The sequence below is a fragment of the Convolutriloba macropyga genome, chromosome 11 (assembly GCF_964194025.1).
Source record: "Convolutriloba macropyga chromosome 11, txConMacr16.3, whole genome shotgun sequence".
Lineage (NCBI taxonomy): Eukaryota > Metazoa > Xenacoelomorpha > Acoela > Convolutidae > Convolutriloba > Convolutriloba macropyga.
Window position 1 is genome coordinate 4446877 of NC_134478.1, and position 72089 is coordinate 4518965.

The following is a 72089-nucleotide window of genomic DNA, read 5'->3' on the forward strand; positions in this document are numbered from 1 at the left end:
GAGAGAGAAAGAGAGATAGAGAGAAAGAAGGAGATAGAGAGGAAGAGAGGGAGAGAGAGAGAGAGAGAGAGTGAGAGAGAGAAAGAGATTGAGAGAGAGAAACAACGAGAGAGAGAGAGAGAGAGAGATAGAGAAAGAAAGAATGAAAGAAAGTAAGTAAGAAAAAGAAGAGAAACAAAAAATAAAACAAAAAAAGAGAAAAACAAAAAATGGCCGCTTGGATCCTGAACGGTCTGCAGAAGAATTGGTAAGGAGTAGGAGGCATATTACTCCTAAACATTTCACCCCTGCAATGATAGCTCACTCTCTAGGAGAAAATGAAAAATAAAGCAATTGATCAAAATTAATAGTTTTCTATGCAAATGAAAATTTAAATTGTAGTTTTTGCAGTTTGTTGCCTCAAGTTAACTTTAAACAGCAATGAAATGGTTATCCAGAAAACAACTGATCATTTGCCTTTTTATATCTAATTTTCACCAATAAAAAATGAACGACACTGAAAAATGCACATTTGGAAAATGCACAGCTAACAACTTATTGAAAAAAAAATTTGGCTTAAACCAAACTTTTGGCGGACTTTTAGCTCATTTTTTGTTTCTTCCTTATTACCCTATCTGCAGACCATTGTATCTGCTTTTGAATTTTTACCTTGACAAACTTTAAAGTTTTTCCCTAATTTTCTTTTTAAAATAATTGGATTTCAAAAAATTAAAGACTTTGACTCAGCAATTAATTAAATTTTGTTGTTCCTGCAACCAGCCAGCTGTCAATTTCAAAAAATGTTTACTAGTCATTTTGAAGTAAAGATGAACAAATAAGTGTTTTTGAGTTTTTCTTTCAGCAGTTTGGTAAATTTCAGTCTTTCTTGCATTAAAATATTTCTGCCTGCCCTGAAAAAGGGAATTAGTTATGACTAACAATGATTGAATGACTCTAAATTGCATGCAATTTTTCTTAGATGCAATCACTAATTTTGTTTGACAAACGTGTTCTGGAAAGCCAGTTCCAGTTTTTTATTTTACAATATGCAATGATTGAGTGTATTATCATTCCAAAATTGTACAGCGAGGTGCTGAAAATGGATAAATAAAATGCTTAATATGTGAAAAAAAATCTATGAAAATGCATTGAAAGTGCTGATATTGTGTTACGAAATCATTGAGAATTTATCAGATAAATGCAGAAAAAGCTGACTTGTATGTAAGAAACGCGCAGCCAGGTGTTCCCAAAAAGTTGCAACCGAGGCAATAACGTTAGAAGAACACCAAACTTTCAAACTTTTATTTATTTCAGTGTTTCCTTCATTAATTTCAACTGGATTCAGTTTGATTGCGTGGCTGTTTAATGGGTCAGTCTTTAGATGATTTCTTGTCCAAAGGTAAGCAAACACAACAGCTCCATCATTATTTTTGTCTGAATGTAGATGTCATGCTAATGAGAAAAAAATTATCTGCTGGGGACGAAGAAAAGCAATTATATTAAAAGTTGCGAGGCAAATGCATAAATTGAAAATGTGTGTGACCTACCTGAGCAGTCGATTGGCAAAGGTTTTTCATTTTTTTTGTTTAAGATGATTAAAGGTTTCACTTGCTTCAGCACAGCTCAGCACCTTAAACAGATGATTAATTAATATTTTCCCGCTTAAATATACTTTTTTCAACACCTGGCTTCGCGTTTCTTACATACAAGTCAGCTTTTTCTGCATTTATCTGATAAATTCTCAATGATTTCCTAACACAATATCAGCACTTTCAATGCATTTTCGTAGATTTTTTTTCACATATTAAGCATTTTATTTATCCATTTTCAGCACCTCGCTGTACAATTTTGGAATGATAATACACTCAATCATTGCATATTGTAAAATAAAAACTGGAACTGGCTTTCCAGAACACGTTTGTCAAACAAAATTAGTGATTGCATCTAAGAAAAATTGCATGCAATTTAGAGTCATTCAATCATTGTTAGTCATAACTAATTCCCTTTTTCAGGGCAGGCAGAAATATTTTAATGCAAGAAAGACTGAAATTTTACCAAACTGCTGCAAGAAAAACTCAAAAACACTTATTTGTTCATATTTACTTCAAAATGACTAGTAAACATTTTTTGAAATTGACAGCTGGCTGGTTGCAGGAACAACAAAATTTAATTAATTGCTGAGTCAAAGTCTTTAATTTTTTGAAATCCAATTATTTTAAAAAAGAAAATTAGGGAAAAACTTTTAAAGTTTGTCAAGGTAAAAATTCAAAAGCAGATACAATGGTCTGCAGATAGGGTAATAAGGAAGAAACAAAAAATGAGCTAAAAGTAAGCCAAAAGTTTGGTTTTAAGCCAAATTTTTTTTTTCAATAAGTTGTTAGCTGTGCATTTTCCAAATGTGCATTTTTCAGTGTCGTTCATTTTTTATTGGTGAAAATTAGATATAAAAAGGCAAATGATCAGTTGTTTTCTGGATAACCATTTCATTGCTGTTTAAAGTTAACTTGAGGCAACAAACTGCAAAAACTACAATTTAAATTTTCATTTGCATAGAAAACTATTAATTTTGATCAATTGCTTTATTTTTCATTTTCTCCTAGAGAGTGAGCTATCATTGCAGGGGTGAAATGTTTAGGAGTAATATGCCTCCTACTCCTTACCAATTCTTCTGCAGACCGTTCAGGATCCAAGCGGCCATTTTTTGTTTCTCTCTTTTTTTGTTTTATTTTTTGTTTCTCTTCTTTTTTCTTACTTACTTTCTTTCATTCTTTCTTTCTCTATCTCTCTCTATTTCTACACAACTTCAAAAGTTAAGTATCAGGGCAAAAAAACGGGCTAAAATAGACTTTCTAACTTGTCTTTTTCGAAATGCTATTAACAAAAGGTTTTCATTAAGTTCTTTGCTTCACCTAATTCGCTCAAAAGTGTAATAAAGAGTGGAATAAAGAGTGTAATTATGGTGTATTTTTAAAAGTGTAATAAGGGTGTACTAAAGAGTGTAAAGAGTGTACATTAAAGTGTAATTTTCTCAAAATTACACTCTTACACTCTTATCCCTGCTACTTAAGAGTGGAATTGGCTTTACACCCTTACTCTCGCTTAATAACGGTGGAATACGGGTGTACGCCTCGGCCCGGGCAGTCTTTATTAAAAAGTTTTGATTTAATTGTGGTGCTTCCCCAGTTTAAGGTCCCAGACCCAATCCATATCTAATCAACAACTTGGGTCATACACTGGGTTATTGTGCGATTCAAAATACAGGGGCTAGAATTTGTTATAGACCCACAATAATCTGTACAATGGTGGCACCAAAGTGTGATCAGTATTCCAAAGTCTGGACATAATTGTACCGAGAATCTTATCACAGAGCATTCTGACAGTTTTTACTCCAATTTTGTACCATTTGTTTTAGTGGCTCCAGAACAAAGCACTTTTTAATGTTTTCTGATGATACTTTAGTTTTTCAGTATTTTCCCGACCTCAACAGGATATAATTTTTTACTCAAATTTTAGTCAGAAATGCATATTTTCTGCAGGTTCAAAGTGACTTTAACATGTATAAGAGAATTGTCTGATCAGAGAGCAAAGTCTGTTGAATGGTCTCATTAGAGGGCGCATTGGTCGAACTAAAGTCATACTGTATCTTCAAATAAATAAAACTCCATTTTCTGTATTCAGATTATTTTGGTTTGCAGCTCTACTAAAACAAGGAGGCTCGGTAAAAAGAGTTCGCACATAAAGTTCCGACCCCGTTCATCCGCATTTTGGCATAAATGTCTACAAAATGAGGAACAGATAGAAAAACCCCAACAATTCAAGTATATTTTAAAAAATGTACATGAACAAAAAGATCGCCTCCAACGCAAATATCTCAGTTGAGTGAACGAAATGCCGCATTAGCCGATGAGAACAGCCATTATAAAGAAAGCAAGTCAAGGCGAACAAAAAAATCAATTAACAATTACAACAAACTTTAATTACATCCGAAACTTTGCCCATTTACAAAAAACCTACAAGGACAAAATAGCGTCAGATGAAACCAAATAAACAAAATAATTTGTACTTCACTAGAAATATCGTACACAATCAATATTGTGTACTTAATTTTGCAATCAAAATCACTATCAGAGGTTTAGTTGAGTTAACTTGTGCGGCGAGTGCACTTAACACAGTTTTGTATTTGAATTCGCTTAGCGAATCGCCTATTTAACACTTGTCTATTTTCCTTAGAAATTAAATACGATTGTCAAGGAATAAATTAAATTGGGCAACTGAACTCGAGATGCAAAACTGAAAGAATGAATTGGTAATAAGGTAGCTGCACAGAAGTCACAACAAAATATGAACAAATAATTCCCAGTGCGGCAATTAGGGTAACAGACAATATATGTGACCTGATAAGCGTAGACAATGAACTTAAGTTGACTTTATGACATGCCCTTCAGGATTAAGTACAATTTATGAATAAGTACATCGTATAAGAATTTACTGCACCAAATAATTTGACTATGTACAACATTTCTCTATTTTTGATGAAAATAAAAATTGAATAACATAAAAATTTTACTAACAATATTGTTCACATACTAAAATTTATTCACCGGTTAAATAGTTATCAACAATATATTTACTGGTTATCATAGCTAGTCATAAATAGTAATGTATAAAGTTTAAACAATGAGTTCAATTTTTTTTTCATCGATTATCAAATCAACTGGAGGACTTTGATTTGCTGGTCGAATGCGAGGGTCAGAAGGTGAGACTTCTCCTATGACTGGCGAGGGGAACAAATTAGGGATTGGCTCTGTTTGGGCTGCTGTATCAAGAATGGTTTTGTACCACACGAGGTTGTACCGATTCGACATCAACGGCACGACGTCTTCTGCGAGGCTGTGTTGGATTAGGCGGCCATGATTTTGTTGATTCACCGGAAGAATCATCGTTTTCTAATCCAACATATTTTGAATATTTTGAACATTCTCTTGCCCTTTTTGTTGTGCGTGGGCGAACTTGATGAAATACTTCCAAGGGTGCGGAAGTAGCCGGTATCATTATTTCTTTAGGCTGATTTGTGGGTGGAGGTGCATTAAATAATTGTGAAGTTGTCACTTGAGGAGCGGAAATCGCTTCAAGTTCAAATGAAGTATCCGGCGGCGCGTGAATAGGTGGCACTTTTGGCATTTTTACGCGCATCGTTTGAACGATTAAATGAGATACCGCTTGCTGTGTCTCTTTTGCGATGTTTCATCTTGCGGTCGCCCTTCTGAATTCGTGTGAATTCTTTAATATTACTGAGTATTTTGGCCTCTGCAACCTTACAGAATTTCTGGGACCTCCTCGATTAATATACTCAGTTAGCTTAGTCCTTCGCTGATCTCTGCGATGTCACTGTTTCGGACAATGACTTCCAACTTTCCAGATTCTCGAATTACTGACGTGTTTTGATCAGTTTTCTGGACAACCGAACCAGGAGCTAACACCTCATATAGGCCGTCGAGATTCTTTTTGGACCGTTTGTTTGGGTGTTTCTTGCGAGGTTCAACTGCACCGTAGGTTCCTTGATGGGTAGAGCACGATGGATCTTTGTCGAGCGTAAGAATCGCGGTTCATCATCGTTTGCAAGCTGTTGACACGTCAATTTCTTCATCGCTCGGTAATTTCCCCAGTGACCCTCTGGTACCAATTCACTCGGTGTTTTCGTCTCTTCGTCTAAATAACGATTTAAGAATTTTTCATAATTTAAATCAGAAAAATTTGGGTTAGTACTAATATTCCTAAGCGGAGTGTTGGCTTTCCGCCCAAAGTGTGATTCGAATGGCAAAATCTTAGCTGTCTTATGTTTACATTTGCGGAGCTGGTAGAGGATTGATTTTAGTGCTGTTTTAATGGTGAGCGAATTTAATTCTTTATTTGCTTCTTTAATACATTCAAGGCGTTGTTTAATTGTACTAATTAATTGTTCCACTAAACCTATAGCTCGGTGATCATTTGCGGGAGCTGTGATTAAAGTTGCATTATTTTTTGCGCAAAAATTTTTTACACGATTTCCTATAAGACAACGAGCTTGATCTATTCGTAATGATCGATGACATCCGTGAATTTGTGCATAGTTATCTAAAAATTTAATTACATTGGAAGCGTTTGCATTATCAAAAATTTGGGCAGATGGATGTTTGGAAAATCTATCAATACATGTTAAGATATCAATCTAAAGTTTTTAATGGGGCCTGCAAAATCTATTTGTATTTCTTGGTGCGACCAATAGTGCTGGGCCATAGATACCGTCCCCCAGCCACCCGGGTGACTGGCATGAAGGTCTCCGATGAGTGCGTCTTTCAGGGCGTTGGGGATGGTCACCTTCTCATCCATGCAAACGAAACCACCGCTGACATGCAAATCTCGGCAATAGCTGTGCAAGTAGGGGTTTTAATGTTTCGATCTTTCTTCGTCGTTCCGGATGATGTAGTCCCGAATTTCTTTGAGCAATGCATCTTTGCTCGTGAGGGAGGCAATCAAATGTTTGTTGAACACTTTTCCAATTGTTTTGTCAAATGACAAAACTTGAGGGCTATCAGTCAGCGGGGTTTTGATATTTGAATGTGATGGTGATTGGCGAGGCGTGTGTTGTGTTGTTTCATCCGTGAACGAAACGCGAGGCGAAGTTCGGGGAGATCGAGTAGAGGTAGGTTGATTTTCTTTTCATAGTGGACACTTGATGGCTCATTTTTGATGAGTTTTGCTTTAATTTAATTGAGGTGGAATCCAACTGAAATTCAGAATGAGTTTGAGCAAAAAGCGACTTTTTGTTGTTTGTCAATTGAGCACGTGAAATATGTGTCATATTTGATTTTTAGTGCTACTTTTGGAAGGAATTTGGGTCTCATTTGTGATTGAGAGGTTAAAGTGGCTGAATTTGTTGAACTGTGGATTTTGGTAAGCGAGTGACGCCTTTCCGGTATTTTGCGTCTCAATTGGTTGTATTTGAGTCTCAATTTGTAGTGTAGAATTAATAGTATTTGTACTATGCGACGCGAGTGGCAAATTAATCTGGTGTTTGCTAGCCTGAATTGCAAAAGAGGCATTTGAGTTATGTGTAGTATGTGGTTGTGTTAATAAATGAGGATTACGCCCGGCGGTTAATAAATGAGGATTATAAATTGTGTTAATAAATGAGGATTATCCTCACTAAAAAATTTAGTCTCCTTAAAACCGGAATTGTCTCAAAGGGGTTCTATGCTGTCGACTGAGATTCATTTTCCTGAATTTCGGTAAAAAAAACTGAAACACGCGGATCAGCAAACACAATAATTTTAAAACCCGGGAAAGCAGAGGCAGAAAACAGAAAAGAACATGAGCAACAGCTGTGCTCGGATTGAGACAGCAGAGAGACAGCAGTCAGAAAACACCACAGTACCAAAAGGCACACGAAAACAACAGCAATTTGTGTGCTCGGAATGAGTTGCAAAAATACAGACCCGGCAGAAATGTAGAACCAGAGTTCACATGAGATTAACATCAAAATGTGTTCTGGCATTGTTAGATCAAAAGTAGCTGGCACAGAGTGACATTGGAGTTTATTTGTGTGCAGATGAAATCAATGAAGATCAGACACTGTGCGGCATATTGTTTTGGTGTGCAAGATTTTTCTAAGGGCACCAACTGGGGACGTGTTCAAGTGAGGCGTGTGCATACTGCCACGCAGACCACAAAAAAGAGGGAAGGTCAGAACACAAGCGCTATATTTGTTTTATTGTCGTTTTTTCCTCAGAAAAAGGATACTGGGGCAAAACTTGCTTTTTTCAGAAAAATAATGAATGAATCAAAATTCAGAATAGCTTCCGGTTTACTTTAGTTAAGAATCCATTATTTTATATATATATATATATATATATATATATATATATATATAAAATCAAATATAGCCAAATGTTTGAAAAGGAAACAATTAAAGTAGAACAAAGAGAAGATCCACAGATTAGAATCAAAATGGCTGCGGTTTCCGTAATTAATAGTCTATTACAGGAAATTTTCATTGTTGATTTGATTTAACGCATTTAATTATTTCGCGGTATGGCAAAAATTGAAACAAAGAGAGACTACACCGGAGGAATGGCTCGAAAATTGGATAAAAAGCCTTTCTATTTCAAGCTCCCTTCAAAAAAGAGCAATTAATTTTTTTTGGACCATTACCGCAGATCGTGAGAGATAGCTGTGATTAGACTGGTAAAGCTTTTCGAAATCATTCCTGCAAAAAGTCAATTATTTTTTTGACGCCTAGGCGAAAAAAAATGTCTCCCAGGCGATTAACTCCCAGGCGAAAACTATCTGTTCAACTCCCGGGCAAAAAATATCAGATTTTCGTGGGGATATAAGGCATTTAGCTGATAAGACATACTATGAGGATTCGCAGGATATCCGTTCTTAGTTCTCAGGGGCTCACTGGAGCATATATATAATAGTCAAGTTAGAATAGTCCTAAGGATTTTTAGGGCATAAAATGTGACGCGGATAAAGCAAAAATAATGAGCGTTTCATCTTTTCTTTTCACAAGTTGATGGGGAAAGTGATTTAGCTGAGAAATTATCGAGAAGGTCTGAAGATAAGTCCATGAAAAGTAGCAGTATCAGTCGTGGTTGCGTTAACATACCCCCCAGGTATTAAGTGCAAGAAATTTTAAACTGACATAAGAGACCAAATTTTGAAGAAAATGAAAAAAAGGTTCATCAACAATGATAATATAAACTCAAAAGAAGTTATAATGATAGATGGAGAGGATAAGCACAATAGAAACACACGTTAGAACAGTGTTGGAGTTGTTGGAACAGCAGACGTTCTCAGCACATAAAGCCGTACTGCCCTAACAGAAAACCCAGACAAACAACGGAAACCAGCAATGTTTTTAACCTTGTTCTACCAGTACAACGGAATGCTTTTATATCGAATTTTTTATACATACGCTAAATAGTAGGTCTTGCGATAGTGGCATTACTATATCATTCATAATTTCTCAAATTCTGAATCAAAGAGGAGGCACCGAAGAACAGTTCGATTTCTACCTTCAAATACCAAATCAGTTAAAATTTTATGAAAGATAAAGCAGTTAGTTCACGTTAAATCTCAGCCAGCAGAATTTCTCTAAGGAAAACTATATCTCATTGCTAAGTGATACAAACATTCTTAATAAACAAAAGTGCATACAAGATTTTTACGAAAAATACCACTCTGTAGTAGAAACAAGGTAAGTTTCTCGCTTATTATAGAAAAAGTAGACAATTCAATTAGCATGCTTTTTATTGGATGTTATTGTTGTGCCAGAAATTTGCGAAGCGCGGATAAATACCGCTGTGAAAAAAAACAAATTTCGGAAAAGACAGCAAAAAAGAAAGCTAGGATGAGATCACCATGGACTTTGAACTCACACTGGCATACAAATGGCTTCTTTTTGTTAGATATTTTATGGAGCCAAAAAGCGGTTGCCAGTCTCTCTGACAACGCAATCAATTTGTTTGAAAACACAAAAAAGGAGAGTTCTTTCACAACGATGATAGCTTATAGGTAAATCATTTGTTTACAATTTAGCACAGGCCGAAACATTCGGAATCGTCCAGGTGGGATTTCATGCCAGACTAGAAGAAACAGAAAAAAAGTTTAAGTCACTCCGATAAAGCGCTTGCTATGTTCATTGGGCATAGTCACATATATTTCAGAAACACGAACGGCTTCAGCCTTTGCGCTTAAAAAAATAAAAAAAAACTCATCTATAAAAAGGTGCAAAAGCAGTCCAATGATTCTCTGGCGGTATGAACTTTGAAATTAAAAAACAATGAAGAAAGCTGGGTAAGAGGTTTATTAAGTCGACTTTGTTGAAGTAATCTATTCCCATTGAGCGGCATCGTCAATTCTAGTGAATAACAAGGACTGAGTTTTGCGTATAGTAGGAGACCACAGGCGTCGCAATTAACAATTTCCAAAAAGAAGCTGGCCACTACCGACAACTATTGGTGTCATAGACTTGTTAGAAGAAAGATATTTTATAACGACCGACATTCTTTATGACTAAAAAGGCATACGAGATTTATACAATAAGATACCAAACTGTAGCTGAGATAAGGTCAGTTTGTCACTTATTTTCGTGAAACAGAGAGTTTAGTTTGCAAGCTATTTTACTTGATTTTATCTTTGTGCGAGAAAAAACACTAAGCATGGATAAATATTATTGTGAATAAAAGTGAATTTCCAAGAGAAAGCAAAAAGACAATTCCTAGATGGAAACATTAGGGAATTTTAAATTGCATTGGCATAAAGATAGCTGACCATTCAGTTTAGTTAAAAATTGAGTCAAAAATTGGCCGCCAATCTCTCTGATAACATAATCAATGTCTTCAAAAATAGAAAAAAAAAGATTTTTTCCGCAACGACGATAAAACATAGATAAACCGTTTGTTTACAGTTAAATACAAGCCGAATTATTCTGAATTATCGGGATGGATACTCATGCAACACTAAAAAAATAGAAATAAATTGAAGTCAATCTGATCAAGCGATTGCTTTTTATCATGGGGCATATTTAAATCGTTTCCAGAAAGACGAAAAGCTTTAGCTTCTGTGTTAAAAAAATACAAAATTTCACCTTAAAAAGATGACCCTGTGACTGTATGAGTTTTGAAAAATTAAACCAAATAAAATGTGTTGAAGACGTTGATGAAATCGACTGGGTTGAACTAATCCATTCCTACCCACCAGCTCCGTCACATCTAGCGAAAAAGAAGCATGGATTTTTGAGCATACTATTAAACTACAACTGTCGGAATGAAATATTTTTTTTAAAAAAGTTGGCCACTACCGGCCACTACCGGTTTAATCCACTCGTAAGAATAAAATGTATATATTACAAAACATCGACTTAGCATCAGGGTTTTTTCAAGGGGTCCTGTAGGAAGAATCACGGAAATTTAGTTCTTTTTTATCCAAATGGGTGTTTGTAAATATAAGCGGATACCGATTGCCTTAACCTCATCGCCAGGAGCGTTCTAAAACAGAGTAGGAATCTCAAACAAGGTAGCGTAGCATTGATCAGTTTTATTAATGATGTAATGATTTTTGGAAGGCTTTTCGAATAAAATTTACTTCGATTTGAACTTGTGCTCTGTCTTATAAAAGAATAAAGTCTAAAAAACAGGGAATCCAAATGCCTCTTTTTTCAAAAAAGAGAGATTTTGCTACGAGTCAACAAGATCATGTCAAATAAAAAACTTTGATTACAGCCTAAAGCTAAACCGGCAAAAGCAGAAATTCACAGATCATTAAATTTTTTATAAGAATTTAAACACTGCCTTCTCTACTTTGCATTTTCCTTAATTCTAAGTTGTCAATGTTTTTACCCAGATGAAATTTAACAAATTTCTGATTTCAAGAGTTCTTCAAAATTGAAATTTTTGTAAAATAATTTGTAGTTTTTAGAACACAAATTATTTTAAAAGTGTTATTAACTTCTATTTCTAATTTTCTCGATTTTTTAGTTCCCTTCTTTGCAATGCTTTTTCAAATATTTGATTCTTTTGCTAGATGAAAAAAGTTTTTTAAATTTCTTTAACGGGCTGTGGATTCCTTGTCCTCTTTCATTATTATAGTCTATCTGTTATAAAATTAATTGAACTGGCATGACAGAACAGTGAGCTCACAATATTAAATATCACAGCAGCGTATATAATTCTTCGGCGCAAACACAAAATTACACAGCAGAAATTTTTATTATCAAATTATCTATACAAAGGTTATTAAAAATAGACCATGTGGATGGCAGCATTACTTTAACATTCATAGCTTCTAATATTCTGATGTAATTAGGAGGCGCAAATAGAAAACTTCCATGTAGCAACAGAGTTGCAACTGAAAATAAAACATTTGTACAAAATTTAGTAGACATAAAGGTGTCAGTTAAAAATAAACCTCAGCCAGCATAATTTATCTGTGAGTTCTTAGTCACTCAGAAAAAATATATATCTTTTCCATGGGTTAGAGATATTCTTAATGAACAAAAAGTCATAAGGTATTCGTACGATAAGATACTACTCTGTAGTTTAAACAAGGAAAGTTGAAAGAAGGTAGCTTATTATTGAAAGGTAAAAAAATTAGTTCGCTTGACATTTTGTTGGATATAATTGTTTTGCCAGAAAAACACGAAGCTTGAATAAATTTTATTGTGAAAGAATAATGAATTTTGGAAGAACCAGTGAATAAGCAGCCTTTAGATGAAGACCTCAAGGACTATGAAAGTGCACTGGCATACAAATGGCTGACCACTTCGTTTCTTTAGAAAATTCATGGAGCCATAAAGCAGTTGACAGCCTCTCTGGTAACAAAATCAGTTTGTTCAAAAATTAAAAAAGAGATTTCATACGCAATTTTGATAGCATATAAGTAAATCTCTTGTTTACAATTAAATACATGTCGAAACATTCGGAAATTTGCATGTGGGGACTCATGCCACACTAGGAGAAACATAAATGAGTTTAAGTCACTCTGATCAAGCGATTGCTATGTTCATGGGGTATTGTCACATATTTTCCAGAAACACAAAAGGCTTGAGCCTTTGCGTTTAAAAAAATTACAAACTTCAGCTATAAAAAGATGCAAAAGCGTTCCGTTGATCCTGTGACAGTATGATTTTTGAAAAACAAAAGCAAAACAGAAATGTGTGCAAGACATTGATAAATTGGACTGGTTTGTACTAACCCATTCCTATCGAGCGACGCCGTCAATTCTAGTGAATAAGAAGGACTGATTTTGGAGTATACTATTACACGACCGGCTTCGGAATGGAAGATATTTTTTTCAAAAAAAACGCCACTACCGACAATCACATGTGTAATTTACCCGTTAGAAGAGAATGATTGCTTTTAAAACACCAACTTGACATCAGGGTATTTCGAAGTGGTGCTGCAGGAAGAATCACGGAATTTGACTTCTTTGTTATTCAAATGGGTTTATTTAAGCAAGGCGATGGCGACTGGTTAACCTCAGTGGCACGAGCGTCCCAAGACCTGACCAAACTAATCCTAGTGGGACTCTCATATGAAATAGCACTGATGTATTTAAAACAGATTGTGATAACCCTGACTATAGGGTACAATCGTGCTGTGAATCCACGTAGATTTAGATGTATGGATTCGAGGTGCGAATCCAAGTTTCCAACGTCAAATGGATTGTTACTTTTAGAATTGACTACAATCGCGGTGCGAATGTAGACAGATTAAATGAGGATGGATTTCTCCTTCAAATCCGCTAAGATTTTATCTAGTGGAAAAGAGATTAGATTGCGAACGACTGAATTCAATAAGAAGATTCAAAAGAATGAATAGTTGAGTAAAAGTGGGAGGTGTGAACAGTATGAAATAATGACTTTTTAGTCCGCGGTAATTTATAATTATGTGAACATTGACTTTTAGTTATACAAAGACAAGTATAGAATAATTAAGTACATTTTAATAAATGAGAACTAAATTATGGTACAACCGTACCACATATCCTGCGCTGAGCGAAAAATTTTAAACTGCATCAGTATAAAATTTGGAATAATATTAAAATATGTACTGGTTATTATAGATAGTATACATAGTGAGTAGCAACAAATGAGTGCCGTAAAATTAATGTAATTGAGTCTCGAACGTAAGAGAAAATTAACATAACGGAAACTGACAACATATGCAATAAATTTTATGCACGCAATGTAAATTAATGCACAAACGTGATGCGAATCCATCCAACTTATAATACGCGAATTAGCGTTACAAATGCAACATCAAATTAAAGGAATGTAGAGCTAACACACATGGAGAATTAAAATTGAACAAAAACACAAAATTAATGGAAAAGCAGAGCAATTCCAAAATGATTTTAACAATTACAGATTGGAAATAATTCAATAAGTTAACAATGAAAGTTTGAAATAGTTTTAGTTTAAATTTGGTTTTCCGCATCGAATACACTCATGCTAACTTCTCGAGCGTAATCTTCGTAATTGTACTCTTCAGGAGACCAAGTTCCCACTGGTGGTGGTGCAGAGGGGCTTGCAATTGTCAGTTCATAGTCTGTATCAGGAACTGGCGGCCGTGTAGCTTCTTCTTGCAGAATTGTCTCAATCACCGGATTTGTTTGTTTCGGTTTCTTGGAAACCGGAGCTGTTGAGTCGTCACTGACCGAATTGACCGAACTTTCGAATCCGTAATATTCTGGGGCTCGTCGGTTTCGTTTGGTACTAGTAGTTGATGGAGATGTGGTTGAAGACGCTACTGAAGGGGCAGCAACAGACGATGCATTTGATGTGTTCAGACTCACCGATGTTTGACGTGACCGTTTTCCTCCGGCTTGTGGCTTTCGTGGTTTTCTTGCCAACATTGCTTTTGAGATGTTACTATTTGCGGATGACACGCCTGATGCTGCATCTGACTGTGTTGGGCGGTGTCGAATTTTGATCTCCCCACGAAACTTTTTCTTCAAATCCTTCGTGTGCTGCGCGATTTTTTCTTCCGTGGCTTTGTCGTATGGGAGGGGTCGACGTTGCGCATATTGCCATAATTCAGTGTTCCGTTGCGGCGCGAGTACCGAATTTAGCAATATCGCTATTGCGAACACGAACTTCGGGTACTCCTGGTTCTTTGATGACGGTTGTCGTATCCGATGTACGAACAACCGTACTTCCTGGCGCCAGTGTTTCCCAAAGACCGCGAAAGTCTCTTTTTGATCGTTTAGTCACCCTGCGAGCGAGCTTCAAATCCAGTGACTTTTCCGATCTGGGGATGTTATTTAGTTTTGGGTGTAATATGAAGCGAGAGACAGATTTGTTGTGTTCGCCGTTGTAGCGGAGTCCGGCGTCAACTTGTGCGCGTTGCATTGCCTCTTCAATTAGAATGTCGCTTCTGTCTCCCGTCACCCATCCATTGTCATCCAGGTAGTCCTCAACAGGGACAGTATCGGCGTCTAAATAGTGGTGAAGAATGTTTTCATATGACAGATTAGATGATTTAGGTGTTGTACTTATATTACTTAGTGGTGTGTTTGGCTTTCGTCCGAAATGTGCTTGGAAAGGTGTTACATTTGTTGTCTTTTGTTTACATATACGTAATTGATATACAATTGACTTTATTGCTTCTTTAATTGTGAATGTTTTGTTACTATTGTCTAATTTCATGCAGCCTAAGCGTCTTTTAATTGTTTGTATCAAACGCTCCACTAATCCTATGGCTCTATGATCGTTTACAGGGGCAGGTAGTATGTTAATATTATGTTGTTTGCAAAAGTTTTTAACTTTATAACCTATTAAACACCGTGCTTGATCGAGTCTAATATTTCGGGGAACACCGTGGATTTGAATGTAATCGTCTAAAAATTTTAGTACATTTGGTCCATTTGCTTTATCAAATACTTCTACGGAAGGATATTTGGAAAAACGCTCAATACATGCAAGGAAATATGTATCTTGATCTTTTTCATTCGTGATAGGACCTCCAAAGTCAATCTGTATTTCTTCATTAGGCTCTGCACATGGCAATAAAGGTTTCCAATTAGACGCCGGAGTAACAGATTTAAGGTTCTTACCAATATCAGTGCAAGGCTTGCACGTGGCCGCTTTATTTAGAATTTCGCGATGCATGTACGGCCAGAACACGTATTGGCCAAGCGTTATCATCCCCCAACTTCCTGGATGCGTTAAGTGGAGGCTTTCCAAGACCGCGTCTTGAATTGAGTGTGGAATTGCAACGCGTTCGTCCACACAAACACATCCCGAGTGGACGTGCAAGTCTCGCCAGTACGAGAATAGGTACGGGTTGACTTCCTTGCATCTCTGGGGGTCATCTTGAAGTATGCAGTCCCGTACCTCCTTCAGAACTGCGTCTTTGCTGGTCAGTACTGCCAGAAAGCCTTTTGTGAACAACTGTGTCAAGTTGTTCTCGAACACCTCTTCTTTGGACAATTCTACACTAGGGGAAGGATGTCCGTCATTTGAGGATCGAGTCGTTCCTGAATTTGGAGTGGATTGAAATGTCACTCGGCTGTGAGTAGGGGGAGTTTGCGGGTTTCGGCTGTGTGAAGGAGAAGTACTCATTTTGTGGTTTTCAATTACGTGGATATGAGTTTGGTTGGATTTAGTATTTAATTGTGACTGGATTTGAGTTGGATTTGTACTGGTATTAGAATGAGTTTGCAATTGTGCTGCGTGTGCAGAGTATTTAAGAAGCAACTGATTTGTGTTTCGATTAATGGCAGAAAGCAATTTGGAATAGTTTGTCGAGCGAGGATGTGAGGCACGTGTGGAATGTGTTTTAATGACCGTGTTAAAGTGTTGTGATTGGCAGGTTTGTGGTGTGGTATTTACATAAATTGCTGCAATTGCGTCACAAATGCGGGTAATTGTTGCTACCGCAAATTCCTCGTCATATTTGTTTGTAACTTTTGCTTTTTGATTTGGTTGGCGAGAAATATAATCTACCAGCCCCATTTTTGCACCAGGGATATGTTCAATGTTAAAGTCAAAAGGTAAAAGACGATCGATCCAGCGTGTTAATCTACTATTATAAGATTTATTCGACCTATGTTCTTTCATTATTGAAAGTAATGCTCGATGATCCGTGATAATTGTGAATGATTTGCCAAATAAATAATATTTAAAATATTCTACAGACCACACTACACCTAACAATTCTAGTTCATTATGCCATAGCGGTCCTCATTAGAGTTGAGGAAACGAGATGCAAATGCAACTGTTTGCCAGCCCGTAGGCGAACGTTGTTCTACTGCTGCTCCTAAACCCGCTCTTGAAGCATCGCATTTGATCCGCGTTTCCAAGTGAGGATTATAATGTGTGTTTTCTGTGGCGGTTGCTACTTTATCTTTAATTGCTTGAAAGTGTGTGTCATGTTCAGTGTTCCAAATGAATTTTGTGTTCTTTTTTAATAATGGACGAAGGGGATGGCACAATTGAGACAAATTAGGGATAAATTTTCCTAGATAATGAACAGAACCTAAGAAAGATCGAAGTTGCTTTAAGTTTTTAGGTGCTGTTAGTGATGCGATTGCCGCTGTTTTTGACTCAAGTGGAGCTATTCCAGATTGACTGAATTTATGTCCCAACCATTCTATTTCGGTTTTTGCAAAATGACATTTAGGTAAGTTGATTCGTAGATTATCCTCATCTAATTTTCGTAAGCATTGATAGACAAGTTTTAAATGGTCTTCTTTGGACCCAAGGCTAACCACTATAATGTCATCTAGAAAGCAGTAGGTATTTTTTAGTCCGACTAAAGTATAGTCCATTACTTTTTGGAAAGCTGCTGGCATATCAGTTAAACCGTAGAAACCTGTAATGAACCGATATGTTCCCGTTCTCTCACCGCTAATAATATTAAAGTTACAATGTGTGGCCGTTTCCGGGTCTAATTTAAGTTGGCTGTATGCGTACTTCAAATCCAGTGTGGAATAATATGCTGTTTCTTGTGATGCGGATGTATTTAAGTTTTGCTGAATTGTGTCAATCAAATTATCAATATTTGGCATTTGATATTTGTTTTTGTGAATAGACTTATTTAAAATTTTTGAATCTAGAGCTAATTTAACTGTTTTATCTCTTTTAACTGTAATGACTATGGGTGAGATGAAATTTTTGTCAGAGCAACTGTCTAATTTTATGATGTGTTTTTCATCAAGTAATTTTTTAAGTTCTATATTAACTAATGGTTGTAAATTAATAGGTACTCGTCTTCCTTTTTGATGAGTAGGTTTAAATTCACTATGAAATGTAGACTTTACTGAATGTTTTAAAGATTTACCGACACGGGTGATGAGTCCAGGAAAGTCAAAAGAAATCTTCCTCTTAATTGGGCATTGATTTTGATCAATGTTTGCCACTTGTTTTGATTGAATTACTGAGAAATCTAGTTTTGGGAAAAGGTCTCGTCCAATGATCGGTCAGTGACCATCTTCAACGACAGTTACATCAACATCTGTGGCTATCCAGTCGTTACACTTTATTGATGTCTTGATTATACCTATTATTTTGATTATGTCGTTTGAGAAAGTTTTTAAATCGTGTATTTCAGGAGACCGTATCCAATAGCTATCTTTACATTCCGATAACACTTTGTCTGCCAGACTTTTGTTAACGATTGTACAAACACTTCCTGAATCCACCAATGCTTTCGTGCTTGTATTTTCAACTCGAATGTCCAAATTTACGGGTTCGACCTCACGGGTGTCAGTTTTGTATGAAATTGCCGCTACACAATTGTCGTCGTAATCGTCGTAGTGTGAATCGTAATTGGCATCGTATATGCTCTTTTGTTGTAGGAGTTTGCTAATTTTATTTACTTGTTCGGTTACTGATGTCGTGGTGCCGACTGTAGCCGCTTCCGAAATTGAGACATCTACGTAATTTACTCGAGATCTAGGTTTGCTAGCTTGTTTTGGTTTTCGACAAACCTTAGCGAAATGGTTAGAGATTCCACAATTTTTACATATTTTCCCACGGGCGGGACAATTTTGTCTATGAGAGGGAGACAACCATATCCACAATTTGGACAGATTGTCGGTTTTACGAACTGATTTGTAGATGGTCGCTTTCTATTCCACGATCCTTGGACATTGTTTATCGAATGGACTTCGTTAGTTGAATTGGTTGTTGGGGTTCCGGAGATTTTTAGATGTGTTTGTATGCCCATTTTGATACTGATCGCAACTTCGAGAGCCTTTTTGGGTTCTCGTGTTTCTTTTAGCAATTCTCTTTGGATTTCTCCATCTTGCATGTTAGCGATAAACACATCCCGTATTATCGATTCCTCATGGATTCCTAAATCACAATTTAGGGAGAGTTCTCGAAGGCATCCGTAGAACTTTTCCACTGGTTCGCCTTTCATTTGTTTTCGAGATAAGAATGTATATCTGTCAAATGTAATATTCCTTTGTTTGGTGAACACTTCATCAAGGCATTCCCAAAGAACTTTCATGGTCACTCTGTCAATTTGAATACTTGGTTCCTGTGAACCAAAAATTCGTCCCCCTTCAACTCCCAGGCTGAGATACGTTAGGGATACTGCTTTACTGTCGCAGTATTTCCAAGGCTTTTCCCCACATAGTATGCCGACAACTTCTGCTTTCTGACATCGGTTAAGCCATGAGTTTTTTAGCTGTTCATTCCTAGTACGTCTGTCTCTTTCGCTTTGAGCTGTGCTGTTTTGAACGTCCTCCTCGTAGATGGGTTCTGGAGGTAGAGTAACCTTGTCTGGGGGGTCGTCAAGAAGAGTATCGATTGATATTCCTTCTTTAGCCATGATGGCTAACTTTAACATGACCTGCCATCTGTCCCATTGCAGTGGAGGTTCCAACGTCGGTTTTTCCCAAATGGGCTCGATTCCCAAGAGTGCGCGTTCTTTTGTAGCTGACTGCGCCATGTGATAACCCTGACTATAGGGTACAATCGTGCTGTGAATCCACGTAGATTTAGATGTATGGATTTGAGGTGCGAATCCAAGTTTCCAACGTCAAATGGATTGTTACTTTTAGAATTGACTACAATCGCGGTGTGAATGTAGACAGATTAAATGAGGATGGATTTCTCCTTCAAATCCGCTAAGATTTTATCTAGTGGAAAAGAGATTAGATTGCGAACGACTGAATTCAATAAGAAGATTCAAAAGAATGAATAGTTGAGTAAAAGTGGGAGGTGTGAACAGTATGAAATAATGACTTTTTAGTCGGCGGTAATTTATAATTATGTGAACATTGACTTTTAGTTATACAAAGACAAGTATAGAATAATTAAGTACATTTTAATAAATGAGAACTAAATTATGGTACAACCGTACCACACAGATAATCCTTTTGGGAAGGTCTCTCGAATAAAATTTATAACACTTTTAAATTGTACTCTGCCTAATAAAAAAATCTGACAATCAAGAACTCCAATTACCGCTTTTTTCAAAACAGAGATATTCCTCCGGCTCACCAAGATAATGTCAAGAAGTAAATTTTGAGTACAGCGGGAAGCTTAACTGGCAAAAGCAGAAATTCATAGATTATGACTTTTGATTAGATTTTAAACGCTGTCTTCTAGATTTCGCATTCTCGTTAAATCTGATATGTTAATAATTTCACCCAAAAAAAAATTAACACTTCCTTTAATTCAAGGGTTCTTAAAATCGAAACATCAAAGCAGCGTATATAAAATTACCGCTCGAACGCAAAACTATACAACAGAATGCTTCAATATCGAATTACCTTACCAGAGCTATTATAAGTAAATCTTGTTTATAGCAGCATTACTAGATTATCCACAACTTTTTCAATTCATGAAGTAATTAGGAATCGCAAAAAAAACTTTCATGTAACAACAGAGTTATAGCTGATAATAACCTATCGGTAAAAAATTCTGCAGACATAAAGCTGTTAGTTTAAGTTAAACCTCACCCAGCAGAGTTTCTCAGTGAGTTATTAGTCACTAAGAAAGCCATTGCTATGGGGTATAGACAACCTATGTTTCATTGCTATGGGTTGAAGACATTCCTAATGAACAAAAAAGCGTACGAGATTTGTACAATAAGATACTACTCTGTAATAGAAACAAGAGAAATTTGTCGTTTTTCATTGAAAAAGAAGAAAATTGTATTTTAATTCTATATTTTGGATATTATTGTTTTGTCAGAAAAATACGACGTTGGATAAATTTTTTTGAAAGAAAAATCAATTTGGGAAGAGACAGCCAAAAGACAAGGCTTAGATCAAGACCTCGAGGACTTTGAAATTGCTCTGGCAAACAGATAGTTGACCGCTCAGTTTCGTTAAAAAAATAAGGAGTCCAAAAACGGTTGCCAATCTCTCTGATAGCGAAATCAATTTGACCAAAACTACAAAAAAAAAGAAAATTCTTTCGTATAGACTAAGGGTATAGACAATTTGTTTGTTAACAATTAAACACGAGCCCAAAACATTTGGAAGCCTCCAGAGTGGGACTAAGGACACACTAGAAAGCCTAGAAACAAGTAAAAGTCAATCTGATCAAGTGATCGATATGTACATGGGGCATAATCAACTGTTTTCCAGACAGACGATCGGCTTAAGCATCTGTGTTATAGCAATTCACAGGAAACATTGGCAAAAGCGTTCCGGTGATTCTATAGCAGTAAGAGCATTGAAATTGAAAAGCAATAAAGAAACTTGTAGAAGACGTTGATGATGTCGACTTGGTTGAACTGATCCATTCCAATCTAGCTTTTTACAAGAAGAGAAACTTTCCTCTGTGTCACCAAGATAATATCAGGAAATAAATTTTGAGTACAACCGGAAGCTTAACCGGCAAAACCATAAGTTCATAGATCATGACTTTTGATTAGATTTTAAACGCTTCCTTCTCTACTTCAAAATCTCGTTAAATCTAAAATAATAATAATTTCACACAAATGAAAATTAACACTTCCTTGAATTCAAGAGTTCTCTAAAATTGGAACATTCACAAAGAGAGCTTGTAATCTTCAGAACACGGATTATTTTGAAAGGGTTCTATTGTTCTTTTTCAAAATTTCTCGTTTTTTTAGTTACGTTTTTAAAATTTTTTTCTTTAAATTTCTTATTTTGTCTGACAAAATTTTTTTTGTCATTACTTAAATTGGCTTCTTTGCTTCTTTGTAAAAAGACTAACTCAATTATAATTAATTAATTGAAACAAACGTTTTTTCTATAAATAGCATCATCAGTTTAGGAAGTTTTGACAACTTAAAATTGGAGTGTATACAACTTAGATCGAATACAGCAAGAAAACTTGCAAAAATCTCTTCTCATTCCGTGTCCTCTTTCATTTTTTGTTAGTTAAGTAAATTGAAAATATAACCCAGGGGTTAAATATAACCCAAGTTCAAAATTTTATATACAAAATTTGTACAATGCTATAAATCAAAATTAGTGTTTCCGTTTTTTTAAAGCTAAAAAAAGCTTTTAAAGCCACCAACATTCCTCTCCAACGGTACAAGTTCGAATTGTTGAAGCAGATGCTGTTTTATTATGCGTTTAAACTGTGAGCGTGGTCTGATAGTCCGGTCATCACGCTGAAGTTTATTCAATTTTTGGAAGCTTCTTTTTTGTAATGATTGACTGCTCGACCTTAGGAGAATTAGCTGTTCAGTTCTGTTGTGCTTTCTTACTAAGACATTATTACATGGAAAAAAACTCTCAATGCCCTCTGATTTTGATATTGAAATATCATTCCTTAGTTTTGAAACACTCATCTGGCTTATTAAACCCCCCCCCCCAGGTAAAACATCCAATTTTAATAAGAGATCTCTAGATCTCTCAAATTTTTTTCTCATATAGCAAACTTTAATTCCCCAATTGATTTGTCGATTAATTCGCTGCATTGCAGAGAATTTCAAGTTCTGAAAAAATAGAGCACTGAAAGTTAAATGAGAAAGGACTAGGGATTTGAATAGCATCATTCGCGCTTTAAGAGGTAACTGATAACGTATAAGGTATATGGAACTAATCGCTGTGGCCATATTTGATAGGACTTTGTTGAGTTGTACATGAAAGTTTAATTTAGAATCATTCATTATACCCAAGTACCTGCAGTGACTTTGTGGCTTAATTTCTTGTCGCCGAAAAAGTACTGGATCAAAATTTTCATTTGCTTCGAGACGCGAAGAAGTTCAGTGTTACCGGTATTCATGGTTAATTTGTTTTGCTTAGATAATTATCTGTTTTCTCCAGTATTTCAAAATTTTTTTCTTGTTCGCTGACATTGTTTCTGCTAAAATGGAAACTTGTGTCATTAGCAAATTGAATTATGTCGAAGTTTCCTTGTACCTTTTCTCGAAAATCATTAATATAGAGAAGAAAAACTAGTGGCCCTAAAACCGTACCCTGAGTAACACCGTGATTTGTTTCCAACCATTCTGAGTAAACATCATTTATCTTAACACACTGCTTTCTGTTTTTAAGAAATGAAGCAATTAAATCAACTGCACTTTCTGAAAAACCGTAAGCTTCAATCTTTTTGAAATTTCGTGCGATATTGAATTAAATGCTTTAGCTAGATCAATAAAAACAGCAACTGAAATTCTTAATTTATCATAGTTCTCTTGTAATGCTTCGATTAACTTTAAAACAGCATCTGTAGAAGACATGTTTTTGAAATCCAAACTGTGTACCGTTCAAAAAATTTTTATTGTACAAATTCGTTAACCTGATTATACAGCCTAGCTGTTAAAATTTTAATTAAAAGGCGGTGACGGAACAGTTAGCCTGCACTATGAAACATCACAGCAGCGTATATATATTAACGCATTAACGCAATATTTTAATCTTACCGCAATATGCTAGGCTCGTGGAAAATCTCGTCAAAAGGTTGATTTAATAGTTTCAGGAAGCGATTGTTAAGACCGGATACAGAAAATGCAGAACCCAAGCGCTTGCGTGAGGGATTTTAGAGGCCAGCATTTATGGTATATATTATTGGAGCAAGCTCTCTGAACAATACTATCAAGTGCATTACCTATCAGAGACGACGAGCATTTTTCGGAAGGTGCTACAGGCTTATTGGCGTGTTAAGTTTCAATCGAAACGCAAGAAAAGATTTTGCAAAATCTTCTAGAAGGCAGGGGTGTTCTAGCCAGGAAATCGAAGATCGTTATCTGGCACGACGTGATAAGCAATACAATCACGAAGCATCGCAGTAACAACAACACCGCGTCGAGCGTAGAGGACTTGTTAGAAGCATTGAGGAATTACCGAGACCGAATCGAGGCGATTGTGTACACGCGACGAGAAGGTACCATCGACATCTTTCCCGAATTACTGAAAACTCAGATCAAAGTGTTGAAAGCCCAGAGCACCCTTGTCTCGCGCCGAAAAAGTAACGACACCAAGGTCCTTGAAGACCTCAGACAGATCCACCCCTCTGTCGAACTCGAAGCCCGCCTTCTATCCACCATTTGGAGAAACAGAGACGACTTGACAAGACTCTACAAACGAAAGAAAGGGATAAGACCAAAACAGACAAGGAGGAGGAACGCGAGCAGAAGCAAGCAGAGAGGCCCAAGAAGAAGAAGAAGAAGAAGTCGAAGAACGAGCGTGAGCGTGCAAAACGAAAACAGCAGACACTTCACTAAGGTAAGCCTTTTCTTTGAGTGACTCCGTGACCTTCACTGGTTGGGAGTGGCTCAATTTAGATAGTGACTCCATGACTCTTCACTGGTTGGGAGTGGCTCAATAATTAGGATCATTAAATACTGCAGTGACTTTGCAACCTTCATTGGTTGGGAGTGGCTAAAGCAGTATTTATCTCATTACTCAGATAGTGACTGCGTGACCTTAATTGGTTGGGAGTGGCTAGAGTTTTGAGGTCCTAAGTGTGTGTCTTCTAAGAAATAAAGATAAGTGAGATGGCTGAGAAAACAAAAACAATGTCAGTTAAGTTTCCTTGCGGCGAATGTAAAACTGAGTGCAAAGACGGATCGATACAATGTTTCCAATGTGACGAAAGGTATCACGCTGGGGAAAGCTCTGGAATTGCAACTAACATTCTACGGGCCCTGCCAAAATCAACAGGGCTGATACGACTGTGCAAAACCTGCAACGAGCCCGGGAGGAGAGCAATCAGAGAGGGAGTTCAAGATCAGGATCAGGATTCCATTCGAGGAAAACTAGAAACAATAGAAAAACATATAACAGAAAACCAAACTTCAACTCAAGAGGTGCAACGGAAGATGCCACAGAGTTTTGAAGCCCAACTCAAGAAGATTGAAACAAGCTTCGAAACGAAAATAAGTGAGTTAATGACAAAACAAGAGGAGATGCCAACTGTGATAAAAAATGCTTGGACAAAAGCACCGCCAAATCAGCCAGCACACGGCATGAAGAAAATAATGAAGGAGACTCTTGCTCAACAAGACCGTGAAAAGGAAGACCTGGAGAAGCGCGAGAGCAACCTGGTGCTTTTCAATGTGCCTGAAAGCAGAAAAACAGAACGCGAAGGAGCGTGAGGACGACGATATTCAAAAATTTAACGACTTTTGTGTCGAAGGCCTCAAAATACCCGCAGATCGCCTGCCGGCAGTGGAGAAAGCAATCCGGCTAGGAAAAGCGAGTACTGAGGAGAACGTAAGACCAAGATCTATGAAACTAATCCTTACGAGCAGAGATGAAAAAGCTCAAATTTTTCGACCATTGAGGAATTTGAAACAGTGCCAGATTGAGGAATACACTAGTATAAGTGTATCCCACGATTACTCTAAAGAATCCAGGGAAAACATCCGGGCTTTGATAGAAGAAGCTAAACGAAAAGATGGAGATGAAGTTGAAAATTTCCGCTATACGGTGACAGGCAGCGCAGCACAACTAAAGATTCAGCGACACCGCAAGCCAGAGCACCCACAAGCTGGGGAGCTCTGACTAGGTACCGCTTACAAAGTATTACTCTTCAATGTGCGTAGTCTGTTAGACTTGAAGAAAAGACTCCGACTTGTTGACTTCATCACGACATAGTACACCTGACTGAAACCTGGCTGACGCCAGATGTCAGGAATAGTGAACTCTTTCTTCCAGACTACAACATTGTGAGAGTAGACCGCAGAGCCGTAAGAGATATATCAGCATACGGTGGAGTTCTGATTGCAATTAGAAATGAAATAAAGCACACAGAAATAGATATTAGCAGCCTTCCCCCGAGCATCCAAACATCGCTAAAATTGTTAAAATCGAGACTAACAAACCGTGCTGGATTGCAGTTTTATACAATCCCCAAAAAGGTAGTAAGTACCAGATCCCGCCAGAGCATATCGGAGACATGTTCTCTTTCTTGGAACGCCATTGTATTGGAGATCTAATTCTAACAGGAGATTTCAACATGCCCGAAACTGATTGGGGAGCCTTTCAATCATCCAATGACTATGAAAATAAAGTTATCATACAAATGGTTATTCGAGCTGATTGACAGGCACACCCCAAAAAGAACGAAGAAACGCCAAAGCTATCCAGCGTGGATCACCCAGGAAACTTCTCATCATCTTAACCAACTGGCGACAGAGCGAAGGAAAATTGCCAAGAAAGGTTCTCAGCAATCAAGGAAGTTATTACTACTGTCGCAAATTTGCGAAAGAATGCAAGACGAAAATCGAGCTGAGTATGAGAAATCTCTCTTCGCCACGAGAAACAAGCAGAAAATATTCAAGTACTTGCAAAGTTTGAAGAGAGACAACTTGCCACCCATGATTCAATCAGAAGCCACTAACTGTGAAGCAAGATCGGATGAAGAAAAAGCGAAATTCTTCAATTCATATTTCGCATCTGTTGTAACAGATGATGATTACGTGTACTGCGAACCTCCAAGTGGACATCACTTTGGCAGCATCCAGCTGGAATCCAGTGAAGCGGAGATCAGGGCTGAAATGGAGCGATTAGAGCCAAACAAAAGCCTCGGAAACGATGAAATCCCACCAGTATTCCTGAAGAAAACTTTCAAAGTGGTAGTCTCATCGTTGAAAAAACTGTTTGCGAACATCAAGCGACTAAGGAAGTTTCCGTCGGAATGGAAAATTGGCATCGTATCACCCATATTCAAAGACAATGATAGAAAAGAAGTATCCAACTACCGTCCTGTGACACTGCTGGACATAGTCTCAAAACCATTCGAGAAGTTCATGTTTCGAGCACTGATGAAAGCCTTCGGAGCAAAGATAAGTAATTACCAATACGGATTCCGAACGAAACGTTCTGTTGTAGTTCAATTACTCTACAGCTTGACCCAAATCTACAAAATGATTGGATCTGCACATTCCTTGAACTTTCTTGTCCTATTTGACTTTTCAAAAGCCTTCGATAAGATCAAATACAGCCAGCTCCTACGGAAATTACTACAATTTGATTTGTCTGAGGGAGTATTTGAATTGGTACGTGACTCCTTAAGCGGTAGAACCCAAAAAGTTAAAATCATCAATGTTAAAAGCGAACCCCTCGAGATCACAGCAGGCGTTCCCCAAGGATCTGTCCTTGGCCCGCTCCTATTCTTGATATACATAAATGACCTTCCCAATGTTGTTTTTTCTTCACTTGCCCTGCTCTTTGCAGATGATCTCAAGGTGATATTCAACGGAGATGACACCTCAGTACAGAAGCTACAGGAGGACATAAATAACTTACACTATTGGAGTGCTCAAAATCATCTGTTGTTCATTAGTAAGAAATGCTCTGTAACCGAATTCAAAGTTGGAAATCGACCAAAGACTCTGAACCAGATGCAGTTCATGCTTGGTAATAACCCGATTGAAAGTAAGGACCTCGTTAAAGATGTTGGTCTGATTGTAAATCGGCATCTAAACTGGGGAGACCATGCTAAACACCGAGTCGGCAAAGCAGTGAAGTCATCTGCGACGAAACACTTCTATGGCTTTACCACAGGAATCAAAAGTACACTTGTATAGAGCCATTCTTTCATCAATACTGCTCTTCTCATCGGAATGCTGGGAACTTAGAAAATCTGAATACCTGATCATGGAATCCTTCCACAAGAAAGCAATGAGATGGATCTGCGGGAGTATTGACTACAAGGACGCTATTTTAAAATCGAATCTACTACCACCACTTTATTTTAAAGTATTGAAAGATCTGTTGATGTTTAGTAGCCTTCTGAGCGGCAAGTATGATGTGGAATTCTTAGAAATCCGAGTTGTTGGAGAGGACAGAAGGAAAAGAGTTGCACTCCCAGAGGCCAAATATGAGGTTCAGAGATTGAACTTCTGGTACAGAACGGGGTTCCGAGTGAACGTCATCCAGAAAGTGATTGACTTCTTCTGTGAGCAGCAACTGAAGAGGAAACTCATTGAACATGTGGAGCTATTTGGAAAGGAACTGGAATGAGCAGAATCCTTGCACATGGACATTCATTTGTATCTGTGAAAACTGTGGTGCCCATCCTAGAACCTAACAGCGGGAATAACATCCCAGTGGCATATCCACGAAGTCATAATAATAATAATAATTTATTAAAATTTTAATTTGCCGTGTAGCCTCCGCTCACGCAAAACAACCTTCCAGAGTACCACGGCAGCCTCTGAACCCTAATTGCTCTGCGTAGGAGTCCGAAACTTATCGTCCGAACGAGATCGCACCGATACTTGCGAAGGAAAAATACTGAACTATTTAAACCAGATCTATTCTGACCCCCATTTACAAATTATATGTTGTTATATCATCTCCTCTATCACTCTTAAAAGGGCCGTGTACACCATCCGGCATCGATGGATGTAGGTCGAAAAATAGGGCATGATGAGTAGCACTTAGTAGCCGGATGCTGCACTCCAAGCTGTTCCCCTCCAGACAGTGTAAAGACGGCCCAGTCACAAAAATAAATGACAAGTGGAGAGGAAAGCACCTATATATCTATATATATATATATATATATATATATATATATATATATAGCACACATAGGGAACTAGAATGGAAGGATTAAAATAAAAATGGAACATCAAGGAATAAGCAAATGAATAAAGATAAGCAGCCAGACACTCAGTGCAGCCTTCCCTCCTCCACGACGGCGCTAATCGAAGTCTCACTGAGAACACGAGGCTTGAGGGCACGACATCCCCTCAAGTAGAGAACACAGCTCCTCAGAAGTGCGAAGCTGATATTCGTTCAGATGTAGCTTATAGTGTCGGCGTACGGCTCTCCGCGCTTTTCGCTGATCTTGTTTGCGAGTTGTTTCATAATGTTGGCGCCACTAGTGAACAGAAGCATGAGCCATCAGACCAACAGAATTGAAATCAAAACTCAGAAACTTGAAATTTTGCCAAAACTCAAAAAAGGTCAAAACTGAAAATTTTTACAAGTTGGGACCGAAAATTTGTCCACCCCCCCCCCCCCGATTTTGGGAAGGGAAAACCTGAGCAACCCAAGGTTTTAGCACACGGTTAGGGTAACCCCTAAGCTATCCATGAACCCAACGAACATCCTTGCATCATACCTACAAGTGATGCTATTAGCACTTATATGGTGCAAAAAAGTGCATTTTTGGATATTTTGTCATTTATTGTTAATTTTGCTAAATTGTTAATTCTATGATCCCTTAAGTGTTTATTAAAGGTCATTTGTCATACATTTGAGGCATTTAGAGTTACGTATGTACCATCAGTGCTTATGTCAACAAAAGCAAATAGTGCGGTAATTTGACATTTACTATGTAAACTTTGACTTAAATCACTTTATTCGATTAACCAATCAGAGATCAGTGACAATGATGTTATAAATGATATTTAGCGGATTATTTACTTTAACCCGATTGTTTGCATAGTGAAACCATATTGTATTTAGAACAATTAGAAACTGTTACAAGGAGCAGTTGGCTCTCAGATTGACTATAATTTGATTCTTCATCAACTTTAGTCTTTTGCGCTAAGTTTTGCTAGATCTTAAGATCTCGAGCGTTATAAGTTAGTTGAGCTTTCTTAACAAGAAGTTAGCAACAGTACTAGCTTTGGGCTGAAGCCTTACAAACTTCAGCACGAGATTGGATATAGATTATCACCAAGGATTTTCTTAACTTCAATCACAAAAAATTAAAGTTACAGTCCTTTAATACGGCCGAGCGACTAATTATTTCAGCGAGATCGTTAGTCAATCGAACCCAGTGAAGAACCAGGCCGGCGTAAAACTCGAGAACCAGGCTGTGATATATCGGTTCCGCTGAGATTCTTGAGCAGCCGCAACATTTGGTCCGCCGACCCGGACCACATCAACAGCAGTGACACGAACAGAAAGGAATCTTCGATTCAACCTGGTGGACCAAAACAAAATCAGCAACGATGGCCAGCAAAAGTCCCAACAGACACTGGAAGACAGCTGATTGGAAGGCGAGTGGTCAACTCAAGACGTTAGAGAAAGAGCAAGCTGACCTACTCAAGTCCTTCTCCAGACACCTCAACGAGCTAGAAGGCTACCTAACATAAAACAAAACAATGACAGCCGAAAGTGCTTATCGATGTTTCTTCAGGACGTACGACGACTTGGAAGACAACCGACAACAGCAGAGTAAAACGAGAAGTCAATATCAAGACCTGATCAACCAGTACAGGTTCAGCAAGGATTGTGGAAATCAAACATCTTTAGTGTCAACTACATCGGCTGGTGACAAAGACCCAAACGACGAAACTGTAATTGATACAGGTAATGGAGCAATAGAAAATGCTGAGGAGAACGCCGAGGTCTCTTCCAAGCGTTCTGCTACACATGGAAACAGAAAACAACCCAGTATCGCCAACTCGCGATCATCGAGAAGGCGACAGATTGAAGAAATGGAGCTCGAAAACCTAAGAGCAAAGAAAGAAACAGAGCAACAACTGCGAGAGCGCCAGTTGGAGTTAGAGCAAGAGCGTGAGGAAATAGAACTTCGTCGCCAGCAAGAAGAGTTACGTTTACAACAGCAACAGCAGCAACAAGAGCAAGAGTTACGTCTGAGGATGCAACAGCAAGAAGACGAACTGCGTTTTCGACAGCATGAGCGAGCTCTTGAAAACGAAAGAAGGAAAGCAGAGGAAGAAGAAGAACAAAGACGTCTGAAACTTGAGCTGACCAAAGGAAGCTCAAGAGCATCCGGATCAGTGGCAGATGAGATAGAAAGTGTTGGATCAAAACGAAATCAAGAAAGAATAGAGAGGTGGGCAGAAGCAGGGGCTCAACAGTCTGTCCCTCAACGACCACTATCTCCAAATGTTGTTATCGACCCTCCAACGAATGTCACTAAGGACAGAGCTGACAAACGTTTCAGCACCTACCCGAAAACTACCCCACTGTTCCACCCAGGCGAAAGGCTTTTCTCAACCCAACTAACAGAACCGAGCATTCTCAAGAAACCAGAAGTCCGTAAATCAATTAGAGTAACGGACCCACCAGCACCGCCGTTGACAAGGACGACGTTTCAGCAGCAGCGAACGTCAGCAGTTCAATACAGAAACAGGAGTCAGAGTCCCAATAACAACTTTCGGAACAGGTCTGCCGAGAGCAGAAACAGGAGCACAATGAATCACACCACTCCCCAAGTGATCTACCAACCAGTACCAAGCAGTGGTGCCAGCGGCTTGCCAAAACTAAAACTGACTGAGTTTTCAGGAGATCCTCTGGAGTGGCCAGAGTGGTCAGGTCTTTTTGATGTTGTTGTTCATCAAAAGCCAATCAGCGATACAGAAAAGATGCAATACCTCAAGACCAGTCTCACGGGTCAAGCAAAAGCAGCAATATCGGGAATGGGATTCAGCTCGCAATCATACTATCATGCTTGGGATATACTCTGTGAGAAGTATGGAAGATCAGATTTCATCGTCAACGCGCAATTCAAGAAAATACTAACTCATCCTCCAGTTCGACATGACGATTCTACGAGCATTGTCAAATTCGCAAATGTGGTTACAAATGTGGTGAACACCTTGACCCAACTTGGATACACATCAGACCTAGAAGCAGAAGCAGTGCTAAGTTCGACAACCAGAAAACTTTCTCCGCAACTGAGAGAACAGTGGTTGCAGTATATGCAAGATCGTCGACTACTGAGAGGTAACCTGATTATTTTCAAAGAGTGGCTTGCCTCCAAATCTACAATTCATGAGAATTTGTTAGCACAGACAAACTCGTCGTTTGACAGAAACAAATTTCAAAGCCATGATAAACCGAAGACGAGTACCTTTGCTTCAAACGCTGAAGAGTCAAGCAAACCCAAGAATTTCGAATGTCCCTTCAAAGACGGGCAACATCCTATTTGGACGTGTGAAAAGTTTAAGTCACTGAAAGTAAATGAACGACGAGAGCATGTCCAGAAGTTCCGACTGTGTTTCAATTGCTTGAAACCAGGTCATATGTCGAAGGACTGCAGAAGCAGGACCTGCAGCGTACCCAGCTGTGGAAGGCGGCACAACAGGCTTTTGCACAGCAAACTACCGAAGAAGGAGACTACAAGGAATGTCTCAGATGCTACAACGGCAGTAGCAACTAACATCACCCAAGGAGGACTTCCAGTGGTACGAATCAAGCTGACTAACAGAGACTTAAGCCTAAATGTACTAGCAATGTGTGATTCAGGATCCTCAATCTCGTTTGTGGACAAATCAGTGGTGTCAAAACTCCATCTCCAAGGCAGAAAAGCATCTCTATCAGTAGCAGGGATCCATGGATCACAGGATGTAAAGACTGAAATAGTGCCAATAGCTGTTTCAGCGCATGAGAAGTCTCGACCATTGACAACAGTGCAGTTCTACGTACACGAAAAACTGAAATTGGGTGACCAGATTGTAGAGTTGCAAGAATTGAAAGACCGTTACCCACATCTGAGGAACTTGCCAGATCAAAGCTACAATCTAAATGATGTTCAAGTGATTCTTGGACAAGATTGCTACGACATTCATCACCCTTTTGAATTCAAGAAGTCAGAAGACAAAACTGCACCATGGGCAGTGAAATCAAAGATTGGTTGGGCTTTAAATGGACCCCTACCAGCGAAGCAAGCAGCAACTCTTGCCACAACAGCAACATCAATTGCAGATGACAAATTAGCAAACCAGTTGAGTAAGTGGTGGAATATCGAGTCCTATGCTTCAAACTGCGATGTCACTGGACATTCGAAAGAAGAACAACGAGCAATCAAGACGTTGGAACAAACAACACGATTCAATGGTGAAAGATACGAAGTTGGACTTCTGTGGCGAGAGGACGAAGTGAAGTTACCAAACAACTTCTACTCTGCAATGGGGCAACTCAAGTCCTTAGAACGACGCCTGCAGAAAGACGAGGCGCTAAAGAAGCGCTACCAAGAAACCATTGACACAGATGTCAACGCTGGATACGTTCGGAAAGTAGATCAAGCTGAACTGAATGAAACCAAAGACAAACTGCAATGGTATTTACCACATCATCCTGTCATAAACCCGCACAAACCCGAAAAAGTCAGAAGAGTGTGCAACGCAGCAGCGAAGCATCAAGGTGTAGCCCTAAACGACAAACTTCTACCTGGGCCAGACCTGCTGCAGAGTTTGATCGGAATCATCTTTCGCTTCCGAGAACACCAAATAGCCTTATCAGCCGACATAGAAGCAATGTTTCTTCAAGTAGCTGTCCCAAAAGATGACAGCCGATGTTTACGATTCCTCTGGAGAGAAGATCCAGAGCGGAGGATAGAAGTCTACGAGTACACACGACACGTTTTTGGGGCGAAAAGCTCGCCGACTTGTGCAAATTACGCCTTGCACCAAGTGGCGAAAGATAATGCAGTCAACGACGAAAATCTTGTCAAAGTGGTTCAGCGAAACTTCTACATGGACGACTTCCTCAAGTCAGTCAGAACACCTCAAGAAGCGATTGAAATTTATCAGAAAGTCAGAGACATCCTCATCAAAGGTGGTTTCAAGCTGACGAAATGGATAGCAAGTGACGATGAAGTCAAGTCACACATTCCAGAGACAGACAGATCAACGAAAGTTGTGAAAACTTTCGAAGCAGAACCACAATCATCTTCAATCCTAGGACTCAACTGGAATGTGGACACAGACAGTCTCATTGTCTGTCGTGGAACTGAGCAAGAAGTTCCAGCAAAAATAACTCAGAGAATTGTCCTATCCTTTGTCTCAGCAGTGTTCGACCCACTTGGAATATGTTCACCTTTCACCATACGAATGCGATTTCTTCTCAAAAGCATTTGGGCAGAAATGGGACAAGCATGGGACAAAGAGTTGTCAGCAGAACACTCAAAACTGTTCAGTGATTGGTGCTCTGAGTTGAGAGAAATAAGGACGATGTCGATAAATCGACTTTATTTCGAAAATGGATGTTCAAATTTGAGACTTCACATTTTTACAGATGCATCAGAGGAAGCGATGTGCATCGTGGCATATCTGCAAGATGAAGCAACGCTAAAACTGACATATGTAATAGGGAAATGCCGTGTGGCACCCATCAGACATATGACGGTACCGAAATTAGAACTTCAAGCCGCAGTCTACGGAGTTCGTCTCAGAAGGCAGGTACTCAATGAACATGATGTCAAAATCGGCAAAATCTATCATTGGACCGACTCATCAACAGTGCTACAGTGGCTACAGGCAGCGCACAAGAAACAACAAGTATTCGTTGCAAACAGAGCAGCTGAAATACTGGAAAACTCATCGATGGATCAATGGAGACACGTCAAAGGTGTTGAAAACCCTGCCGACATCGGAACCCGAGGAATGTCCATCGAAGGCCTCAAGGAGTCCGCATGGCTAAACGGGCCGGCATGGCTTCAGGCAGATGAAGAAAAGTGGCCAAAGCCGTGGTGCCAAGTGAACGAACTCGAACCTGAGCAAGTTACGAGTACTGTAGCAACAGAAACAAAACTAGAGCAACTATTTGACTGGAGACGATACAGTTCCTTCAAACGAATTAGAAATTTTATTGCCTATTGCATGAGGTTCAAGACAAAACAGAAGGGTCCCCTCAAAGCAGACGAGATTCATCAAGCAGAGCAAATACTGTTTCGATTTGTTAAAAACGAAAGCTTCACGAATGTTTCGAAGTCTATATCAAACAGCAAAGAAATCTCCAAAGTTTTAAACATTGCCAAATTGTCACCCTTCATAGAGGAAGATGGAACAATTAGAGTGAAAGGCCGACTGAAGCATTCAAACCTGGACTACAATGCAAAACACCCAATATTGTTAACCGCGAAACATCCAGTTGTACAGCTTCTGTTGGAGAAAGCACATCGAGACAACCTACATGAGGGCACAGAATATGTGAGGAACATGCTCCAACAAGAATACTGGATCATCGGACTGAGAAATGCATTAAGAAAAATCAAGTCGAGATGTATCAAATGCAGACACAGGAACGCCAACCCCATTCACCCACCGATGGCGGATCTACCACGAGAACGACTTGATGAACATGTGTTCCCATTCACCCATACCGGAGTTGACTACTTCGGACCCATAGAAGTGAAGTTCCTACGACGTACATTGAAGAGATGGTGCTGCCTCTTCACTTGTCTGACAACCAGAGCAGTACACATCGAAGTTGCACAGTCATTGGACACCGAGTCATGTCTAGCGGCAGTGACAAGATTCATCGCACGACGTGGCTACCCAAGTACCATCATCAGCGACAACGGCACGAACTTCGTTGGAGCAGCCAAGGAACTCAAAGCATTCATGGACGAATGGGACAAAGCTAAGATTGAAAGTGACTTAGCACAGAAAAAGATTGTTTGGAAATTCAACCCTCCCGGAGCTCCTCACTTTGGTGGAATCTGGGAAAGACTGGTTCAAAGTTGCAAGAAGGTCATGATTGCAATCTTGGACAACAGAAGCCTCACTGACAAGGTACTCAGCACAACAATGTGTCTTGTAGAGCAAACTCTCAACGCAAGACCCCTGACAGCAGTAAGTGACGATCCAGAGGATTTGACAGCTCTTACACCCAATCACTTCCTGCTAGGACGAGAAAACGCAAGTGCACCATTTATGCCATCCAGTGAACGCTACCATGATCTCAGAAAATCATTCAAAACGGCTCAAGCATATGCGGACATGATCTGGAAGAGATGGACTCGTGAATATCTTCCACAATGGAATCAGAGGTCAAAGTGGTCAAAGGAACATGTGAGAAACCTGAAAGAAGGAGAACTTGGTTGGATGGTAGACGAGTCAGTGAAACGATGTGAGTACAAGATGGGACGAGTCATCCAAGTCTTCAAAGGCAACGATGGAGTCGTACGATCAGCGAGAGTCAAGATGGCACATGGCGAATTCAACAGGCCGGTGGTGAAATTGGCGCCAGTCTTCTACGATGGTGTTTCCGAGATCGAAAACAGGGCCGGCGATGTTGGCGCCACTAGTGAACAGAAGCATGAGCCATCAGACCAACAGAAATGAAATCAAAACTCAGAAACTTGAAATTTTGCCAAAACTCAAAAAAGGTCAAAACTGAAAATTTTTACAAGTTGGGACCGAAAATTTGTCCACCCCCCCCCGATTTTGGGAAGGGAAAACCTGAGCAACCCAAGGTTTTAGCACACGGTTAGGGTAACCCCTAAGCTATCCATGGACCCAACGAACATCCTTGCATCATACCTACAAGTGATGCTATTAGCACTTATATGGTGCAAAAAAGTGCATTTTTGGATATTTTGTCATTTATTGTTAATTTTGCTAAATTGTTAATTCTATGATCCCTTAAGTGTTTATTAAAGGTCATTTGTCATACATTTGAGGCATTTAGAGTTACGTATGTACCATCAGTGCTTATGTCAACAAAAGCAAATAGTGCGGTAATTTGACATTTACTATGTAAACATTGACTTAAATCACTTTATTCGATTAACCAATCAGAGATCAGTGACAATGATGTTATAAATGATATTTAGCGGATTATTTACTTTAACCCAATTGTTTGCATAGTGAAACCATATTGTATTTAGAACCATTAGAAACTGTTACAAGGAGCAGTTGGCTCTCAGATTGACTATAATTTGATTCTTCATCAACTTTAGTCTTTTGCGCTAAGTTTTGCTAGATCTTAAGATCTCGAGCGTTATAAGTTAGTTGAGCTTTCTTAACAAGAAGTTAGCAACAGTACTAGCTTTGGGCTGAAGCCTTACAAACTTCAGCACGAGATTGGATATAGATTATCACCAAGGATTTTCTTAACTTCAATCACAAAAAATTAAAGTTACAGTCCTTTAATACGGCCGAGCGACTAATTATTTCAGCGAGATCGTTAGTCAATCGAACCCAGTGAAGAACCAGGCCGGCGTAAAACTCGAGAACCAGGCTGTGATATATCGGTTCCGCTGAGATTCTTGAGCAGCCGCAACACATAACGCGCGATGCTGATGGACCTGGACCACCCGAACAAGCAAAAACCAGTGCATTGAAGCTGCTGTGTTCGGTTTCGCGGATTCGCTCTTCGTACTTATTTCGCTTGATGCTCTCGTGATATTTGTATGCATCTTTTATGGTCTTAGGGCAGCTCTTCGCATGAGGGTTGAAAATCTTCACATCGGAGAAAGTGCGATTAAAGCGGGAGCCCCACAGACCGTTTGCCTTGATGTCCAGTCGAGCGTCATCATCAGTGGTGGTGGAATTACTCGAGAAAATTTCTCCATCGAGCGACTGAAGTTTTGGCTCTATCTGTACATCGTGGCAAAAGTCATCCATCAGGTTTGCAAACACATCTCTAATTTCGTTGTGTCGTAGGTGCGTATATCCGCCTTTGGCGCAATGGAGGGCATGGGTGAGGCTGAATTCTTTCCCGCATGAGCATATGGCTGGCGTGTCTTCGCTTCCCAGGTGTAGCGAAGTGCTATTCCATCACGGAAATCAGTCTTCGTGAGGTCAAAACCATGTTCTGACAACGGAAGCGCGTTAAGCCAGCTTGATGCTCCTTTCTCCGAGGCCAGCTGGATGGTATACTTCATTTCTGGTAGATTGTTTTTGATTTTGGATTTTTTCGAGATGAGTTCACGTTGATTGTCTGCTTTCTGTCTGAGACTGATCTTGGTTTGTTCTACTTCACATTGTTGAATATTATTGAATGACGCCAATGGTCTTGAGAGTTCAACTGATTGCTCAAGATTTTTGTGAAGATCTTGTGGGAGGGCGATGTTAAGCCCACCCATTCTGAGAGGGAGAGAAAAAAGTTCTCTTTCCTCTTGGATTACTTCTTTGCCGACGATTTTTGGTATGACTCGGCCAAGCCGCTCCTCCACCTTGTCCAGAACCCCGTCCATGGAAGGTGTAGTACGCGAGAGGAAGCTCAACTTCTCTTGAACCCCCTTCGTCAAACATGCATAGGCATTCTGGGGAGAGGTGAGAGCAAATTGACCAAGTCTGTCTAAACTTTTTGTGTATTTAGTTTCTGCATCTTTCAGGAAATTTTTACTGGCCTCAGAGCTTCCGATAACTGATCCCAGGACTCGAGCGCCCTGCGTGATTTCCATATTTGTGCCTGCAAACACAGTTGACGCTTGGCGCTCGCCTCCTGGCTTAATTATCAACTGACACTTCGGAGGATTGACAAGATATCCATACTTGCGACCGAGCTCAGTGAGCTTGTCGAAGAGTGCCCTGATATCTTCTAACTTACCGACGACGCTACCATCATCAGCATACCATTTTTGTGTCAAAGAGTCATTATGAAGTCTTGTTATTAGGGGTAGGATTGCGATTCCATACATTGCCATCGCAAGGGGATCACCTTGTGTCGTACCTTCCTGAGACAGTATGGTCGACTTACCGATGTAGAGATGAGACGGGTGGCTATAGGAATTCTGTAAGGCAACATGCAAATATGGGCATAAGGCTTTCACGTTCTCTAATGCTGTTCGTCTATTGAGCACGTTAAAAGCGTTTTTGGCATCAATTAGAAGAATTGCTTCGTTTTCGGGATCATCAAAACTGTGGCGAAGCGAATGTATGGCATGTTCTATGCCACATTTTTGGCCCAGGCACAGTTGCATGTTTCCAACGAGGGATGTTAGATCTTGCCTGATGCAGTCGACGATTATGCGTCCGGTGATGCGACGCATTACTTCACCAATACCAATAGGTCTCACACCTGGACATTTATCCAGAGCCACTAGTCGACAACCATTGTATGTAATCAAATCATCCGGTGGTATTATGGACGTGGCCAGCCTCTTAGCAAACTTGGCAACAAGCTTGCACAGGTTCGTAGAGGTTTGCCCGAAAGCAGAAAGTAGTCTACGCCAGTCATCGGCATCGAGACCTGAAGGCCCGGCACTGCCATGAGTCTTCATTGCATGCTTTCGGACGAGCCTGGCACTGATTTTGTCGAAGACAGCAGGGTGGTAAGGAAGCGTGCGTGGATGTTCGCTCTGAATGCAGTTGGGCTCCAAGGGTTGACCTTCAGGATGTTTGTCGCGTAAAATCTCGAGGACCGGTCTACCGTCTACGAGATCGGTAGGTGCGAGCACGCTGCCTTTGTGCTCATCCGAAAGAACGCGAATAGCATTACTGATCTTACCACGAGACATGGAATCATTGAACATCTTGAGGTCAGAGTGCTGCTGTTTGTTCCTTGAATTCATTCTCATTTGGATTGCCTTCGCTTCACAGAACAGTTCTGAGAAGTTGCAGCTGTACCATGCTTGCAGTCTACGCTTGATGGTCTTATTGTTCGATCCATCGTCCGTGTTCTTTGTTCGACTGAGGGTTAGGTGCGGAAGTATCATACAGAGGGTCAGAGATATATCGGATCTATCCGTGTTTACGGCAATCGGGGAGAGGACACTGTGAAGGGCTTCGGCGAACTGTTCCCCTGTCTTGTTCTTACCGAGCGTGAAGAACGAGGGCTTCCAAGTGACGACCTCGCGGTATATTTCGCGCACTCTTACCGCGTGATGAGGCTGGAAGTGGTCCCAAAAATTATTCGATGCTGCTGCGACGGAACGTTCGGGGGCGTGCGATGTTGCAGGATCTATGAGTGCAGTGTCGGGAAGGGTCAAAGCGTTGTGTGGTGCCGGCGTTGCGATTGCTGTTTCGGTGGCTGCGGTGATCTCAGTGCAGTTTTTGCAGCTGAAGTTTTCGGTCCAATCTTTCGCTGCGGCTAGACCACTGCATTTCACGTGCAAATATTTATAACATGTATGACACCAGACGCCTCCCCTACGTAGGGGACCCTTGCAGAGTGGACAATGGGTTTGATCAGCCATCAAGCTGCGGGGCTAGGAGTTGGGACGGCTGCACTGAGGGGGACTAGATTAAGTTAATTACAGGAGAGTAATAACAGCAACGATATTTAAAGTATTGAATGATGTTAAACAGAATAATAGTGAAAACATGGTTTCCATGAAAGGAGAAGTGCACGGTGTCTTTACAGAACAGGTTAGGTTCAAGAACATTTCTAAATGAGGGTGAAACTATAAACAACTTTAGGGCACAAGAATCAATATAATTATACAAAGCGTAGTTAAGGGCACTGATTTTCTTATTTATGAGGCGATTACAGCTGGTGGGTATAACTTTGGGAACAATCAAATTATTTGGGCTAAATTTAACAATAATCAGCTGAATGAGGAATTTCCAATGCTCTATGAAAGTTTCAATACTACTACGGTGATCATTGAAGCCGGCAATTACTACAACAGTGTTCAGCTTCTGGTCTGGGTATTTATTGATAACATCACAGAGATCTAGCAGTTTAGCACCTCGATAGGAGTGAACACAACCCTTTACTTGACCCTCGTCTATATATTTGGTACGAGAAGTACCCAAGACCAAGTCCGAGCAGCTGGAGGGAAGAGGGTAGGCATCAAAACGTCCCATTCACAGAGCCTGCTAACATTCAAAACACAAAAAAATGCTCTAAAAATGAAATCAATTAGAATGCTACGACCTGATGTGATGAAGGAAGATGGTTGGCATCAAAACATCCCATTCACGGAGCCTGCTAACATTCAAAAACACGAAATTGTTCTAAAAAAGAAATCTGTTAGAATGATACGACCTGATGTGATGAGTCGGACCTTGACTCTAACGAACCATACCCGAACCTTGCCTCTAAAACCCTCCCATTGGAGGTCCCCAGTACAAGGATTTTGCCATAACAAATCTATTTAATAAGTTTATCACAACAATTAGGCTATATAAGAAGATAGCATGTGTGCTTGGGAGTGATAAAAGATTTATGCTCACTAAGCTGGGGAGGCCGAAACAGAATAGATCCTTTAAACCGTGACCCCTGTTAATGGAAGACCTGGTAACAAAGACAGCTACAGCTAAATCGCAATCGGAGAGGCAACCACTATCGCGTCCACTCTTACATCTGAACTGTTCTGAAACTATGGCTTTCTTGCCCGCTTCCTGCATTGTCTTTAGAATCGACGTTAATCATTAAAACGAAACATCATTAAAACGTTCCATAGATCATCTGAAGGTTTTGTTAATAAAAAAGAATTTATTCGATACCTTGTTCTTTAATCAACTTAAATCTCGTTAATTTAGGTGGACCATAAAATTATGATAAAATTTGGTCAGACTTTCCAGCGGGATCTGATTGACAGTATTCAAGGTAAAGATTACCCGCAAGAAATCCTTTACACTGCTGATCTCGAAAATGTTTTTTTTCTGATTGGGGGTGATGTGGAGGATTTCGAGGACAAAAAGAATTTCAAACACTTTTACCAGGTTTCAATCTAAATCGGCAATTTGCTCAACCGTCTTATGGTGCTGAAGATAGAGGGTTAATACTCATAGATATCGACTCTACCAACAAGGTAGGCAATTTGGTTCTGTCGCAGTGTATCCGCTCTCGAAATTCTTCCCCCACCCCATTATAGTATAGTATTAATTGGTAAATATCTGTTGTTTTTGCTCTGGGAAGATTTGATTTTGCAGATGTTCAATGTGTTGCTTCCACAGGTTTTGTCTCACCTTCAAAATAGCATGAGAAACAATTCGCTAAAAAACTGTAATGAGTACACAAGCGCCACAAATTCCAGTAAAGCATATGCTTTGCTTCCTCTTGACAGTTTTTGTGTGCTCATTTGTTTTCGCTTATCAGTACATCGAGAATAGCAATTATTGTCTCTCTACAAGTTATATCATGCCTTACCCAGAATCAACAGCTAAAGTACAGTCTTCATTGAATCCAAGATTTGACACGAGCATTTCCAGGAGTCCAATCTATACAAATCTTTCACACGAGCATTATAATAAAAGTGATGATGCAGTAACATCAAAAATGAATAATCGAATAGAAAAGTCAAATTCATTTTGGAAAGCTGCCGAGTTCAGAGGCTGCTGTTTACCGAATACAATAATTATTGGAGCCAAAAAAGCAGGAACTAGAGCCCTTATAAATTTCCTCAAAATTCACCCAGAAGTAGCCATTGCTCCAAATGAAGTTCATTTTTTCGACCGAGAAGAAAACTATTCCAGAGGTCTCAAGTGGTATGCGAAAAAAATAGAATCTCAAGATGCCAAAGTACTTATAGAAAAGTCGCCCTACTACTTCATTGATTACAATACTCCTGAAAGGGTACAAGCTTACAACTCATCAATAAAATTAATTCTACTAGCACGAAATCCGGTGAAAAGGGTTTTATCGGACCAAACACAGTTGTTCCACAATTCTGGAGGAACGACGCCGACCTTGGAAGAAAAATTATTCACTTACGACAATACTACGGTCGACAAAACAGCCAAAGTTTTACAACCAAGTTTATACGTGAAGTACTTAACTCATTGGCTGCAATGGTTTCCTAAATCTCAAATTCATATCGTTGACGGTGACAAATTAGTTCGTGAAAATCCTTTTTACGAAATGAAACCTCTCGAGAAATTTCTCCAATTGTCTTCCTTTTTCAACCTCGATAAATTTCAATTTAGCTCAACCAAAGGTTTCTTTTGCCCAGTTTTGTCGAATAATGATTTGAAATGTTTGGGATCAACAAAAGGAACAAAACATCTCAGATTCTATAATAGCACAATATATAAGCTGACTGAATTCTTTCAGCCGTATAATGAACAGTTCTATACTCTTGTTGGTAAAGATTTTGGGTGGACTTAAATCCATTTAAGTCCACCCAAAATCTGTATTTTGTAATTTATGATAGATGAAATCTATCGGCCTTTAGTTAAACAAGTGATTAGATGTAGTTAATTTTAATATTTGTTGACAACATTTTTTAATATATGCAACTACACTGAGGAGAAATGCAATAATTGTTACCTTTAAAAACTAAAGAATGTTACGGCTGTCTTTGAGCGGATAATTTCTGAATTTTCCAGTAAATGAATTTTTGAAGACCCAACCAGCTGAGAAGAGATTTGAAATTCGACCGAAAGCTCAGTGAGAAATTATGATAGATAAATAATATTAAGAAAAATATTGAGAAATTAGATAAGCATGGTGGGTTCATTTATTGAAAAAACGATCTGAAGCAAAGACAAAATTTAATTCCACGTTTTTATTTGCTTTTGTGCTGAAAGAATAACAATCGGGACTCTATCCTCCTTTTTGGGGGGCGAAATGCGAACATTGAGAGGTCGAGTGAATCGCGACTCAACTGAAGCATCAGTAGAAAGAACTATTTTTGACGTGTGATTTGTCGGCCTTATAAGAAAAAGTTTGTTTTGACGAATTTTCTCATTTCGTAGTTGGATGAACCCGCTCTAGGGCACAATGGTTTTGTCCTCCAAGTATTGCGGGGATTTGAGAGAGTTATGTTGAATAGTATATTTATTTTAAGTGTTGGAATGTATTTGATAGTTGAGACATCAGAATGATGTCAATGACGTTTTTCATGAGCAATTTTTTGTCCCACTTTTAAATGTTGGCGCGAATCGAATTATTTTATTACAATTCCTCGACAGGATCAAAACCTTGAAAGGTGTTCAAATTCTTCTAAAAAAATAATTTTCAAGTGGTGACTTAGCGTCAAAAATACCTGACCTAAATTCGTCAGTTTTCACCCCTCTTCCCTACATTGTTCATATTGGTTCCCTCAGATCACCTCGATTTTATTTGAACTTTTATCTCGCCTTTGCATACGCATTTAGCAGAGTTGCTTCTGTCTTCATTGAATATAGGTCCTCTTTTTTTGTTGCAACGGTCGGTCTCTCAGCATGTTACCCCGAATTATTACTTTTTGTATCTGACGCTTATAGCTTAACTCTGCTTTGTTTGGAAACTTGCTCCCTATTTTGTTCCTTGAGCATGTCACGTTCAACCAGCAACCCCTTGTACTCTTTAAATTAGTTCAATTTTGGGAAGTCTGCTTTATTCCTAATTAGTTCCAATGTCATTCTTTGAATGGTTCCATTTTTATTCCTGGAATGGTTTCAATACCTTTCCTTGACTGATTCCAATACTATTCCATTATTGGTCGCAATGCTATTCCTTGAATGGTTCCAATCCTTCCTAAATTGGTTCCAATGCTGTTCCTTAATTAATTCCGATGCTGCTACTTGAATGGTTCCATTGCTATTTATTGAATGGTTCCAATGCTACTCCTAGATTTGTTCCAATGCTGTTCCTTGATTGGTTGCAATGTTTTCGTTGATTGATTCCGATACCTTTCCTCATGATTCCAAAAATATTTCTTGAATGGTTCCAACGCTACTACTAGATTGATTCCAATGCCATTTAATTGCTTCCAGTTTGATTGATTCAATGCCTCTTGATTGGTTCCAATTTGATTTTGAACCATTTGATTGGTTCCAATGCCTCTTTGATTGATGCGAGTCCTTGTATGGTCCGAATGTTTTTCGAGGATTGGTTTAAATGCTGTTCCTTGATTTGTTCCAATGACATTCCTTGAATGGTTTCAATGCTCTTCCTTGAATGGTTCGAATGCTACTCCTAGATTGGTTCCAATGCTGTTCCTTGATTGGTTCCAACGCTATTCCTTCAATGGTTGCAATATCATTCCTCGAATTGTTTCGATGCTGCTCTTTGATGGGTTCCAATATTTTTCCTGGACTGGATGAAATGCTACCCCTTGTGTGGTTCCAATTCCACTCCTTGAACGGTTCCAATGCGGTTCATAGTTTGGCTTCAATTCTGTTCGTTATTTCTTCAATGGTACTCCTTAAATGGTTTTATTGCTATTCATTGAGTGGTTCCAATACTATTCCCAGATTTGTGCCAATGCTGTACCTTGATTGGTTCCATTTCTACTCCTCGAATTGTTCCAATTCGCTTCCTTAAATGGTTCCAATGTGACTCTATGATTGGTTCCAATACTATTCTTAGATTTGTGTCAATGCTGATCTTTGATCGGTTGCAAAGTTTTTCTTGTAATATTCCAATGCTACTCTTTGATTGTTTCCAACACTTCCTAGATTTGTTCCAATTATGTTCTTTGATTGGTTGCAATGTTTTCCTTGTATGGTTCCAATGCTATTCCTTGATTGTTTCCAATGCTATTCCTAGATTGGTTTTAATGCTGTTCCTTGATTGGTTCCAATGCCGTTGCTGTTTTTTTTGCAATGCTATTGCTTGAATGGTTACAATGGCATTCATTGAGTGATTCCAATAGTACTCCTTGAATTCCTATTCATTGAATGGATCCAATACTATTCCGACATTTGTTCCAATACTGGTTTTTGATTGGTTCCAATGTTTTCCTTGAATGATTCCAATTTTTTTTCCTTGAACGGTTTCAAAGCTATTCCTAGACTTGTTCCAATGCTGTTCCTTGATTTTCCTCCTGCTATTGCTTAAATAGTTACAATACTATTCCTTGAATGGTTCCAATGCTATTCCTAAATTGGTTCCAATGCTGTTCCTTGATTGGTTCCAAAGCTATTCCTTCAATGGTTGCAATATCATTCCTCGAAGTGTTTCGATGCTGCTCTTTCATGGGTTCCAATACTATTCCTGGAGTGGATGAAATGCTACCCCTTTTGTGGTTCCAATTCCACTCCTTGAACGGTTCCAATGCGATTCCTCGTTTGGCTTCAATTCTGTTCGTTATTTCATTCCAATGCTATTCCTTGAAAGGTTTTATTGCTATTCATTGAATGGTTCCAATAATTTTCCTAGATTTGTGCCAATGCTGTGCCTTGAATGGTTTCAATGGTCTTCCTTGAATGGTTCCAATGCTATTCCTTAATTGGTTCCAATTCTGTTCCTTGATTGGTTCCAACGCTATTCCTTCAATGGTTGCAATATCATTCCTCGAAGTGTTTCGATGCTGCTCTTTCATGGGTTCCAGTACTATTCCTGGAGTGGATGAAATGCTACCCCTTTTGTGGTTCCAATTCCACTCCTTGAACGGTTCCAATGCGGTTCATAGTTTGGCTTCAATTCTGTTCGTTATTTCTTCAATGGTACTCCTTAAATGGTTTTATTGCTATTCATTGAATGGTTCCATTACTGTTCCCAGATTTGTGCCAATGCTGTACCTTGATTGGTTGCAATGTTTTGCTTGATTGGTGGGTTCCATGCTACTACTTGATTGATTCCTATCCTGTTCCTTGAATGGTTCCAATGCTACTCTTTGATTGGTTCCAATGCCATTACTAGACTTGTTCCAGTGTGTTTCGCGGATTGGTTTCAATGCTGTTGCTTTGTTTGTTCGACTGCTATTCCTCGATTGGATCCAGTGCTGTTCCTTGATTGGTTCAATTCTACTCCTCGAATTGTTCCATTTTGCTTCCTTAAATGGTTCCAATGCGACTCTTTGATTGGTTCCAATACTATTCTTAGATTTGTGTCAATGCTGATCCTTGATCGGTTGCAAAGTTTTTCTTGTAATGTTCCAATGCTACTCTTTGATTGTTTCCAACACCTCCTAGATTTGTTCCAATTATGTTCTTTGATTGGTTGCAATGTTTTCCTTGTATGGTTCCAATGCTATTCCTTGATTGTTTCCAATGCTATTCCTAGATTGGTTTCAATGCTGTTCCTTGATTGGTTCCAATGCCATTGCTGGTTATTTTTGCAATGCTTTTGCTTGAATGGTTACAATGCCATTCATTGTGTGATTCCAATACTACTCATTGAATTCCTATTCATTGAATGGATCCAATACTATTCCGACGTTTGTTCCAATACTGGTTTTTTATTGGTTCCAATGTTTTCCTTGAATGATTCCAATTTTTTTTCCTTGAACGGTTCCAAAGCTATTCCTGGACTTGTTCCAATTCCAATGCTGTTCCTTGATTTTCCCCCTGCTATTGCTTAAATAGTTACAATACTATTCCTTGAATGGTTTCAATGCTATTCCTAAATTGGTTCCAATGCTGTTCCTTGATTGGTTCCAAAGCTATTCCTTCAATGGTTGCAATATCATTCCTCGAAGTGTTTCGATGCTGCTCTTTCATGGGCTCCAATACTCTTCCTGGGGTGGATAAAATGCTACCCCTTTTGTGGTTCCAATTCCACTCCTTGAACGGTTCCAATGCGATTCATAGTTTGGCTTCAATTCTGTTCGTTATTTCTTCAATGGTACTCCTTCAATGGTTTTATTAATATTCACTGAATGGTTCCAATACTATTCCCAGATTTGTGCCAATGCTGTATCATGATTGGTTACAATGTTTTCCTTGATTGGTTGGTTCCATGCTACTACTTGATTGATTCCAATCCTCTTCCTTGAATGGTTCCAATGCTACTCTTTGACTGGTTCCAATGCCATTACTAGACTTGTTCCAGTGTGTTTCGCGGATTGGTTTCAATGCTGTTGCTTTGTTTGTTCGACTGCTATTCCTCGATTGGATCCAGTGCTGTTCCTTGATTGGTTCCAATTCTACTCCTCGAATTGTTCCATTTCGCTTCCTTAAATGGTTCCAATGCGACTCTTTGATTGGTTCCAATACTATTCTTAGATTTGTGTCAATGCTGATCCTTGATCGGTTGAAAAGTTTTTCTTGTAATGTTCCAATGCTACTCTTTGATTGTTTCCAACACTTCCTAGATTTGTTCCAATTATGTTCTTTGATTGGTTGCAATGTTTTCCTTGTATGGTTCCAATGCTATTCCTTGATTGTTTCCAATGCTATTCCTAGATTGGTTTCAATGCTGTTCCTTGATTGGTTCCAATGCCATTGCTGGTTATTTTTGCAATGCTATTGCTTGAATGGTTACATTGCCATTCATTGAGTGATTCCAATACTACTCATTGAATTCCTATTCATTGAATGGATCCAATACTATTCCGACGTTTGTTCCAATACTGGTTTTTTAGTGGTTCTTATGTTTTCCTTGAATGATTCCAATTTTTTTTCCTTGAACGGTTCCAAAGCTATTCCTAGACTTGTTCCATTGCTGTCACTTGATTTTCCCCCTGCTATTGCTTAAATAGTTACAATACTATTCCTTGAATGGTTCCAATGCTATTCCTAAATTGGTTCCAATGCTGTTCCTTGATTGGTTCCAAAGCTATTCCTTCAATGGTTGCAATATCATTCCTCGAAGTGTTTCGATGCTGCTCTTTCATGGGCTCCAATACTCTTCCTGGGGTGGATAAAATGCTACCCCTTTTGTGGTTCCAATTCCACTCCTTGAACGGTTCCAATGCGATTCATAGTTTGGCTTCAATTCTGTTCGTTATTTCTTCAATGGTACTCCTGCAATGGTTTTATTAATATTCACTGAATGGTTCCAATACTATTCCCAGATTTGTGCCAATGCTGTACCATGATTGGTTACAATGTTTTCCTTGATTGGTTGGTTCCATGTTACTACTTGATTGATTCCAATCCTGTTCCTTAAATGGTTCCAATGCTATTCCTATATTGGTTTCAATGCTGTTCCTTGATTGTTCCTGGATTTTTTGCAATGCTATTGCTTCAATAGTTACAATGCTATTCATCGAATGATTCCAATACTACTCCTTGACTGGTTCCAATGCTATTCCTTGAATGGTTCCAATTCTATTCCTATATTGATTTCAATGCAGTTCCCTGATTGGTTCCAATGCTGTTCTTGGATTATTTGCAATGCTATTGCTTGAGTAGTTACAATGCTAATGATTGAATGATTCCAATACTAGTCCTTTAATAGTTCCAATACTATTCCTACATCTGTTCCAATACTTTTTTGATTGGTTCCAATGTCCCTTGAATGGTACCAATTCTTTTGCTTGAACGTTTCCAAAGCTATTCCCAGACTGGTTCCAATGCTGTTCCTTGATTGGTTCCAATGCTGTTTCTAGATTATTTCCGATTCTATTGCCTGATAGTTACAATGCTATTCCTTGAATGTTTCGAATACCATTCCTTGACTGGTTTCAACGTGTACTGTTTGGTGGGTGCCAATACCATTCCTCGATTGGATCCAATGCTATTCCTTTTGTGGTTCCAATGCTTCTGCTTGATTGGTACCATTGCTAAACTTTATACCAAAGTGATTCCTAGAATTGTTCCAATGCTGTTCCTTGATTGGTTGCAATTTTTTCATTGATTGGTTCCAGTGATACTACTTAAATGATTCCAATCCTGTTCCTTGAATAGTTGCAATGCTACTTTGATTGGTTCTAATGTCATTACTTGACTGGTTGCAATGTTTTTCCTGGATTTGTTCCAATGCTGTTCCTTGTTTTGTTCCACTGCTGTTCCTCGAATGGATCCAGTGCTGTTCCTTCATTGGTTCCAATTGTACTCCTTTAATCGTTCCAATGCTACTCTTTGATTGTTTCCAACACTTCCTAGATTTGTTCCAGTTATGTTCTTTGATTGGTTGCATTGTTTTCCTTGTATGGTTCCAATGCTATTCCTTGATCGTTTCCAATGCTATTCCTAGATTGGTATCAATGCTGTTCCTTGATTGGTTCCAATGCCGTTGCTGGGTTTTTTGAAATGCTATTGCTTGAATGGTTACAATGCTATTCATTGAGTGATTCCAATACTACTCCTTGAATTCCTATTCATTGAATGGATCCAATACTATTCCGACATTTGTTCCAATACTGGTTTTTGACTGGTTCCAATGTTTTCCTTGAATGATTCCAATTTTTTTCCTTGAACGGTTCCAAAGCTATTCCTAGACTTGTTCCAATGCTGTTCCTTGATTTTTCCCCTGCTATTGCTTAAATAGTTAAAATACTATTCCTTGAGTGGTTCCAATGCTATTCCTATATTGGTTTCTATGATGTTCCTTGAATGGTTCCAATGCTATTCCTTGAATGGTTCCAATGCTATTCCTATATTGATTTCAATGCAGTTCCCTGATGGGTTCCAATGCTGTTCTTGGATTATTTGCAATGCTATAGCTTGAATATTTACAATGCTACTCATCGAATGATTCCAATACTATTCCTTGAATGGTTCCAATGCTATTCCTTGAATGGTTCCAATGCTATTCTTATATTGATTTCAATGCAGTTCCCTGATTGGTTCCAATGCTGTTCTTGGATTATTTGCAATGCTATTGCTTGAATAGTTACAATGCTATTAGTTGAATGATTCCAATACTATTCCTTTAATGGTTCCAATACTATTCCTACATCTGTTCCAATACTTTTTTGATTGGTTCCAATGTCCCCTGAATGGTGCGAATTCTTTTCCTTGAACGTTTCCAAAGCTATTACCAGACTGGTTCCAATGCTGTTCCTTGATTGGTTTCAATGCTGTTTCTAGTTTATTATGCTATTGCCTGATAGTTACAATGCTATTCCTTGAATGTTTCGAATACCATTCCTTGACTGGTTTCAACGTGTACTGTTTGGTGGGTGCCAATACCATTCCTCGATTGGATCCAATGCTATTCCTTTTGTGGTTCCAATGCTTCTGCTTGATTGGTACCATTGCTAAACTTTATACCAAAGTGATTCCTAGAATTGTTCCAATGCTGTTCCTTGATTGGTTGCAATTTTTTCATTGATTGGTTCCAGTGATACTACTTAAATGATTCCAATCCTGTTCCTTGAATAGTTGCAATGCTGCTTTGATTGGTTCTAATGTCATTACTTGACTGGTTGCAATGTTTTTCCTGGATTTGTTCCAATGCTGTTCCTTCTTTTTGTTCCACTGCTGTTCCTCGAATGGATCCAGTGCTGTTCCTTCATTGGTTCCAATTGTACTCCTTTAATCGTTCCAATGCTACTCTTTGATTGTTTCCAACACTTCCTAGATTTGTTCGTTATGTTCTTTGATTGGTTGCATTGTTTTCCTTGTATGGTTCCAATGCTATTCCTTGATCGTTTCCAATGCTATTCCTAGATTGGTATCAATGCTGTTCCTTGATTGGTTCCAATGCCGTTGCTGGGTTTTTTGAAATGCTATTGCTTGAATGGTTACAATGCTATTCATTGAGTGATTCCAATACTACTCCTTGAGTTCCTATTCATTGAATGGATCCAATACTATTCCGACATTTGTTCCAATACTGGTTTTTGACTGGTTCCAATGTTTTCCTTGAATGATTCCAATTTTTTTCCTTGAACGGTTCCAAAGCTATTCCTAGACTTGTTCCAATGCTGTTCCTTGATTTTTCCCCTGCTATTGCTTAAATAGTTAAAATACTATTCCTTGAGTGGTTCCAATGCTATTCCTATATTGGTTTCTATGATGTTCCTTGAATGGTTCCAATGCTATTCCTTGAATGGTTCCAATGCTATTCCTATATTGATTTCAATGCAGTTCCCTGATGGGTTCCAATGCTGTTCTTGGATTATTTGCAATGCTATAGCTTGAATATTTACAATGCTACTCATCGAATGATTCCAATACTATTCCTTGAATGGTTCCAATGCTATTCCTTGAATGGTTCCAATGCTATTCTTATATTGATTTCAATGCAGTTCCCTGATTGGTTCCAATGCTGTTCTTGGATTATTTGCAATGCTATTGCTTGAATAGTTACAATGCTATTAGTTGAATGATTCCAATACTATTCCTTTAATGGTTCCAATACTATTCCTACATCTGTTCCAATACTTTTTTGATTGGTTCCAATGTCCCCTGAATGGTGCGAATTCTTTTCCTTGAACGTTTCCAAAGCTATTACCAGACTGGTTCCAATGCTGTTCCTTGATTGGTTTCAATGCTGTTTCTAGTTTATTATGCTATTGCCTGATAGTTACAATGCTATTCCTTGAATGTTTTGAATACCGTTCCTTGACTGGTTTCAACGTGTACTGTTTGGTGGGTGCCAATACCATTCCTCGATTGGATCCAATGCTATTCCTTTTGTGGTTCCAATGCTTTGCTTGATTGGTACCATTGCTAAACTTTATACCAAAGTGATTCCTAGAATTGTTCCAATGCTGTTCCTTGATTGGTTGCAATTTTTTCCTTGATTGGTTCCAGCGCTGCTACTTAAATGATTTCAATCCTGTTCCTTGAATTGTTCCAATGCTACTTTGATTGGTTCTAATGTCATTTCTTGATTGGTTGCAATGTTTTTCCTGGATTGGTTCCAATGCTGATCCTTGTTTTGTTCCACTGCTGTTCCTCGAATGGATCCAGTGCTGTTCCTTCATCGGTTCCAATTGTACTTCTTCAATCGTTCCAATGCCACTCTTTGATTGGTTTCAATGCCATTACTAGACTTGTTCCAGTTTTTCGTGGATTGTTTCCAATGATGTTCCTTGTTTTGTTCCACTGCTGTTCCTCGAATGGATCCAGTGCTGTTCCTTCATCGGTTCTAATTGTACTCCTTTAATCGTTCCAATGCCACTCTTTGATTGGTTTCAATGCCATTACTAGACTTGTTCCAGTTTTTCGTGGATTGGTTCCAATGATGTTCCTTAGTTTGTTCGACTGCTACTCCTTGAATGTTTCCAATACCATTCCTTGACCGATTTCAATGTGTACTGTTTGGTGGCTTCCAATACTATTCGTCGATTAGATCCAATGCCGATCCTTTTGTGGTCCCATTGCTAAACTTTGTTCCAAAGCGTTTCCTGAAATGTTCCAATGCTGTGCCTTGATTGGTTGCAATGTTTTCCTTGTATGGTTCCAAAGCTTTTTCTATTCAAGCTGATTGGTTTCAATGCTGTTCGACTGGTTCCAGTGCTGTTACTGGATTTTTTGCAATGCTATTGCTTGAATAGTTACAAGGCTATTCTTTGACTGATTCCAATACTAGTCCTTTAATGGTTGCAATACTATTCCCGTATTTGTTCCAATACTCTTTTTTGATTTGTTCCAATGTCTTCCTTGAATGGTTTCAACTCTTTCCTTGACTGGTTCCAATGCTGTTACTTGATTGGTTCCAATGCTGTTCCTAGATTATTTGCGATGCTCTTGCGTGACTAGTTACAATGCTATTCTTTGAATGTGTCCAATACCATTCCGTGACTGGTTTCAACGGGTACTGTTTGGTGGCTTCCAATAATAATCGTCGATCGGATACAATGCTGTTCCTTTTGTAGTTCCAATGCTGCAACTTGAATGGTTCCATTGCTAAACTTTCCTTCAAAGCGATTCCTAGAAATGTTCCAATGCTGTTCCTTGATTGGTTGCATTGTTTTCCTTGATAGGTTCCAGTTCTCCTACTGCAAAGGTTCCAATCCTATTCCTTGAATTGTTCCAATGCTACCCTTTGATTGGTTCTAATGTCATTTCTTGACTGTTTTTCCTGGATTGGTTCCTATGTTGTTATTTGATTTGCTCCACTGCTATTCCTCGACTGGATCCAGTGCAGTTCATCATTGGTTCCGATTCTAATCCTTGAATCGTTCCAATGCTATTCCTTGAATTGTTCCAATTCTACCCTTTCAATGGTTTCAGTGCTACTCCTTGATCTATTCCAATGCTGTAACTTATTTCGTTCCAATGCTACCTCTTGAATGTTTCCAATGCTATTCCGTGAATATTTCCAATGTTATTCCATGAATGGTTCCAATGCCACTCTTTGATTGGCTCCAATGGTTTGCCTTGATTGGTTACAATTCCAATGCTACTCTTTGAATGGTTTCAATGCTATTCCTTGATTGTGTCAAATGCTATGGCGTGATTTGTTCTCTTGCTTTTGCGCCAGTGGTTGCTGTGGACGAACGACAATTTGCTTCAACGTTGTTTGCGTTACAATCAGTTTAATTTTTTTGCTTTAAATTTGATGCAGTTAAGTTTTGCGTAAAGTATGATTCCTCTGATTTTATCTATTGTCTTGATGCCTTCCCACAACTTTTTGGGCTACTTTTTGTATTAATATACTACCGTTTCTTAATAGAGAATTGAAGATTTCAAAACGTTACCTTTTTAAGTGGTTTTTTTAAATAGCCGCCGTCAGGCTTTCCAGTAATTGAATTTTAATGGAGCAAGTACGGTTAAGGTTATAAAGTGAAATCAAATGAAACGTGGTAAATCAATGAAGAGCTGACACTAAGACTAACTGTTTAAAGACTTAGTGCATTAAGTTATTAATGTTCCTTAGAGTGTACTGCAAATTGTTATTGGTATTAAGCTTTTTGTGCTCCAGTTTAGAGGCTGATTTCACCATATTTAGTTAACCTTATGAAACTACTGACCAAATTAGAACTTTTTGACAAATTTTATTTTCCGGCTATCTCCCGACAATGTTTAGCTTTGAGATCATGCAAACTGTTTTGGTTTTTTTTGGTCCACTGAAAAATCTTGAAGTTTAGTTTTTCTCGAGACATAGACATACAAAATTCAAAATAACAGACTTTTTTACTATTGTAATATTTTTGGATATTTGACCATGGCCATTCTTTTTGTTTGGCGTCTAAAATCAGTAGGCTATTATCAATTGTTTAGTTAACAGATCATATATTCTGGAAATTCTGCCTTTGTTTGAATCTCACTTTATCCAGGTTTTGAATGGGCTCTCAAATTGAAAGTTGTGTTCATTACATTTGAGCATTTTATTACAGCTGCATCCACTTTTAATTGCCTCTGATTGTTCCGACCCCTCTTGAGGGGGGAACTATATACTCAAATGGGTTTTGTTCAGTTGTGAGTGGTATCATTAAAAAGCTAGTCCAGCGTAGATTTTTTTTAATTTCGTCTTTTTACGAGGAGTTATCGAGGTTTAAAGTTCTGTGTGAACACGTGATGTTTGGCATTACTTTTTTCACTTTAACGAAATTTTTGTTCAAATTAAGATTTTATCTATAATTCTTTTTTTACTATCTCAACTCTTTGATTCTCGTTCAACCTTTGGTAATGATGTTAAGAATAAAATTTTCCAATGAGAGGTTAAAAATATTTTTGAGATCATTCAGTAATCTGATGTAATATTAACTGTTCCGACCCCTCTTCAGGGGGAGGAATAATATACCCAAATGGTTTTTTTTGTTCAGTCAATTTTGACCGATCGATATATTCATCGTAGAGAGTTGTGAGTGGTATCATTCAAAAACCGGTCTAGAATGTAGAATTGAAATGATTTTTTTGAATTTTGTTTTCTAGAGCGAGTTATCGTGGTTTAAATTTTTGTGTATATTAGACCGATTTGCGTTAGTTTTATTCACAAATTCCGGAATTTTTGCCTAAAGTTTCGTCAATTTTGCTAAATTATGAAAACATTCTTAACAATTGTACTATTTAGTGTTTTTAAAGACGAAAAACTATTGTTGACCATTTTGATTTAATTTCTTTTGGCTAAAATTTGGGCTAAGTATTTCAAAATTCAGCCTTTTCATCAAAAATTGCCCGAAATAAGCCTTTAGTCCACTTTGATTAAATTTGCCGGAAGTACAAACCCAAAAACAACTAACACAATCTTTTTGAACGACAAAGAGAGCTAGTCCTACTCTTCCATTTCCATTCAGAGTAGTCTGGAATTAAAATTTTGCTAACTCTACTCTATGATTATCAAAAACGCAATATTTATTTTTTATCGTTTAACTAACAAATTATCTAGATCTATAACATTTGAAACAGGTGAGTGTATTCAATGGACGAACAGCAATAGCGCGGCTGGTTTTGGTCCAATCTTGGACTGTTACAATCCAAAAATAATTCGGATTGTAATCAGTTGGTCTTTTTAAGAAATATCGATCTTTTTTATTATAATTAAAGAAATAGCAATTCAAATCAAAGCGCACTGTTGAGAGGTGCAATTGGTTTCCTAAAAAGTTCCAAATATTTTTAATTAAACAATGGCTTATTGAACTTTGCCGCTCTTTTTCCCCTAATTTATTCAAATTGTTCCTCAGTGTCAGCAAACAACGAATGCTTCTTTTTCCTCTTTCTACTGAATTAAAATTTAATCTTTTTTGCTGTTTCACGCGTTAAGATATGGTTTTCTGGCTTTGATACTACTATACTTCACAATTTTTGTTTATTTTTAGGCTAAAATGAGAGGTTAAAAATATTTTTGAGATCATTCAGTAATCTCGTGTAATATTAATTGTTCCGACCCCTCTTCAGGGGGAGGAAAAAGATACCCAAATGGTTGTTTTTGTTCAGTCAATTTTGACCGATCGATATAATCATCGTAGAGAACTGTGAGTGGTATCATTCAAAAGCCGGTCTAAAATATAGAATTGAAATGATTTTTTTGAATTTTGTTTTCTAGAGCGAGTTATCGTGGTTTAAATTTTTGTGTATATTAGACCGATTTGCCTTAGTTTTATTCGCAAATTCCGGAATTTTTGCCTAAAGTTTCGTCAATTTTGCTAAATTATGAAAACATTCTTAACAATTGTACTATTTAGTGTTTTTAAAGACGAAAAACTATTGTTGACCATTTTGATTTAATTTCTTTTGGCTAAAATTTGGGCTAAGTAATTCAAAATTCAGCCTTTTCATCAAAAATTGCCCGAAATAAGCCTTTAGTCCACTTTGATTAAATTTGCCGGAAGTACAAACCCAAAAACAACTAACACAATGTTTTTGAACGACAAAGAGAGCTAGTCCTAGTCTTCCATTTCCATTCAGAGTTGTCTGGAATTAAAATTTTGCTAACTCTACTCTATGATTATCAAAAACGCAATATTTTTTTTATCGTTTAACTAACAAATTATCTAGATCTATAACATTTGAAACAGTTGAGTGTATTCAATGGACGAACAGCAATAGCGCGGCTGGTTTTGGTCCAATCTTGGACTGTTACAACCCAAAAATAATTCGGATTGTAATCAGTTGGTCTTTTTAAGAAATATCGATCTTTTTTATTATAATTAAAGAAAGAACAATTCAAATCAAAGCGCACTGTTGAGAGGTGCAATTGGTTTCCTAAAAAGTTCCAAATATTTTTAATTAAACAATGGCTTATTGAACTTTGCCGCTCTTTTTTCCCTAATTTAGTCAAATTGTTCCTCAGTGTCAGCAAACAACGAATGCTTCTTTTTCCTCTTTCTACTGAATTAAAATTTAATCTTTTTTGCTGTTTCACGCGTTAAGATATGGTTTTCTGGCTTTGATACTACTATACTTCACAATTTTTGTTTATTTTTAGGCTAAAATGAGAGGTTAAAAATATTTTTGAGATCATTCAGTAATCTCGTGTAATATTAATTGTTCCGACCCCTCTTCAGGGGGAGGAAAAATATACCCAAATGGTTGTTTTTGTTCAGTCAATTTTGACCGATCGATATAATCATCGTAGAGAACTGTGAGTGGTATCATTCAAAAGCCGGTCTAGAATATAGAATTGAAATGATTTTTTTGAATTTTGTTTTCTAGAGCGAGTTATCGTGGTTTAAATTTTTGTGTATATTAGACCGATTTGCGTTAGTTTTATTCACAAATTCCGGAATTTTTGCCTAAAGTTTCGTCAATTTTGCTAAATTATGAAAACATTCTTAACAATTGTACTATTTAGTGTTTTTAAAGACGAAAAACTATTGTTGACCATTTTGATTTAATTTCTTTTGGCTAAAATTTGGGCTAAGTAATTCAAAATTCAGCCTTTTCATCAAAAATTGCCCGAAATAAGCCTTTAGTCAACTTTGATTAAATTTGCCGGAAGTACAAACCCAAAAACAACTAACACAATCTTTTTGATCGACAAAGAGAGCTAGTCCTACTCTTCCGTTTCCATTCAGAGTAGTCTGGAATTAAAGTTTTGCTAACTCTACTCTATGATTATCAAAAACGCAGCATATATTTTCTATCGTTTAACTAACAAATTATCTAGATCTATAACATTTGAAACAGTTGAGTGTATTCAATGGACGAACAGCAATAGCACGGCTGGTTTTGGTCCAATCTTGGACTGTTACAATCCAAAAATAATTCCGATTGTAATCAGTCGGTCTTTTTAAGAAATATCGATCTTTTTTATGTTAATTAAAAAAAGAACAATTCAAATCAAAGCGCACTGTTGAGAGGTGCAATTGGTTTCCTAAAAAGTTCCAAATATTTTTAATTAAACAATGGCTTATTGAACCTTGCCGCTCTTTTTCCCCTAATTTAGTCACATTGTTGCTCAGTGTCAGCAAACAACGAATGCTTCTTTTTCCCCTTTCTACTGAATTAAAATTTAATCTTTTTTGCTATTTCACGCGTTAAGATATGGTTTTCTGGCTTTGATACTACTATACTTCACAATTTTTGTTTATTTTCAGGCTAAAATGAGAGGTTAAAAATATTTTTGAGATCATTCAGTAATCTCGTGTAATATTAATTGTTCCGACCCCTCTTCAGGGGAGGAAAAATATACCCAAATGGTTTTTTTGTTCAGTCAATTTTAACCGATCGATATAATCATCGTAGAGAATTGTGAGTGGTATCATTCAAAAGCCGGTCCAGAATATAGAATTGAAATGATTTTTTGAATTTTGTTTTCTAGAGCGAGTTATCGTGGTTTAAATTTTTGTGTATATTAGACCGATTTGCGTTAGTTTTATTCACAAATTCCGGAATTTTTGCCTAAAGTTTCGTCAATTTTGCTAAATTATGAAAACATTCTTAACAATTGTACTATTTAGTGTTTTTAAAGACGAAAAACTATTGTTGACCATTTTGATTTAATTTCTTTTGGCTAAAATTTGGGCTAAGTAATTCAAAATTCAGCCTTTTCATCAAAAATTGCCCGAAATAAGCCTTTAGTCAACTTTGATTAAATTTGCCGGAAGTACAAACCCAAAAACAACTAACACAATCTTTTTGATCGACAAAGAGAGCTAGTCCTACTCTTCCGTTTCCATTCAGAGTAGTCTGGAATTAAAGTTTTGCTAACTCTACTCTATGATTATCAAAAACGCAGCATATATTTTTTATCGTTTAACTAACAAATTATCTAGATCTATAACATTTGAAACAGTTGAGTGTATTCAATGGACGAACAGCAATAGCACGGCTGGTTTTGGTCCAATCTTGGACTGTTACAATCCAAAAATAATTCCGATTGTAATCAGTCGGTCTTTTTAAGAAATGTCGATCTTTTTCATGTTAATTAAAAAAAGAACAATTCAAATCAAAGCGCACTGTTGAGAGGTGCAATTGGTTTCCTAAAAAGTTCCAAATATTTTTAATTAAACAATGGCTTATTGAACCTTGCCGCTCTTTTTCCCCTAATTTAGTCACATTGTTGCTCAGTGTCAGCAAACAACGAATGCTTCTTTTTCCCCTTTCTACTGAATTAAAATTTAATCTTTTTTGCTATTTCACGCGTTAAGATATGGTTTTCTGGCTTTGATACTACTATACTTCACAATTTTTGTTTATTTTCAGGCTAAAATGAGAGGTTAAAAATATTTTTGAGATCATTCAGTAATCTCGTGTAATATTAATTGTTCCGACCCCTCTTCAGGGGAGGAAAAATATACCCAAATGGTTTTTTTGTTCAGTCAATTTTAACCGATCGATATAATCATCGTAGAGAATTGTGAGTGGTATCATTCAAAAGCCGGTCCAGAATATAGAATTGAAATGATTTTTTGAATTTTGTTTTCTAGAGCGAGTTATCGTGGTTTAAATTTTTGTGTATATTAGACCGATTTGCGTTATTTTTATTCACAAATTCCGGAATTTTTGCCTAAAGTTTCGTCAATTTTGCTAATTTATGAAAACATTCTTAACAATTGTACTATATAGCGTTTTCAAAGACGAAAAACTATTGTTGACCATTTTGATTTAATTTTTTTGGCTAAAATTTGGGCTAAGTATTTCAAATTTCAGCCTTTTCATCAAAAATTGCCCGAAATAAGCCTTTAGTCCACTTTGATTAAATTTGCCGGAAGTACAAACCCAAAAACAACTAACACAATCCTTTTGAACGACAAAGAGAGCTAGTCCTACTCTTCCATTTCCATTCAGAGTAGTCTGGAATTAAAATTTTGCTAACTCTACTCTTTGATTATCGAAAACGCAGCATTTATTTTTTATCTTTTAACTAACAAATTATCTAGATCTATAACATTTGAAACAGTTGAGTGTATTCAATGGACGAACAGCAATAGCACGGCTGGTTTTAGTCCAATCTTAGACTGTTACAATCCAAAAATAATTCGGATTGTAATCAGTCGGTCTTTTTAAGAAATGTCGATCTTTTTTATGTTAATTAAAGAACAATTCAAATCAAAGGGCACTGTTGAGAGGTGCAATTGGTTTCCTAAAAAATTCCAAATTAATTCGAGAATTTCCTTCACTCGAAAGAATAGTGTCTTTTTGCCTTTTAAAATAGTGTGAGATTTAATTAAACAATGGCTTATTGAACCTTGCCACTCTTTTTCCCCCAATTTGGTCACATTGTTGCTATGTGTCGGCAAACAAAGAATGCTTCTCCGTTTTCCTCTTTCTACTGAATTAAAATTTAATCTTTTTTTGCTGTTTCACGCGTTAAGATATGGTTTTCTGGCTGTGATACTACTATACTTCACAATTTTTGTTTGTTTTTAGGTATTGGCGCCCGCGTTTTCACGTTTTTATCTTGTTTGGTCACATTATCACATTATAGACAGTTCAAATTAAGTCATTTTTTATATTCAGCTGTCGTTTTTAATTTGTCCTTTTAGTCGTATGAAATTTCCTGGATAATGATAGGTATCTTTTGCTGTTAATGGAGTTATAAAATGAGCCTATATCCTGATTTGAGTATAGACAGCTGATGGCTTTCATGACTTGAAAACAATTGTTTTCAAAAATAAAAAACACATTTTAACATTGATGTTTTGTTCTTTTTGTCTATTAGTCTCCTAGTCTCGTTGATTACAGTTCACATTTGTTATTATTGTCGTCGAGGGAAGGTGCAAGTGTACAAAAACTAATGTTTTTAAAATTTTCGTTATGAATTTACTGCCTTCGGCATTGGTTTTTCGCAAAAAAAAGTAATTTAATTTTTCATTTTTGTCTCTTCAACGTTCTTTTTGTAGACGTAAAACAAATTCCGAATAATTACAAGTCTCAGGCGCTTCCTTTGTACAAATAAACGAACCTATTTAATTTCATTTTATAGCTAATGGTTTTCATGACTGAAAATAATTGTTTTCGAAAAATACAAAAGTATACTTCATTTTGCCCTAGTTCTCTGTTTTGTCTACTTGTTACCTATTCTCATGGATAAGAGATCGCAAACCACATTAATGGCGTTCGAGCAAGGCTCAATTGAACATATTTTGTGGGGCAAGATATGCCTCTGCGGCTTCGACAGCGTTCTCCCGCAAGTTTTAATTGAATTTTTGTTTAGTTATTTATTACAGTTGTATCCGCATTAAAAATTGAAAAATGACAGGTCTTAATGGCCTCCCCTAGAGGCGTGTGATCAAAAACTTTTGATTGTTATCAATTGCTAGCTAATTGTTTTCATTACTTCGAAATTGAATATTTTTAATAAATTTTTCCAATTTTTAAAACTTTTTTTGCTCTTTTTTGTCTAATCTTTACCGAGCCTTATTATGGAGCGGTCACATATCTTTCCTAGTGAAGATCAATGTATTTTGTTTAGTTTGCTTTATCTGACGCTATTTTGACCTTGTTGATAAGTTTTTTTAATGTACAAAGTTTTGGATGTAATTAGTATTTGTTTTTATTGCTGTTTGATTGCTGATCTCATCAATCTCCACTGAGATATTTGCGTTGGAGTTGATCTTTTTGTTCATACAAATTTTTAAAAAAAAATATACTAAAGTTTTTTGGGGGTTTTCTATCTGTTCGTCATTTGTTAACTCTTTATGCTTGATGAGCGAACGCACATTACCGAGCCTCCTTTTTTTCATCGCAATTCTTTTCCAAAGAATTTTTTGTTTTCATTGGTTTTGGCAATTTTATTAATTAGAGTCTTATGGCATTGCGAAATTTTCGTTCTCGTCGCTCTTGCTTGCTTTGCTTATTAAATATTTTTGAAACTTAGAAGAATTTACCTTTTCTTTGTCAGTGATCTTAGTCTGCATGAAAAAATAATTGAATTCAAAATAGGCGTATTGCTGTTCATTTGCATTGCATGCTTGGAGTTTTCCCCCACGTTCGAATGCGTTGTAAGGGACTTCCTATAGCGTCTCCTGTTTAAAATGCAAGCAAATGTTTCCCAAACACTGGACAAAGTAGTAACTTTGTACAAAGTGGTAAGTGTGCATAAAAAAAGTTTGATCAATAAAAGCTGGAAACATGTGCATAAATCTTTGATCAATAGGGACACAATAATTAGTCTCAAATTTGCAGCGCAAGTGAAATTTGTAAAACCTCAAGCATGAAATTTATCATCAAGATGCATGCAATTAATTGAATGTTTCCGAAAGTTGAACCTATATATAGTAAGTTCCGTACAGTAGCGACACAAGCGAACGTTTGAAAAGCACAGGGCAAATGTTTTGATAGATATCTGCTTGTTTTAAATTTTGACCGTTTGAAACTTTCGATAGCATTGCAACTTTATGGGACTGACTATAAAGGGTGTCCCCTAAAGTTGAAATGATCGAACATTTCAAAAAGACTGTTCTGTTCGCATTGCTCAATTGCATGTTTTCGGCGTTTTTTGAACGTTCGATTATTTTGGGACAGACAAAAGAACAGTGAAGTGTTAATTAATCTCTGCGTGTTGTAAATTTGAACTTTCACCTTTAAACGTTCGATAGCGTTGCAATTTTGTGACTTACTGTATATATAGCGTGTCCCATAAAGTTGAAATAAGCGAACGTTTCAAAAGCCACAGATTAGAGTTCAAAGTTCAATTTTGAAACATGTTGAAAAAAATTGATGAATGAAAGCTTAATATAAAAAAAAACGTTGACATTCAAATGACCACATTGATGCTCAATTGCACGTTTTTGACGTTTTTCGAACGTTCGCTCATTTCAATTTCATGGGACAGACTATATATAGCGTGTCCCATAAAGTCGAAATAAGCGAACGTTTCAAAAGCAACAGATTAGAGTTCAAAGGTCAAAAGTCAAATTTAAAACATGTAGAAAAAATTGATGCATGAAAACTTAATGGAGAAAACGTTGACATTCAAATGAGCACATTGATGCTCAATTGAACGTTTTTGGCGTTTTTCGAACGTTCGAACAGACTATAGATCCACGAAGTTGCCAGCAAGCAAAAGCCAGAAATTATCGACATGCAAGGGAGCATCAGAAGTTTATTTGGATATTGTTTTTTTAGCTTCATTTTACCAAAGCCAACATATTTGAAAATCTAGCCTTCAAATTAATTGGAAACGATTCGCTTGCACTAAGAATATATCAAAACGCGAACTGAAATTACCCAAATTTCAACTTGAATCACTTGAGCAGATAATAGTCAACTTATTACGTTGTCAGATTTTTACCTTGATAACGCCCAAACCAACTGAACGAATATATAATCTGAAGCCGCATCCCCCTCATTTCATAGCAATTCCTGTAGCATTATGGCTTTGTTCTTGACCAGGAAACTCTTGATAAGTGAGGATTAGCCTTTGTGTATTGTTTTGGCGTTGTTTGGCAGTTCACAGGCCGCTTATTGACCAAATCCGGTTTCACCTTTAACGTTGTTTTCTCAAGTTATTGCTTATTTCTTGAAACGAGCTTCATTAACCGATTTATCGAGATCAAAGAGTCGGCAATATTTGATATCTCATCTGCAATGACTAACTTATTTTAGAATTACTTTGTAATTGGTAAGGTTGTTATAAAAATTAGTACCTGTAGTGACTTCCAAAATTATGGAGAAATCAGGTTCGTTTTGCCGGAAATTTATTGCTCTGCTGCTGGGTTTAATTTTCTATCTGAGCGAGGGAGTTAACTACTCTTTATTGGGGCCGTTTTTCCCAATAGAGGCTCGCTACAAACACGATACGTCGACAACTTTCGTTGGTGTTATTACAGCCATTTTTGATGTTGGCAACTTATTCGCAGTGTTTGTCTTCGGTGAAATTATTGATCGCCGAAATCAGAAATTTGTTTTCTGCGCAGGCGCTTTTTTGTCATCTACGACCACTATTTTGTTTGGTGCAATGGGATACACGCATGGTTGGGCATTTCTCTTTGCGCAATCAATTCCGGGTTCAACTATTTTTAAAACTTGAAGACGGTGCGAGTACATGAGTTGCACAGAATGTTCAAACGTAGCTCTGAAGCTTGTCAAAAAAGTTTTTTGCTAGCAAAAAATTGCTGTTCGTAATATCCTAAGGCAACTTTTGAGCACTTGAGAAATTTATTTTAATATAATACCTAAGAATTGTAAATTTTTTCAAAAATGGATTCTTCAGTGAAAGCTGATTTTCAAATTGATTGACAATCCATAGCAAAAACTGGAAGCCGATGATTTTCGACAAAGGGCCCACAAAAACGAAATTAACAGATTTTAAGCTTCAGCTTCTATTGTTCATTGATTTCAGATAAGTACGCATCAATGTATTTTTTATGCGGAAACAAAGTGTCGACATATTTAATTCAAAATTTTCTACATTCAATTTTTTCGAATTTTAACAGAAATTTGTTCAGTTTAAAAATACAGAAAAATAAACAGTTAATTAATTTTTTTGTAAACAACGAAATCTAAGCAGACAACTCACACCTATATATGATATCTAAGAGGGAAAGAATTCAATTAACTCCTTTGTTAGACATCTTTCTATGGAAGCTTAGACAATTGTCAACACAGCTGACACAGCTTGAAATTGTAACCCACACAATCGGGTTTTCAATGTTGCAGTATGATCCGCATGACCAATTTGGAGCAGAGAGAAAGACAGGTTTCATTAGAAAATTTTGAAGGGCTAAGTCAATTCACATGGTAACAGACAGTTTTCATATTTTTAACTTGAATTAGATTTTAAAAGAATTTTTTTCGGGGATATCTTTTGCACTGTGTGTTGAAATATGCTGGTTAACCTGAAGAATTTCAGACTGACTAAACTTTAAGGTTAACCAGCATATTTCAGCACACATTGCAAAAGATCCCCTGGAAAAAAAATAAAATTCTTTAAAACAATCCATCGGTATTTAAATTTTCAACGACAAAGTAATTATTTTTTACAACCTATGGAGAAATTGATTACTCAACTATCTTTGTACTTTAAAATCTAATTCAAGTTAAAAATATGAAAACTGTCTATTACTATGTGAATTGACTTGGCTCTTCGATATTTTCTAATTAAACCTGTCTTTCGCTCTACTGCAACTTTGTCGTGAGGATCATACTGCAACATTGAAAACCCGATTGTGTGGGTTACAATTTCAAGCTGTGTCCAAACGACATTGACCTGTTCATAGACCGAAATTAAGGCTGTGTCCAAATGACATTGACCTGTTCATGACCGAAATTATAGGCTCTGTAAACAAATTTCATTTGTAGAAGTTCATTTGCAGCAAGCGCACATTAGAACTTAGTGTTTTCGGAATCCAAATAAATAAAATTTTTCAAATTTAGCTGTATTGAAAAATCAAATAGTGGCAAATTATAGAGATGTCTTAATGCCTATTTGGCATTACCTTCTGATCTTTAATTTAATTTGTTTTAAGAAAGTATTTGAAATCTTGCTTTCGTCATCCATTACTGTGGTCAGCAATGCTGCGAAGGAAATTAGCCGATGTATTAAAAACATCTTGAGATGGCTTTGTTTTTTCATTCTTATGTCAATTTTTTTGTCCCTTTTTCGGATCGCATTTTTCAGTTTTCAGCTTTTTTGTTGCTTATTCAAAATTAGTGAGACTTTAATCAAACACCCAATTAAAGATTCTTTCGAAACTTTTCTCTAAAAGCGTAGCTGATGAAATTCAATATGAAATAATAGATCCAAATTAAAGTCTGTGTGAACTATAATGGTTCTAAAAATGTTGCCTACAATAAAACTACAATAAGATACCAGACGAAAAAATTGATGAAGTTTTCAATTAATGATATTTCAATCAAGAGTTTTCACCTCGTGATCCACGTCCGCTCATTCTTTCATTAAATCCCGTGGCTAGCTACCTTCCCGTGGCTAGCTACTGACGAAGCCAACCGCTCGCCGGTCGCTGAGAGCAATTCGCCCGACGTTAGTCGGTTATGTTTTAAGTTCTTTTCACCATTTGCTCACAAACGAATTTTGAAGCAGTTTTTGTAGCCATGTGGTGTCTGTTTACGCCAAAGTTCCTGCGTCAATTTTAGTTGTGGAGTTTTTTTGCGCTCCATTAAGCGATTTGACTCTTGGTCAACTGAAATGGGCTGAAATGCTAGACTGAAGTCAATAAGTCTGTTCAGTTTTTTCAGTATTAGCCTCATCAAATCATGCGTACGGTTCAGCGAAGCTAATGAGGAAGCTGAACTATGAACTTCATGGTCTGAAGCCCCCCTTCAAGTGCTAATGGCCTTCTTAAGTCTAAAATAGATGCAAACAAATCTATACCATCGCCTGTCCCTCTAGAGTTATTCGTCTGAAGTTAGTTGGTCTACGTTACCAATTCTCAAATTTTTATCAAACAACTGCAAATTCACTCTCTATTTCAGTAAGAAAAGGTGTTCAAAAGTTTCTTTTTTTTTTTCAAGCGGTTTTCTGATTATATTATGATAGCGAGGTTTCGTAAAATATTCGGTAATTCAAATAAATCAAAATATACAGGGAAAGAGGTGTAAGGGTGAAGGTTGAAAGCTAGCATTATAAAGATTAAGAAAACTGATATTCGCTTTAAATTCATGCTGATGATTTTGCACTTTTCTTTATAGACACTGTGAATTATAAAACATCGTTTTCAAAGTTAAGTATAGATCCAAGATAAATCTGCGATGAAAACAGCAGGTTTCAATTTTAAAAATTTAATTGTTAGTAAAAGTTTGTTTTTAGGTTGCAGTTAACGAAAATGTAAATGGCATTGGATATTCTAAAATAATTGTTTAGCTTTGTTTTTCCTGTCCACTTTCATTTCTCGGGTTGCTACAAAATAATTTCTATATGAAACAAAACTAGACCCTAGGAGCTACAAAATGAAGTGCCTGTTATTCTCTAGGATGTGCCTTTTTCTCAGAATTTGACTGAAGAAAAGATTTGGAAGTAAAAGCATGTCTAGCAAATTTATGACAAAACAAATGAAAAAACATTATTTAAAAAAAATATTTTTTGAGGGAAATGCAAAAAAGCAAAGGAAATGCTATTATGTGAAATAAAAATGTTTGTGAGAGAACTGCGCTCCCAAAGTTTTTTAAAACTTTTTTGAACTGGGATTTTTTGAACTTCTTCGTTGCTCCCAAAGCAGAAAATAGTCTTCCAAGCTCATTTGCTCTCAATGACAGAGACCTGGCATTCTGAAAATGGTCTTTTTGAATAGATTGCGGCTATCATCTAAACAGCAAATAACTTACCTTCAGAGCCACAGTTCTCGCTTTAAGTCAAACATAGCAAGCTTGCAGTAAAATTTTGTTGCAGAAAAATGAAGTTCTTGATTATTCGCATTAATATTGCCCCAGAGTTTTTGCCCCAGATATTCTTTCAATTGGAAAGAAGTTATGCTGGCCTCAAGGCTCAAAAGGAGAGTCGAGACGATTGATTTCACTAAAATATTAACCACCATAAATTAAAGCAGAAGTTTATTACAGGCAACAATTTAGACCAAAAAATGAAGAACGTCTGTCTTGTTTGTGAAAAATGGTAGCACAGCATTGTATTTTGCCTTGTCAACTGATAAAGCAGGCTGGTGCTGGTTTCACTTAAGAAAATGGAGATGGTTCTTGTTGGCTGGGGTAAATGATGTTGAGCTCAAAAAGCAGCATGAATTTGAATCTCAACAAAAACATTTTAATAAAACTAAAACTAAAAAACTGATTTTTAAAAAACTAAAATTTGTTTATCAGTGTTTTTGGACTGGACTCACAAGATCATTAAAACTAACGATCTAACTAAAACTAACGATCTAACTAAAGTAATCTATCTAACTAAAAGTGTCCATTTTGAATGTATGCTAAGCTGATTTCGATTTTGCTGGTTTTAAGTTTCAAGCATCTTTTTGATGACTAACTAGAGTTTTGGACTTCCGCTGCTTTTTTCTTCATGTTTGCCTTTCGCTTACATTTTTTGGTCTAGTAATATGCTTGATAACGTCACCAGTCGCTTTCATTTTCGTTTAAAGAGACATTCAAAAGGTCTTGAAAAAAAGTTTTGAACGCAGCATTGTTTGTAAAATAATTAGTATTGGTTATAGCTGAGACGAAAGTGAGCCAAATTGGTGGCTTTTAGATCTGAGCCTGTGGGGACATAAATGTCATATATTTCTCACTAATAATGGGTGCATCACATTTTCCTGAAAATTAAATGAGAAAAATTCAAGAGACAAAAATTGTAACAATCAACGAAGGGAAGAAAGTCTCACGATCTTAAGGTGTGAATTTTTCGCTGCTGGGTGCACCAGATTTTAGAGTAAAAGTAAGTGTGGATTTTGAGTTACAGCCATCACGATCTAAGCTCATAATTGTGTGAGTTACTGAAGTAAGCAACTAAGCAAAATATTAGCTCTGTGCTCGAGCTGCGATCAGCTGAGCTTGTTGTTATTGGCGGCTATTGCTCTGCTGCTGGACTTGAATTGCCAGCCAGTAGATTGTATCCTCGTAGAGATGGAAAATGTGATTCTACTACAAATCTACTTTTTTGGTGATGGTTTACACTGCGTGCCAGTTGGCGTAGTCTAATGGTTGATTCGCTGTGCGGACATATACTAGGGCAACAGCACAGTAGGATTGCATCAAATAGCGGTAAAAATGTATGAGTTCTGTTTTGTATGCAGCACTACTACAAAAGTTTTTGCAGTTGCGTCTTGTTCTTATCTGCATAATTTTTTCGCAAAGGTATGTCAATCAAAGTTCCTAGTCGTTTGATATGAGTTATTTATAGTTTTGAAAGTGAAGAGTTTAAGCTATTTCAAGTCAGTCGTTTCGCTGAGGGGAGCTCAATTGTTTTTCTTCAGCTGCAAGCAAAATTAACGAGGCCTTTTTATTTGCATGTGATTTCAGCTTTTTTTTACTGAAATGGTCTAATCCACGAGGCCAAACCAACAATCTTAATTAATGTTTGTCCAACTTTGCGTGTACATCTCATGGTGAACTGCAGGTGGGGGTTGGCCTTTCATAGCAATGTGTATGCTGGTGAGAGCTGTTAGTGGAGTGTCTTGCTGCATGATATGGTCTTGTGGACTAGGTCTTCTTCTACCACTGTTTCCAAAGTGGTCAGGAATTGTCACTAGTGCCATTCAGTGTTTTTTAGGCACGGTTCTGGACATCGTGAAGTCAAATCTTTGTCATTTATTAGGTCAAATTTTTAATCAATGTGTTGATTTTTTTGCAAATGAAACTAAAGTCGTCAACGTTCTCGCTGAAGGCTAATTTTCAAGTATTTTTGCTGCCGGAGTTCTAAAATCGCACTGAATGGTTCTCTTCTTTTATATACCTTCATTAAAAAACAATGAATGCATGAAAAATAACAAGTTCTGCCGATATTTTGCATAAAGGGATTTGTTTAAATTCCTCGATGAAAGAATTTTTAACCACCCACCTCCCCCCTTTGAAGCCATTGCTATCGTTTATATTTCTCATTATTTTTTGAATTATTCGCATGTCATTTTGTGTGCGCTAGAGAAGCAATCGATGAGCAATCAAATCAGTTGATAGGACCATCCAATGCCAGAACCCTGCGAGTATTCGTATCGATAGGTGTGGGTCAAATGATTGGACCGTCACTGGGAAGTGCTCTGTACGCTCTGGGAGGCTACTCTTTGCCGTTTTTTGTCTGTGGATCGGTGGAGCTTGTCTTTTTCGTTCTCACTTGCATTTTCTTGCCCAACACGGTGATGGAATCTATCCAGACCACAAACAATATTAACTATAAGACTTTGGGAACTATCGAGGAAAATGGGACAGGATCTGAGACGTTCGAGAATTCGTCGGAAGAATTGATGCCAGAGTCAAAGAGAAAAGATAGTGAAGGCAACAATTTAGTGAAAGAGGAAGAGCGAGGATTGAAAACTTTCCCTTTGCAAGTTAGGCTAGTTTGGGTGGTCGTTTTAAGTAAATAAATGAAATTAAGTAAATAAAATACTCTCAATTTTAGATAGGCCTCTGTAAAGGAACATCCAAATGTCGGAGTTGAACGAAACAAATAATCTTAACCTAAACCATTGCTTTCAAATGTTCATCTTTTCAAAACAATGTATCTGAGAGGCGGCAATTGTATGCATAAAAATAGGGACTGCTGTAGTTAGCATAGAAATAAAGCTTGTTTCTAATGAAACGAAAAAGGGAAAGTTTGTTTTTACAAAGGATTCATATTTCTGGTGACTCGGCCCTTGATGATTTGCGCGACCCTTCCTCTGCTTGTCATGGCAAGCTGCGTTGGCTTCATAGAGGTCAACTCTCAAGACATCATTTAAATATAATAAAAAATAAATATATCTGAAAAATTTAAAGACTGAATTTTCTACATCATTAACTAATTGAGAGTTTGGTATATTTATAATCCGGAATTATTCCTATTAAATATACTACCTAAGTGGTTTGAAAATGACTTTAAACTAAATTATACCAAAGGTCAATCTAAGCTAAATAGGTGGGCAATAACTCACACATATTGTCATTGTATCGCTTTTTAGCCACCCCAGGAGTTTTTTTGGCAATTCGTTCGACGTCGAGTGATTTTTTTCGTATTTGCTGCTAATCAACAAATTTGAAATTTAATCATATCTTTATCATACTAATTGATTGCTTGCATATTAAATAGGTGGCTGTATCCCCGTACCTCAAGATTTACTTTGGAATCAACGGGGACACGTCTGGGTATTATTTCCTCCTCCTCTCTGCCATGTACGCCATCGGATCACCAGTTTTTGGAGCACTAGCGGACAAAGGGCACGGTGGAAAAGTATTCGCGTACTCTCCTGTCTTTGCCAGCTTTGGCTTTTTCTTAATGTATCTTCCGCTTGAGTGGAAACAGGTGGAGTCGCCTTTTTGGTTGCTGGTCTTACTTGGTGTTCAAGGTTCCGGATCTTGTTCTGAAAATTTTTTATCGTTTTCAGTGCTATCAGTGGTTATATTTTAAAGTGAACATTATTATATCAGTAACGAACTGTTCAACAGCCCTCTTCTTACTTTTCTTAGAAGTGTTTTTTGTGAGCACCAGCTTTATTGACTACAGTCTTTTATAAATTGCTCTCAAATTAAGTTTTTAGCAACTATATTAGTCCTGTAGTCTTTTTTACGCAATTTTTCGCTTGTCAGATTTTTCGTCTGACCATTTTGACTTTTGGTCCCCAAAGGCGTGATAAACAGGTAACTCCCGGACGGCATTAAGTTCTATTAGAGCCGTACGTCTTACTAGCCTGTAAGTATTACTGGCCTTACTAGCAAAGGAAGCAATTTTTCTTTTGATTTATTTGTAATCAAATAGTGTGATTTAATTGTTAGGAAAGTTTTCTGCGGATGGTCTTGTCCCTTGATATATTGGATACATCAAAAAAGGTTATATTGGATACATCAATCAGTTTTGTGGACCATTTAAAATATATATTTTACCTGAACGAAAAAGTATAGCAGAATAATGTTTACCTTTTGTTATTATTGCCTTCAATATTAAATTACTAAAATGTACCGAAGACCCCAGCAGCAAGATTGAAAGAGATTTCTCAGACAAAAAAAGAAAATTACAGAAAATGTTCAAAAAACTGAATTGTCATTGCTTATTTGATGTTATTCATTTTAATTATAAATATATAAATAAAATACTATATTTATATTTAAATGATAATAATATAGATATAATTATAAATATAAAATACTTATAATTATGATACTAATAATGTTCAAGCAAAATTTTTCATGGCAGAATCTGCAAAGAAAATTGCAGGACAGCATAAGTTGGCTCTACATATAATAGAGAAAGAGATACAATAAAGGCGGAAATTTGAAGAAATGAAAAATAAACAATTAACAAAACTTTCTAATGTTATTAAAGCTAATGTAATAGCTGCAAAATCTTTTCTGCTATGATCAAATCCACTTACGTGAAAGTTTAAATTTTTCATAGCAAAAAGCGAGAAAGCAAAGAAAATCTGACTTGTACACGATCACTCTTGGCACCTGGGAGACTTCTAGAACCAACTTGAGGACGGTTGTGAAATTTGATACCCAAAGTTCTTGACCTATTTATTCTGTTTTGAAAGTCATCGGTAAAATGTGTGAATATATTTAAATAAGGGCAGAGCACCTATGAAGTCCAAATTCGTTAGAAGCAAATAATACGGGCGCGATAATAAGTGAGTGAAAAGATTACCGCAGCTTTTAAGGAAACAGTATTTCTTTCAGGGCAGAAATGATGACCTAGTTTTGTTTTTTTTAAAGCCAGCTTTCACAAATATCATA

At 37.5% G+C, this 72089-nt stretch overlaps 2 protein-coding genes across 7 annotated transcripts in view; both read left to right on the forward strand.

The window, feature by feature from the left end:
• Nucleotides 1-40912: 40912 nt before the first annotated feature.
• LOC142349887 (heparan sulfate glucosamine 3-O-sulfotransferase 1-like) lies at nt 40913-42670 on the forward strand. Its single transcript, XM_075401725.1, has one exon. The coding sequence runs from the start codon at nt 41461-41463 to the stop codon at nt 42556-42558; it is 1098 nt and encodes a 365-aa protein (XP_075257840.1). The 5' UTR covers nt 40913-41460; the 3' UTR covers nt 42559-42670.
• A 19925-nt stretch (nt 42671-62595) lies between these two features.
• LOC142350013 (MFS-type transporter SLC18B1-like) overlaps nt 62596-72089 on the forward strand; it is a 30416-nt gene continuing 20922 nt past the window's right edge. Inside the window, exons 1-5 of one of the 6 annotated variants that reach the window (XR_012760860.1) lie at nt 62596-63742; nt 68791-68943; nt 69390-69690; nt 69994-70081; nt 70453-70708. Coding sequence is in view for 5 of the 6 variants with exons in the window: in XM_075401905.1 (XP_075258020.1) it covers nt 63436-63742; nt 68791-68943; nt 69390-69690; nt 69994-70081; nt 70453-70708 (1105 nt within the window). In the remaining variant the exon portion in view is untranslated. Of the gene's footprint in view, nt 63743-68790; nt 68944-69312; nt 69716-69993; nt 70082-70452; nt 70709-72089 lie in introns of all 6 variants that reach the window. The other 5 variants (XM_075401908.1, XM_075401905.1, XM_075401909.1 and 2 more) reach the window with 5 other exon arrangements.

Bases quoted from the DNA above. Each gene is read 5' to 3' on its own strand.
- LOC142349887 (XM_075401725.1), top strand. From the start codon at position 41,461: ATGAGTACACAAGCGCCACAAATTCCAGTAAAGCATATGCTTTGCTTC.